The 72,089-nt window shown below is 40.8% G+C and overlaps 2 long non-coding RNA genes across 2 annotated transcripts in view; one reads left to right on the plus strand and one right to left on the minus strand.

The window, feature by feature from the left end:
* The first annotated feature begins 463 nt into the window (after positions 1-463).
* LOC140610024 (uncharacterized) lies at positions 464-47,973 on the plus strand. The gene is made up of 4 exons (XR_012011808.1): positions 464-949; positions 12,921-12,966; positions 36,403-36,500; positions 44,747-47,973. It is a non-coding gene; the product is annotated as an uncharacterized lncRNA (long non-coding RNA).
* A 23,657-nt stretch (positions 47,974-71,630) lies between these two features.
* LOC140611299 (uncharacterized) overlaps positions 71,631-72,089 on the minus strand; it is an 8,067-nt gene continuing 7,608 nt past the window's right edge. Inside the window, exon 4 of the long non-coding RNA XR_012012579.1 lies at positions 71,631-72,089. This exon is cut by the window's right edge and continues 1,634 nt beyond it. This is a non-coding gene — a long non-coding RNA (uncharacterized lncRNA).

Below are 72,089 nucleotides of genomic sequence, written 5' to 3' on the forward strand. Positions count from 1 at the left end.
TAAGGAGGGACGGCATCCATACTCAACTGTAGGTCTAGATCGCAGTATTTGTGGTCCTTCATTCTTTCCAAATTTTCTGTTACATCCTCTCTCTCCCCATTTGTATCCAATCCTTTTATTTCTCCTCTTTTCAAAACCGTACAACTCTCATGAACCAATGTTGAAATGATTCCTTTCGGAGCCTTTTTTTTTTTCTTTCTTCTTCCTTGGAGAACTCAAGGGTTTACAGAAACTGTTGGGGACTCTAGGGATGCTGCTCTCTGGGAGGCACTTGACAAGCACTCCCCTTGGTTGGATTCGAGCGGGGCACTGCAAAAGCTGTGAGGACTCCATGCACCATGAAAAGTTTGGGCGGTGTGATGTTGGATGGAAGTCCATTTATATCTCTGGGTTTCCATTTTTAGAATTAAGTGCAGAGCTGGGTCCCTGAGAGCCACAGCCTGAGCGCCCATGAATGGCTGAGCAGACTGTGCCTTCCTCAAGGATGCCCTGGCCATTTGGGGGTTGGGGCTGTGCCAGGGATGGGCAGGGCCAGGGCAAAAGGGCTGCAGCCCCCCATGCACTCAGCGGTCCTGCACCCCGGGGACATGCTTGCACTAGCATTTTCCTCCCCCCCACGGAGAAGCAGCAAGACTACCCCAGCCCCTATTATAGCCACAGAGTCCAGCTCAGATACTCTGTGATGCCAATTTGCTAAGCTTTTCCCTCTAAATGACTTTGCTTCTAGCAGTTTCCGGGGGTGGGGGTGGGGGAGCTTTCCTAAATATATTCCTTGTTTCTCTTTGAAGCACTTTTAAGTGTGTGTGTGTGTGTGTGTGTGTGCATACAATTGCAAGAAAGTCCATGAGAAGAAAGCATTGTAAGAACCTTGCCACCATGGCACGCACCACCTGCAAGCTCCTTAAAGACAGCTGCAAAATCAGGTTGTTCCTTGAAGTCCGCCCAACAGGTATGAAAACTAAGCCCGGCTCAGGCCTCAGATCAGCAGCCGGGTGCGGTGGGGGGATGGCAGGGGCGTTCGCGGTCCCGCCACCCCTCGGCCCGGAGCGCGTGCCCGGGGCTGTGCTTCTGGAAACTGCAGCGTGGCGGGGCCCCAGGGCCAGCGGGGAGGAGATGCTTGCAGGGGACCTCGGCCCCGGCGGTGGGCGGCCGTCCTGAAGTCGCGGCCAGCGGCCCAGCTGGCGTTTCTCAGAAGTCCCGCGGTCACCCGTGACCGAATCGGGGCGAGCTCCGGGTGGGGGAGCGATGGCCTCCCGGGGAGACCGTCCTCCCATCCGAGCTCGGCCCGCGGAAGGCGGAGGCCTGGCTTCAATGAGGCCTTTGTTGTCGGATCCCCGGGGCGGGGGGCGAAGCGGGGGGGGGGGGGGGGGGGGGCTGCTATTTGAATGCAAATGAGACACCTGCGCGCAGCGGCCCCCCTCCCCGCGCGCCCCCTCCCCGCCTCCCCGGGGGCCAGCGGAGCGCAGCCGGCCCCCCACCCCCTGAGCTGCAGCGAGCAGCTGAGGGAGGGCGCCCCGGGATTGCAAGGGGACCCCCGAGCCCCCCACCCCACCACCACCACCTCCACCACCCCCGCAGGTGGCCGTGGGGAGCCCCCCAGCCCCCGCGCCTCGCCGCCTCCTCCGGCTCCCCGGCTGGGAGCGCACCGCTGGGTGCTTTCTCCTGGTGTCTGGTTGCAGCGACGCGAGGCAGTTGAAGGGGAGTCCTGCTTGTAATTAAATTTCTCCAAACTCAGAGCTGTTTTCCCTCCGAATTGTCTAAGAGGCCGGGAAACATTGCAAAGAGCTGGAGAAAGCGAGCCAAATTCAGAAAGGTTGGAGAAGGAGAGGAGTCCCGGGGTGAATGCTACTACTAATAGAAGGTTTCTTAAGAGTGATGCCAAGCACCGTATGGTGTATTATAGTCCTTCATAGAGCCTGAAATACGTGAATATGAACATATATAGCAATCGTCTTACAGATGTAGTATAGATAACTATGACAATGTGTTATAGATGTTATGAGACACAATATTCGTAGTTTTCAAAAAGAATGTTAATAGTGTTTCAAAAATTGGAGGACCACTCCGAAATCATAAAGTTTTAAGAGGAAGAGGAGACAAAGGGAAAATTATAATTATTTTATAATTATTCTAATGCAATTTATATTTAACATGTGGTTACATGGGATGCCCGGATAGCTCAGTGGTTGAGCACCTTGCCTTCTGCCCAGGGCATGATCCTGGAGTCTCAGGATCGAGTTTCACATCGGGCTCCCTGCATGGAGCCTGCTTCTCCCTCTGCCTATGTCTCTGCCTCTCTCTCTGTATCTCTCATGAATAAATAAATAAAATCTTAAAAAATAATAATAATGTGTAGTTGCATATAATATTGTGTATCATAATTATTGCTTATGTGATACGATAATATAGGATGTAAGTGTAACTATATGTTAGTTATTATTATTATTGAAGATAGCATTTACTGATGGCTTTACCAGGCACTGTGCTAAACATTTTACAGGCATTGTATTACCTAATGTGAACAATAATCCTATGATGTAGGATTCCGTGGGGGTTTTCCTCCTTTTTTAAAATTACTGTTTCATTGAGAGATGATTTCCATACCATACAATTTACCCATCTAAAGTATTTAACTGGGTGGTTTTTAGTACATTCAGAGTTTGCAACCGTAACCACAGTCAACATTAGAAAATTTCATCACCCCAAAAAGAGACTCCGTACCCACTCTTCATTCCCCTCTCCCACCAGCCCTAAGTAACCATTAACTACTTTCTATCTCTTATGGATTTGCCTATTCTAAACATTTCATATAAATGAAATCGTAGCACATGTAGTCTTTTGTAGCTGGCTTCTTACATTGAGCATCATGTGTTCAAGGCTAATCCATGTTGGAGCATGCACCAATGCTTCATTCCTTTCTCTGACAGTGTAATACTCCATTTGCTTATCCATAATAGGCATTTGGGTTGTTTCCACGCTGGGATTTTTATCAATGTCACTCTGGGTATCAATGTGCAAGATTTTGTATGGTTGTATGCTTCCATTTCTCTTGACAGTACTGAGTTTTTACCCTCCTTCTATAGAAGAAACTGAGGTACAGAAATGTTAGGTAACTTGCCCAAAGGTCACACAGCTCATTAATGCTCTGAGACTCAAACCCATGTTCTGGCTCAGGCTCCGAGCTACTCCCTCTGTGGCCCCCAAGTTTATCAAAGGTTAATATGTGGAGGGCGGGGACTCCTGTCCCTCAGGGGATCTGGAAAGACTCTGAGAAGAAACGTAGCAGGAAGAGTTTCTCTGGAAGCTAGGATGAACTCTCTCCCATTAAGGCTGGTTAGTTAAGCCTGGGAGTGATTGCCAAGGGAGGAGTGAATTCCCCTCTCGAGATGAAGAAGCCTCTCTGGGGATCTTTAAGACATAGCGGGGATGGATCCCTCACTCCTGGGAATGGTGTTTGGCTCAAGGCTGTCCAAATGGCAGCCCTCATTCTGCATCTGGTGTCCAAATGGTGTTAACAGGGGCCAGGCCATTATTTGGGCCTCTCTCAACCCTGCTCAGCCCTGACCGCACCCCCAGCCAGCCCAGCCTGCTTCCAAACCTCCGCCCTACAGAGCAGGACCTCCCAGACCTCCTTGTTCATCCCAGTCCATGACCTACCCCTCCCTCTGGCTCCCACTTGGGTGTCTGCAGAGGGAGCTAGGCAAGGTCTGCTGAATCAGGGCCTTCACTGGGTGGAGAGAAAGGTGATGAGGTTTGGGGAGGGTAGGAGCAGGGAGGGCCAGGGGAGCCATTTCAGAATATTCAGGGCAGGGCAAGGCAGGGTGGAAGAGGAGAGGATCCACAAAGCTTCCCTAGGGGAGGTGATACTAGAACGTGAGACCCCTGCCCCTGTGTCGCTTTTAGAACCAGTGTCATTGATATACTTTTAGGGGATATGAGTTTTCTTCTTAAACAGTTCAACTAAAGAACCAATCCTGAATCCTGAATTTGTTACTGTGCCAGCTGTAGAGAAAACAAAATCCTCAAGCTTTTTCAGAAATGCAGTAGAAACAGTTTCAGCTTTAAAGTCTGACCCAGAGCCTGTCGCTCACTAGCAATATGACCCTGAACAATTTTCTTAGCCTTGCACGGATTCCATTGCTTTCATGTATAAAATGAGAGTAATAGTAGCAAGACTGCCCAGCTCAGCTATGGCCCAGTGTATGTTCTTAGCAACTACACCTCTGCAGCTTGTTGTAATGTGGGAACAAGGAGGGTCCACAGGCTGATGATTTGGGGGAACAGTGGTTTAAAAAAAGCTAAACAGGTTTCATTCTTGTACTATTTCTGAGGATATTTAATATACCAGCCTGCATTAAGAACATTTAAGAAGGACCCCATCCTGTTGCATTTGGCAAGTTTACTTAACCGTGGAAATTTGGGGGGTATAGCATTCAAGGTAGAGGTTGCAAACTGAAGGTTCAAGGGCCAAATCTGGCCAACAGATGTAGAGTTCTCTGACGAGCACAGGACTGCTTAATGTCTCCAATATTTCAGTCTCGTGAGATTTCACACATACATCATGATTTTTTACATAAAAATGAGCTTTTCAGCTACTTTTGAAAAAAATCTAAAGATAGGGTCAAGCTGAGTACTTGTTTCCACATGGTGACAGTGGGCCAGAAAATGGGTGACTGGAGCAGCAGCTGCTCTGTCTAGAAGGAGCACACGCTCTGCACTTAAGCACTGGCCCCTGGGACATTCCAGTTTTTGACCCTCTGAGAGTCTAGTGCTAATCAAATGCTCAGATAAGGAATGCAAAACGGTGAATTTTGTCCACACACCCTTTCATTAGAGAACTGTTGAGCACGTGCTCATTCATCATCTTTTCATGCGTTGCTGAATGACATAAGATGTACATTATAAAGCCTATACCAAGAATAATGTAATAGGATGAGATTTAAAAAGAGATATAAGTTCAGGGATCCCTGGGTGGCACAGCGGTTTGGCGCCTGCCTTTGGCCTAGGGCGCCATCCTGGAGACCCGGGATCGAATCCCACATCGGGCTCCCGGTGCATGGAGCCTGCTTCTCCCTCTGCCTGTGTCTCTGCCTCTCTCTCTCTCTCTGTGACTATCATAAATAAATAAAAATTAAAAAAAAGAGATATAAATTCAAAGTTTCCCTCTTGATCCTACACTTTTTGGAGGCCAGGGTACAGCTCCTCATCCAGAGCTGGCACCAAGTCAGGGCTGACTCATGGTCATTTTCACGAGTAATGGTTGGTTGATGGGATACAAAGATATCCAACGCGCTTATTAGAGTAGAGCTGAGCGTGGAACCACCTTTCCCGTAGCTTACACTGGGCTCAATGTCTTGTGTACCTGAGCTCCTCGAACCTTACACGGAGATTATGAATTAGATGCTATTTTGCTTTGACTTTGTCCTTGGGGATTGTTTCTTCTTCCTTTTAACTATGTCCAGTAGCATAAACAACAGTTTTGGGAACCCAGGCTGTGCCTAAAATACCAATTTAGGTCAAGGCCACTCTAAACAAAGAGAGAAATTGGTGCACAATATTTCCCCCCCAGATGTTGGTGAAGTGCTTGTGTTAGCCAAAAAGACCCGGGAAAAATATTACACAACTTAAAGGAACTCTTCAAGTCTTGAAGTAGCCACAATCCATTATGGTCCCCGAGGGAGTCATAGAAGAGAGTAAATAGTAACTACTCCTGAAGTCGTCTGAGATTTTAGATGAAAGGCTCACACAGAAGCCTTTCTTAAAAGTGTTCCTTATTATGTCAATTTGGACTTAAATTTTCAATGTTTCAACCTCATCCCCCAACAAATTTTCAAAATAGCAAATAGCCATGCAACCGATAATGTTTGGTTCCTTCTTAAAATCTGGTAAATGAGGCAGAGGGAAGCAATTTCAACTGGGCAAGGGAGTCATCTCCACCCGACCTTCAACCAGAACATTTTGAGTACAGCCTCAGAAGTCCATGAAAGCCTTAAGGAATCCACATTTCCTGTAATTCTGCTACCCCTACCACCCAGTGCTAAGACTTAGCACACCGTTCATCTGGGCAGTGGAGGAAGCAGCCATTTCCATACTCTCTTGGGACATGAAGCCATTCCACAGAGTGGCCTCATGGTCAAGACTCTGGGCTCTGGAATCCTCCCTAGGTTCCAATTCCCACCCTACCACTTATTAATTGGATGGCCAGGGCAAGTGATGTAATATTTTTAGACCTCAGTTTTCTCCACTATAAAATGAGAATAATAAGAGCACCTGCCTTGTAAAAAAGAGAGAATATATGTAAAGTGATTGGTGCAGTGGTTGGGCAGACGGCAAGTGTCCAGTATGTGTTGTTTACTGTATTGCAAACAACGAGCTACTTCACTTGCTTTTATGCTCTCAAGATGAGAAATTTAGCTGTCCTCATTTAACTCTTGGAATCTCCTCTTTTTCAGCTGCTCTGATCCGTGACTCCATGATTTAAGCCAGACATTAGAAACCAGATAGAAAATATATTTGCCTTTGCAGGCCATAAACTCTCTGTCACAACGACTCAGCTCTACCTTAGCAGCTCAAGAGTAGCCATAGACCGTATGCAAGTCAATGGGCATGGCTGTGCTCCAATAAAACTTTGCTTACAAAAATAGACAACAGGATTTGGTCCACAGGTCACAGCTTGCTGCCCCCTGATTTAGGCTCTGTTTCTCCCCTAAATGTGCAAAAAGCAGGCAAGAGGCCACTTGGGATAGCCAGGTGTTCAGCACATGTTCTTTAGATGGAACAAGGAAAAGAAGCTTGGCTTATGTGGGTAGAAGGGAAATGAGAGAAATTGAGTCCTCTCTTCCCCTCAGAAGTCACCTAGAGTCTTTGCATAACAGAACAGTCTCAAAGTGGAAGGGAAAAGTGCTGGTGCGTAGGGAGAGGGAAGTAGAAGCAGTGTTTGGTGCAGCCAGTGAGAGTGTTGTACTCCCAGTGCTCCAGGCTCCTGCTATATGTTGCTATGTTTCTCAGTGCTCAAAATCCCTGGCACTTGGAGGAGAAGCCTGCAAATGTGCATGCCAAGGAGAGCTCTGAAATGTTTCCATAACCATCCCCTCAAAGTACTCTTGGTTGTGCCATATGGAGAAAACACCAAACATTCCCAGAAGCTTGCTGAAATCTTAAAGAAAGGGGCATTTGAGAAAGATACTTTCTAGCATTTTTGTGTGTTCCTCAGCACCAAGGAGGATATTGGATATCCCCTACCTCTCCCACCTAACAAAAATATCTTTTCGAATCATCAGTTCCTCCTGATGGAGATTGTTACTGACATTTCTCTTTGTCTCTACCTTTTCTTTGGGAGGACAAAATCTCTTCTTCATCCCCCATCAAGCTCTTGAGTAGAGAAAAAAATACTTTCACAGAACAAGCCAGGCAGCTCCTCTGTAGGGATCGCACCACCTTCAATGCTCCTCTTTTCTGTTCCATCCGCCCTGCCTCAGAGACCAGGAAAGCATCAGCAAGCCCTGAGTACTGGTATGTCAGAGTCCCTGGGTTGGGCTCTTTGTGTCTAGGACAGGGTGACCAAAATGAAATAAGGCTTCTTATGGTAAGGTCTGACTCCCTCTACCCTTGGCCCTCTTTACTTTCCTGCAAGCAACACTCAGCATCTAGCATATCTCAGGCTTGGGGCATCTCCTAATACTCCAAAATATATCTGTGATAAAATGCTGGACACAGACTTTTGGTGACTTGCATACCTATGTATGAGGGTTTTTTTTTTTCACCCCTTGACTCTTCTAAGCATCCCAGCAGTGCCAAGCTGATGGTGGAATTGGGTTTCCACCTTGAGTGGAGATGTTTATTTTCCAACCATCATAATTGGGGTAGATACTTGAGGAAAAGATTATGGGATACCATTGGAGCATGGATTCTGGTTATTTGATGTTGGCTCAAGTAGTAATCAAGCTGAAAAATTTCTAGAAAGTTATCTTTCCATCCTCTGTCCCAACAACAGCTCTGGTTCTCCAAGTAAGAATGATAATAATAGATGCAATTTCCCTTAATCAAAAGGTTCTCAGAATTGAGTGTGTATTAGAATCATCCAGTATGCATTAAAAAGGAGGAGAAGGAGGTGAAGGAGGAGGAGGGAGAAAAAAACAGGTCACTTGGGGCTACTTCTGATTCACTAGGACAGGGCAGGGTCTCAAAAGCTCTGTCTTTAAAATGTAAACTGCCTACCCTCTCCCCAGCCTAGGCCATTCTAATAGATGTGTTAGGGACCATAGCTAGAGACACACTTGCTTAACCTGAGGATAACGAATATAATGTACTAACTCTATACATGATGCCTCAGTCCTCAGGTGTATATTAATGACACGTGTTGTAAAGATCATTCTCCCCCAACCAACCTCTAAAAAATTATTGAGGGTAGCCCCGGTGGCTCAGCGGTTTAGCGCTGCCTTCAGCCCAGGGCATGGTCCTAGAGACCCAGGATGGAGTCCCATGTCAGGCTCCCTGCATGGATCCTGCTTCTCCCTCTGCCTGTGTCTCTGCCTCTCTCTCTGTCTCTCTGTCTCTCTGTCTCTCTCTCTGTCTCATGAATAAATAAATAAAATCTTTAAAAAAAAATTCTTGAAGGAAGCCAACATAGAAGAAATACAAAGACTCAGGAAAACTTGAACCTGATGGGATTTTTTGGGGGGGCAGGGGTTGTCTTTCTCCATCTTTCACATGCATCAAATCCCACAGTTTATGAAGCATTTTCACATACATTATCTCATTTATTTGTATTAGAATTTCTTGACATGATGTCCATGTCCCCTCAAGAAAACATGAACAGATTTCAGAGCACTATGAACTTGAAGGGGAAAACATTTTTTCATTAAATTCTCCCTAGAGGGGCACCTGGGTGGTCAGCGGTTGAGCGTCTGCCTTTGGCTCAGAACATGATCTGGGGTATGAGATCGAGTCCCACATCAGGCTCCCTGTGCCTATGTCTCTGCCTCTCTCTCTCTCTCTCTCTGTCTCTCATGAATAAATAAATAAAATATTTTTAAAAATTTCTAACTAGAATTTAGCATTTCCATCAATTATGAATACAAGCAACAAACCACAGTCCAAAAGGTACCTGTGACTTTATCATGAAATGAAGTCACAAATATTTTCATATCACATCACTGCTGTTATAGATATCTGAACATATCATTTAGCTTCCATACTAGTTAGAAATCATACAGTCCTCAGACTAACTGCTAAATCTTGTTATTTAAGGTATTGCTAGAGACATTTATTTTTATATCAATTGATTTTAATAATCCAGTCATTGTATTTCAATATGCTTGGTTGTCTTTTGCAATCCTAAGTATGCTATGCATTAAAAACACAATTCTAAAAAAGGATCTGTGGCTTCCCAGACTGCCAAAAAGATCTTTGGCAAAAAAAAATGAGGAAGAGTTAAGAATCACCCCTGATCAGATTATCACAATGATTCCTTGAAGATGGCAAGGTTGCTACTTATTAGTTACTATTATCTTCTTTCCAGGGTTGAGGAAGGATAGGGGATAGGGAAGTGACAAGTCCAAGGTGGTAAAGCTAGTAGGTAACACAGCCTGAACTCAAACTGGATGCTCAGGGTTCCTTACTGACTCCAGATGGTAAAATAAGAGGAGGCCATGGCCACTCTCTGTGCAGTAGCCAGCACATGAGTTGGAGAGGTGGGGAAGAAAAAACATTGAGAAATTTTTGCATCTGGGGAAGGCTTTGGAGTAATTACCAGAACAGCCAGAGGATGAGCAGCAGCAGAGAGCTGAGCCTGTCAGGCTGAGGTCCAGTGATTAATTGGTGCGGGGAACACAGCCAAAAGCAGAGAAGCCACACCAGGCCTCCATCCATTTGTCCATGCCCTGGGGTCAGAGATGGAGCAAATGGAATCTTTTATAAAAGAGGAAAGGGTGGAATGTAGCCATCGGGGGAGTTCTGCAAGGAATTCACAGGTGTTTTCTTATTGTACTCACCCCTCCCTAAGGACCTCTGGGTGTGCTGTTAGCTGTAGAGGGGAGGGGTGAGGTGCAGCTTGGCTGCGTTCTGCGATCTTTCATATGACCCGCTCCCACCCCTGTATTTTTTATGGGCTACGGTGGTTTCTATTGAAATCTTGTTCAAGGCACAGGGAGCTGGGTCACTGGAAAATTCATTGTGTTCTGCAGCAAATGTCAACAGGAAAAACTGGAGGGGCTTTGGGGGGCACTAAGGTCACTCCACTCTGGCCATGAAAGTGACGTCTTTTCCATTCTGTAAATCACTGCATCTTGGTGATTCTGCAGAATTAGGTTCAGAAGAAACTTGTCAAATTCTTCTCTCTCTTAAGAAAAGGAAGCTGCAGAGGATGATTTGGCCCATTTCTTTCCATTGAAATGCTGATGTCCGTGTGTTGGTAACTGATACTAAGAGGCATTAGTGATGTGCAAGCACAGCTGCTGTGTATCAGGAGGACATTTTCCCCCTAGTATTTATTTGAATTATGAAATAGTAGAAGATTTGGAAAAGATTTTTTAAAAATAAAACAAGAATCACTTTTAATGCACCAGTGTTAATATTTTGGTGGCTTTTCCTGTGAATAGAGAGGTAGAGCAGCAACTTCCCTATGTCCATGATGTCTAGAAAGCATGCAAGTACAACCTTTGTGTCCATAAAAACCCATTCTCATTAGTCGGGCATTATGAACACATTATGTTACCTTTGGAGACATATAAAATTAGGTTCCGAAATGGGAGAATTCTTCCTTTTTTTCTTTTTTTCCTCCTTTCATCTATCTTCCCACTCAAGGGGTCTCAGTTGCTTCTTCTATCCTGCAAGCTTCTACCATCAGACACTTAGTAACTGGCAGAGCATGGCCATCTAACTTGGGAGCCGTTATCTGTAGCAGATCGTATTTTTCCTGCAGTGAGCAGTTTCCTGTAGGTCTCCAAGGACCAGGCTAAGGGTTTCAGATTCTTTAAGGAAAGAAAATGTAGCAGACTAACAACTCCCACCTCTCTGTGCCACTATGAGCCATCTCTCATGGTGTAATTTAACTTGTTTTGTGCTAAAAGACACTCCCTTTCACCTAGAGAATAGGAAGATGGAAATAAATGGCAAGGACAGAGCACCCTTCCTGTTACATTATATGGTAAGACCTAACATTTTTTAGGACTAAATATGTGCCAAGTACTATCCTCATTGCTTATCATATAACTCACTGAATCTTCACACCAACCCTATGAGGGAAGTACAGTACAGAGAAGTCAAGTGACTTACAAGCCCTGGGTCATATGGTTAGGAAGTAGCACAGTATGAGTTCTGACCGAGGCCATCTCACCTGACAGCCCCCATCTTGGCAGATTGTATTTTCCAAAGATGGCAGCACCAATTATATCTCATCCCACCTGGCATCTTACATGGTAGTACTCCTCCATCAAACAGTGGGGATCTGTGTTGCTCTCTTTGAACCTAATTGAACCCTTGTAACTGTCTTGACCAGTACAGTGTGCTGGAAGTAGCACTGAGTGATTTTCAAAGCCAGATTAAAAAAGTCAATACAACTTTTGCATAGCTCCTTCTCTCATGGAACATTTCCCCTTAGAATCCGGCCACCATATTTTAAGGAAGCCCATGCCACATAGAGAGGCCTATGTGATGCTCTGCCTGGCAATCCCAATGAGGGCCCAGTCCAAGAGCCAGCATCACCCACTGAACATGTGAGTGAATGGGCCATTAGAAGATCCCAGCCTCAGGCTTCCAGTCATCCTGTTGGGGTTCGAAGAACTTATGGAGCAGAGCCAAGCTGTGCCTCGTCTGAATTCCTGACCTACAAAAATTGCAAGAGATAAAACATGATTTCCATTGTTTGAAACCACTAACTTTAGAGGTAATTTGTTATATAGGCGGTGTCATTGGAACATTGCTCTTAACTTGTAGCACAGCAAAGATAAGCTCTCAGCAACTCGCCATCCCTCCTTTGTTCTGGCCCGCTCTGGTACATCACCAGCTTGAGTTTGCCATGAAGGAAATCTTGCCTGGATTTTTCTTGGTCCAACTCCACTGGGACAATTATTTCCATTAGGCTTTCTATTATTGTTTACGTTTTTGTATTTTTCTCAGGTTTCGTGGGCCTTTCATAGGGGAATAAGAAGCTATCTCAGAGCCCGAAAGCCAAATGCCATTTTAAGCCAAATGCAGAATTGGCCTCTTTTAGGAAAGATATAGCCAGTCCTTCAACAATTGTTGACTAAGGAGTTACTCAGACCACTATTGGGCTTTGTCCAAGTAAGCCCATTCAGTCAAGAAATAATGTACAATAATTTCCAAAGAAAAAAGAAAAGAAAAGAAAAAATGCACCATGTGTTTGAAATCTTGACTATTTGATCCTCTGTTTAATTCTCTTCTCTGGAAAAAGTCAAAGACAGTAGAGAAGAAGATCGGCAAACCAAGAGAGAAATACAATGGCCTAAGAACCAAGTGAGAAAATGTACTAATGTTAAGTTCAATTGTAAGAGTTAGGATGTTTAGGGTTTATGAAGCTCTGGCCTCCCAAGTCCCTACCTCAGAGCTTTTATACATGTTTTTAGAGCTTTTTTCCTCAGATGTAAGTGTGGCTCACTTCTTTTAGCCCTCTATTCAATGTCCTCATAAAATGTCCGTAAGTGGCAATATAGTTTAAAAGGTTTAGTTGGTGGGAATGAGGAATAGAGGTGGTAGGACATAAGAGGTCACCACTACCCTCTCCCCATTAACATAGGAAAAATAAATGTGCCAATTTCACATGGATTTTGATGCCCAGACACCTATAAGTGGATATGTATTTGCTTATATTACATCCAAGTTTGAAGAGTTGTACTCTTCAATAAACTGCCTCTTCAAATTCTGAGCATGTCTGACATATTCCTCTACTCCCATTGTTTTAGGGTTAGGAGGAAACAAAAGAAGAAATGACAAAAAGAAAGGAGAGAGGTAAGTCAAAATTAAATACATAAGAGCCCTAGTTTTAATTTTTAAAGCTTAAGAATTGCTATATCATCCCAGGGTCCCAAAAAGAACAGATGGCACATGCAAAATAAAGATTATTTGGGAAGGGTTTATTTGCAAAGGATCTACTTACAGTGGTGTGGGTATGGAGAACCAAAGAGAAGAGTGCATCAATGGAGGACTAGCAGGAGTGAAGTCCACCACGTTAGCCTGCAGGGGAGAGAGAGATAGAAGTGACCAGGACTGAAAAAAGAGTCTCATAGAACAGCTCCTTTGAGAGAAGCTGTGACCTTATATTAAGATACAATTAAGGAGCTGTCAAAATGGACTACAAGAATTAATATCCTGACCTCACTTCCCTTCCTCCCTTTCTCCTGCTAGAACTTTTCATTGGCTATACCTACCTTGAAGTCAGAGGTCCAAGAGACATTGAGGTCAGCTCTTGAAGCAGACAACACAATAGAAACGGTAATGGATCTAGAGGACAAAGAAGAGATATCCGGCATACTTGTCACCCCATACCTAAAAAAGTTTCAAAATTAGAAAACACTTGGTTTTAGAGAGTGCTAAATTTTATTAGTGATGCCTAAAAGGTACAAATTCAACTTTAAACCAAATACAGATTTTAGAAAGACATTAACAAGAGTCTAAGATTTATAACTTACCTTCTTGGCTTAAATATAATTGAGTTCTCTGGGTGTGTAGCAATAAACTTCATTCCTATTTATCTCTATATGGCTCATCTTCACAGTGATAACAAATATAATACAAACTCATGCACATCGTATCTCAATAAGTGATCCTTTTAAAGCCTAAGGCCAATAATGTCTCCCTTCTGTTAATTCACACCTTTCTCATGGCTTGGAGTAAAAGCTAGAATCTTTCCAATGGCCTACAAGACCCAAGACCCTAAATAATAAGCCCCTGGTTATTTCTCTGAACTTAACACTATTCTTTTTTTTTTTTTTTTTTGCTCATCTGTTCTCAGCCAAACTGATTCAAATACATCAATCATAACCTGCGTCAGGGTCTTTGCACTTGTTTCCACTGCTCTTTCCCAAGCATAAACATGACTGCCTCATTTTCATGGATATGTGTTCAAATGTCACCTTGAGAGAAACCTGCCTAACAACTCTATATAAAATAGTAACTAAAGTAAAATGTGTTTTCCATAAAAAGGGCACACCAGGATTCCCCATATGATCTTCCAGAAATTTGCAACTGTTCATCAACAGGGAGAATCTGTTTTTTTCTGCTTTTGATGGGACTTGTGACTGCCTCAGCCACAGGAGAAATAATTCTGGGGATTTCCAAAACTCAATTTTAAAAGGTCATACAGCTTTCTTCTGATGCTCTCCTTTTCTTGGGATATTTGCCCTTGGAACTCACCTCCCGTTTTATAAAGAAGAATTTTATAAGAAATTCTTATATAAGAAATATAAGAATTTTATATTTATAAAGAAATATATATATATATTTTTATATATTTTTTATATAAATATATAAAGTATTGTATACATTGTGGAATGTATTTCATTCCACAGTCAAACTGAGGTCTCAGCCAATAGCCAACATCCGTCACCAGATATGGGAGTGAATCAGCCATCAGGTGATTCCAGCCACAGCCTTCAAGCTGCCCCAGCTGATGTCAAGTGGAATAAACAAGAACTATTCCTGCCAAAACCAACCCATGTCACAGATTCATGAGCAAAATAATTGGCTAATTATGCCACTATTTTTTGGAGTAATTTGTTATATAGCTTAACATGAGAGTATATTTTTGGTGCCAAAAGTGAGATGCAGTGGCAACAAAAAATCTAAAATATGTGGAAATGACTTTGGAACAAGGTAGAGGGCAGAAATTGTAAAAACCTTCAGGAGAGTGTTAGTGAAAGCCTAAAGGATCTTGAAGAGACCACTAAAGAATGCCTGATAACCCTATGAAGCTATCTGTGAAGGTTTAAAGGAAGGTAAGAAAAATATTTTCAGAAACTGAAAGAAGTCCTTGTTATGTCATGAGACAAAGTTTAGGAATCCCGTTCCTGAAGCAATGTGGGAAGCTGATGACGTACCAACTAATTGGACGATCTAGTTAAGGAGATTTCAGGCAGCATCTTGAAAGTGTCTTCTGGCTTCTTCCTATCATCTGTGATAAAATGAGAAAGCAAAAAGATGACCTTGAAGAAAAAAGGAATTATTCACATTTCAAGTAACATTGAGAAGAAATATAAAGGAGCCAGGACTTGATGTGTTCAAGAATAAAATGATTTCTAATTCCCAGCCTTCTCAGTAGTTTCAAATTTTGAAATAGCCTCGGAGCAAATATTAAAACCAGGACTGGATAGTTAGACCCTTTGTTAGAACCTCAGAAAGACCCAAGGCAGTGCCTCAAGAACTGCTTTGCTCACCCAAAAGACCCTCTGGCGATCTTTCAGGAATGCTCCCCAGATCCTCTGTAAACCAATAGAACAAACAACCTGAAGAGTGCTCATTAGAAATTTTACAGCAAGCTCAAGGTAGAAAAGGGCTTATTTGACAAGACTGGTGGGTGTAGCTTTTGTCTAATGGAATGTATTCATAATGCACAGATTCATAAGAAACTCACAAGGTTTTTAAAATAATTATATCAGCTTGGCTGGAAAGGGAAGTTTAGTTAACATTTTACATGCAGAAAGTAGACTGAGAAAACTGTTCAGCTGTCACATGGGCCATTATTAATAGAAAAGGAAAGAAGACTTGGAGAGTACAAGCAAGAGCCACGGTGCACAATTGTCAGACTAAGTACTGCACTTAGTCAAGTACATGGCAACGTGTACCCTACTGGATTTCAAAATTAGCATGGATTCCTGTGTGCTTCTCATTTCCCCCCTTTTGAAAGAGAAGGATCTATAGCAGTTACTGTATACCTGTCCCATCAGTATATGTTCCATATATATGTTGTAGCCCAATTGTTTCTCAAGTTCACAAGACTCAAGATCAATAGCAACTGTCCCTAGAAGCCCTACTTGAGGAACCAAACCCAAAAAGCCTCAGCTGCATATAAGTGTGATTTAGAGGGCAAAGTCTTAAACTGTGAGCCTGAAATTGAAGCCATAATGGAAGTAGAATTTGTAGTTCTTGAGGAGGGAGTAAACTGCTTTGAATATGAGAGGGATATAAATTACAGTAGCCAGAGGGCAGATTGTGGCAAAGTGTATTTTCCAAAATGGCCACAGCATGTTTCTGGTCTCATATACTCTTCTATAACCTTGATACTTCCTATCAAGATGTGGAATCTATTTAGCCTTCCTTTGGGAGGAACCTGAAAAATGTAACATCTACATAAAAGCAATTATAAAATGTTATTGGGGCACCTGGGTGGCTCACTGATTGAGCATCTGTCTTTGACTCAGATCATGATCCTGGGGTCCTGGGATGGAGTCCCACATCAGGATCCCCACAGGAAGCCTGCTTCTTTCTCTGCCTGTGTCTTTGCCTCTCTCTGTGTCTCTCATGAATAAATAAATAAAATCTTTTAAAAAATAAAATGTTGTTGAAATGCCTTTAAAAAATAAAATAAATAGAGATATGGATAGAAAACTTGATGTCGTAAAAGTATTAATTATTCCTAAATTAATCCATAAATTCAAAAAACATAATTACCATTTTAACAGGCCGGACTGTTCATGGAACTACCCAAGCTGGTCCTCAGATTCATGTAGAAGAGGAAACAGCTATAAAAAGCCAAAGCAATCATGATTAAGAGTAAAGCAGAATGCAGAGGAAAATATTTGCCCTGGTGTATGTCAACATTATAAATCTATAGCAATGAAAATGTTGTGGAAGTAGTACACAGATGGGTAGACCAACAAAATGGACTAGAGAACAAGAACTATCTTCATGTACTTCTGAATACTTGGTTTATGATAATAGTGGTTTTGCAGAGCAGCAGGAAAATAATTGTCTTCTCAATAACTAATGCTGGGACATTTGAGTACCTGTAATGAAAAATATTAAATCAGAGCTCTTCTCTATGCTAATTCCAAGTGGATTCTAGACTTAATTGTGTAGGTAAAAATATAAAATGTTTAGAATTAATGTAGGAGGATGTCTGAATGACCTTAGTGAAAGGATTTCTTAGATGGTACATAAAAAGCACCAAGTGTAAAGAAAAAGACTGATAAAATTGACTACATTAAAATCCAGACCTTCCATTCAAAAGTAAGGTGCAAAGAAATTCACTCACTTGGGAGAAAGTATATGTGATGCATATAAACCACAAAAGATTGGTATCTAAGAGGTATAAATAACCCCTTCCCATCACTAGTAATTTGGAAGATGCAAACTAAAACCAGAATGAAATACTTTTCACAGACCTCAGGTTGGCAAAAAATTTTAGTCTGTCAATATTAAATGTGGGTTGAGAGTGTGGGGGAAAGAAATTTTGCACATGCTGATGGGATTATAAATTAATCCTTACAGAGCAATTTGGCAGTCTTTAATAAAGTTGAAGCAACACGTCATATATAACCCAGCATTTCCACTCCTGGGCATATATCTTACAAGAGACTTCTGCCCATATGCACAAAGAACCAAGTCCAGGAATATTTGTAAAGCCATTATGTGTTATAGAAAAACATTGGAAATAACCTAAATGTTTATCAGCTGGGAAGTGGAAAAACAAATTGTGGCTTATTTGTACAGTGGAATGTTTTAAAGCAGTTAAAAAGAGTGAGCTAAATTACATATATAAACATAGATAAATCCCTAAAACATGATAATGGATATAAAAAAGTCAAGTTGTAAAATGATGCAAACAGAATGATCCACTTACAGAAAGTTTAAGAATATGTAAAACAATATTATATAGTTCATGATACTGCACGTGTAGTAAAAATAGTAAGACATCCTTGGGGATGATAACAAAATCCAAGATAAAAACAAAATCTATCTGTGTGTTGGAATTGGAATAAAGAGATGTAGTAGAGAGTTGCGGACACATTTGTGTTGTTTTATTTCTTTGAAAGGAGAAGGAAGCTGTGGCATTGTTAAGATAAATTTATACTGTAAGTGGCATTCAATATATCGTTCTCTATCCTTTCTTATTGACACTTTATTTTAAAGCTCTATGGGAATCAGAAACCTTGGTGCAGCCCGGGTGGCTCAGCAGTTGAGCGCTGCCTTTAGCCCAGGGCCTGATCCTGGAGACCTAGGATCGTCAGGCATCCCTGCATGGAGCCTGCTTGTGTCTCTGCCTCTGTGTGTGTGTGTGTGTGTGTGTGTGTGTGTGTGTGTGTATGTGTGTCTCTCATTAATGAATAGATGAAATCTTTAAAAAAAAAAAAAGAAAAGAAAAGAAACCTAGATGACTTCATATGGTTTGTTGCTTTATTTGTGGATCTAGAAAGACATTGTACATAACTTCTGCAGAGAACGTTCTGACACCATGAAGGAAATTCTGTTTACATTGTGCTCTGAAGTCAACTCTACACATCCTCAGCAAACCCCTTTGGTTTTAGGTAAAATGATCAATCAGATTATTCTGTCTTTCCTGGCAAAAGGGTTTCTTTTATATTTATCATCAGAAAATCTACTTCCAGCCAGTCTAGTCAATATGAGGAAGTTAAGGTGTAATCAAATTATCTCCCAAATTGTCCAAAGACCAGAAAGAAAAGATAACTTCAGCACACCCACTATGGTTTCTAAGGCCATGCTAAACATAACATTTCAATTTCTCAGAGCAAGAAGGGAGATTGAGTCACCAAAGAAGGTGATCAAGACTTGAGTTCAAGACTTTTGGTTACTGGAGTTTCAATCTCCATGCCTATTTCTACATCTGCATTTGACATCATTGCTCTAAGAAAAAGTAATGTAGGATTTGGGTTGATTATCCAGAAATGAGAGCAAGTAGATAGCTTTGTTTTGTGTTATTTCTTTATTCCTTTTTAGATGGCAAACCATATATATGCTTTTTGGTTGCATTCTCCAAAAGCAGACCCTAAGAAAATGATTTACGTGAAAGTAGTTAATTTGGGGCAGAAATCCCAGGCAGCACAGTGAGGACATAGAGGAATGAAACAGAGAGGAGAGGAATGGTAATCATGGCATGTGAATGAGCAGGTTTGCTGCTCTGGGTACTGGGGCTCAGTTTTGCAGGAGGCTCTTTAAGGGACTGTGTAGAATTGCCTTGAAATTGGCCCTACAAGTCATAAAAGAGCAGGAATATCCACCACCTCCACATTCCTAGGGATATGAACTTGCACTCAGGCCCATACCTCCTCCTGCAAGCCAGTCAAGCAGGCTCCTGTGGGCCATTAAAGCCCTCAACCTAAGTTCAGAAGCCAGCTGTGTGCAAGGAAACTCTACAAAAACGTCAGGTGTCATCCAGCATGGGCCAGGGGGATCTGCCCACAGCATCTGACAAAGATATCTGCAATAGAGTACAGCGTATAATGTTTTCCATGCGTGGGCAAGAACCTCCAGTGGTTCAGGAGACGATTTTAGATGATTCTGGGTCATGATAATAAATAACATTGAATCACATAATGAGAAAGTTCTTTTCACTGTTGTTTCAACCCGTGCAATCCAAGAAAAAGGTCTCATTTTGGTCCTAATTGCTCTGGGCTGAATAGTGTCCCTCCAAAATTCATAATTCAAACTCCTACCCCCACCAGTACCTCAGAATGTGACTGAATTTGGAAATAGGGTCTTCAAAGAGGTAATTAAGTTAAAACAAAGTCATTAGAGTGGGCCCTAATCTAGTATGACTGGTGTCCTTGTCAAAGACAAGGTTTGGATACACACATTACAGAGGGAAGATCTGTAAGAATACAGGGAGAAGATGGCCATCAACAAGCCACCATAGGCCTCAGAAGCAAACATCCCCACCAACACCCTGGTCTTGGACTTCTTGCTTCCAGAATTGTGAGAAATTAAATTTCTGTTATTTAAGCCATCTAGGCTTTGATACTGTGTATAGCAGCCTTAGCAAACTAATACATTAATTATGGCTTATTATGCCTTATCTCCAGGACTTGTTAGCTCTCTGATTAGCAGGGTCAACTTCAGGCTCGGAACTTTTTAGTGAAAACTTGGTGTCTGGCTAGTTCCGTTGAAGGAGCATGCAACTCTCTATCTCTGTGTTGTGAGTTTGAGCCCCAAATAGGGTGTAGAGATTACTTAAATAAAAACTTTTTTAAAAATTAAAACTTAAAAAAAACAAAGGAACTTCTACTGACAACCAGCATTGGCTAAAATGTGCTAATCCTATCCTGTTTCCATTGCATTTACTTTAACAGTTACCCTCAACCTATCACAAGTGGTACAGTTACCCTCAATCTATCACAACCTATCACAAGTTAATACCAGCAACAATGCAAAATTTCCCATTTAAATACATGTATATAATCTTTTAAGCCACCCTAAATAAATAATAGAATCATGAAGACTGTATGAGATAGGAAGTCTGGGAAATTCTGTGAGCTCTAGAGGAGCACATTATGATGGAAAGAGTGTGACCTTGTTGACACCTAACTCTCCTAGGCTTCAGTACCACTAATATTGACCTCTTAGGATAGGTGGGGAAATTCAAACAGGTTATTTATATAGCAACAAACACACTGTCTAGGAGTAATTTAAAAATTAGTAAATGTTAGTTCTCTCTTCTCAAAATATTTATAAGAAAATACAGATCGTTTAATATACCTTAGCTTTCCTACGATCCTCAGGTATGAGAGTACTACTAATCAGATATTAATCAGATTTAATGTAATTCTCTTAGAAGAGTCCCTTTCTCATCATTTTGTTCCATCATAGGAAACTGGGGTTCTGCAACTGGGTTCTTTTCCAATTTAATGTATCCTTTCTTATTATAGACAGACATAGGAAAGCATTAATTTCCATTCTCTTTGTCTACACAAAATCAACAAAGAAATAAAGTTTAGTTTTACTTTTTAAAAATTTTTTAAATTTTTTTAAAGATTTTATTTATTTATTCATGAGAGACATAGAGAGAGAGAGAGAGAGGCAGAGACACAGGCAGAGGGAGAAGCAGGCTCCATGCAGGGAACCCGACGTGGGACTCATCCCAGGTCTCCAGGATCACACCCTGGGCTGAAGGCAGCACTAAACCACTGAGGCACTGGGGCTGCTCTAGTTTTACTTTTAAAAGTAATTATTACTTTTACTTAAAAGTAACATTTTTTAAATTTTTTAATTAAAAGAAACTTTTTGGTACTTTATAATTTTTATTTTAATTCTAGTTAACATACAGTGTTATATTAGTTTCAGGTGTACAATTGAGTGATTCAACACTTCCATAGATCACCCCATTTTCATCATGATACTCTTAAACCTTTCACCTATTTCACCCATTCCCCTACTCAGCTCCCCTTTGGCCACCACCAGTTTGTTCTCTCATATTTAACAATCTGTTTTGTCATTTGTCTCTTTTTCTCTTCATTTGTTTTATTTCTTAAATTCCACATCTGAGTGAAAACATATAATATTTGTCTTTCTCTGAATGACTTATTTCACTTAGCATTATACCCTCTAGAACCTTCCATGTTATTGCAAATGGCAAGATTTCATTCTTTTATCACTGAGTAATATTCCATAGCATATGTATATATGCCATATCTTCTTTATCCATTCATCTATTGTTGGATACTTGGGCTGCTTCCATAGTTTGGCTATTATAAATAATGCTGTGATAAACATAAGACTATATATATCTTTTTGAATTATTTTTTCGTGTGTGTGTTCTTTGGGTAAATATCCAGTAGTGCAGTTACTGGATTATATAGTAGTTCCATTTTTTATTTTTTGAGGAACCTCCACACTGTTTCTACAGTGGCCACACCAGTTTGCATTCTCACCAATAGTGTACAAGGTTTCCTTCTTTTCTCCATATCCTCACCAACACTTGATGTTTCTTGTGTTTTTTATTTTAGCCATTTTGACAGGTGTGAGGTATTTCTTTATGGTTTTGATTTGCCTCTCACTGATGATGAGTAATGCTGAGCATCTCTTCTATTGGCCATCTGCATGTCTTTGGAGAAATATCTGTCATATCTTTTGCCCATTTTTAATTGGATTGTTTGCTTTTATGGTGCTGAGTGGTGTAAGTTCCTTATATATTTTGGATATTAACCTTTATCAGATACATCATTTGCAAATGTCTTTTCCCATTCAATATGTTATCTTTTAGTTTTGCTGGTGGTTTCCTTTGCTGTGAAGAAGCTTTTTCTTCTGATGTATTCCCAATAGTTTATTTTTGCTTGTTTCCCTTGCCTCAGGAGACATATCTAGAAAAATGGTGCTATGGCTGATATCAGAGAAACTACAACCTATGCTCTTTTCTAGGATTTTTAGGGTTTCAGGTCTCTTATTTAGTTCCTTAATCCATTTTGAGTTTATTCTTATGTATTCTTATGTATATATTCTTACACTTATGTTAGAAAGTGGTTCCATAACTAGGTTCTTCTAATCTGTTTGGAACTTCTCAGTCCATGTCTTTTTGGATGTTGGGAAGTCAAATGAGGAAGCAGGTTTGGAAGTACCTTAGAAAGTTTGCATACAGAGGGAGTAGTGATGGGATTACTACTTAGGCCATGTTGTAGCTGTGCTATTTGACTAGTGTGTCTTGGTTGCATTCATTAAAATGAACCACAGTGCTAAAAACTGCAGTTTTTTTCCCAGGGCTTCTTCTCTTAATGTGAGAAGTGTTCAAGAGTTTCTTATCCAAATAGTAGAGCATTATGGGCCCTGAGAGCTTTCTTCTGGTTCCAGGGGTCTTCAGCAGAGAAAATTTTGTCATCTCGGAATTTTTGAGATCTATATTACAGAAGGTAGTTTGAGTCAATGTTCTTAAAACAGAGAAAATGCCAATTTAGAATACAATGTTATGCTTCTTTCATGGGAGGAAAAAAAGCAAAATGGAAATCCCCAAAATACAAGTTATTACTGGGTTTCTTTCTTGTTGTAGAGTATTTTGTTCTAGTTTTTTTTGTTGTTTGTTTTTTTTTGTTTTTTAATAGGGCTGTCTTGAAGGTCTAGCATTGTGTCCTGAAAAGACCTTACCTGTTGGCAGGATCTTCAGCAATGTTGTTTCCAGTGACTAGCAAAGGATGCAATTTCTTTGGTGAATATGCCACCAATAGTGAATAAAGGGAAGGGCTGCCCTCAGGAAAAGCAAAGGGATATATATCAAGGTGTGGAGAGGATATTAATAACAGAGTTCTATCTGGCCTTAGGTTACTCTTGAAATTAATCAAGTATCACCAAGTGGTAGATTTCTGAGCAAAAAAAAAAAAAAAAAAAAAAGAACAATTGCAATGAACAAAAGAGAAAAAGTCTATACTGTCTTGGAGTTCACATTCTAGTGTAGGATTTTAACCTCTTCTCGTGCCAGAGATCGCACAGACTTGGTAAGGACTGTGGATGCCCTCTCAAAATAGTATTTTCAAATGTATTAAACAAAATACATAGAATTCAAAGAAAAACAATTGTATTGAAATTCAGTAACTTGCAACACTGTGCTTGACCTCACATTACTGCATGGTCTATCTGCAATAAATTAAGTAACACAATTCAATAATTATCTTAGCCATCCACTGTGTGTAAACTTACCTGGTCTTTATTCCCAGACTTCATGCCTAGTCTTGTTAAAAAGACCATGCAGCCTTATAAAGAATTAAGAATTTTCATTTGAGGGCAGCCCGGGTGGCTCACCGGTTTAGCGCCGCCTTCAGCCCAGAGGGTGATCCTGGAGACCCAGGCTCCCTGCATGGAGCCTGTTTCTCCCTCTGCCTGTGTCTCTGACTCTCTCTCTCTCTGTGTGTGTGTCTCTCATGAATAAATAAATAAAATCTTAAAAAAAAAAAGAATTTTCATTTGAATGGCTAAAAAACAAAATTCAACTAAGTAAAGTTTAAAGATCTTATTGGTTTTATTCAATGATTCATGAAGAAAGCAGTATCTCATCTAGCAGATAGAAAGGAGCTCCAAGGAGCTGTACAAAATGAAAGACTTTTATAGGCAGAAGGGAGCAGGAACAAGGAAGTTATACTAGGCAAAAAAAAATAAATAAATAAATAAATTAAAAAAATCAAGTTGATTATTGCAAGGTCACTTCCTTTAGGAGATGGCAGGGGTCTATTAGGCAGATCACCTATGCTGATCAGGTGTTTCCTGATGGACTGGTTCAAGATTCCATTTTTGAGAGAGCTGAAACTGTAATTAAGTTAACCTTTAGGTTGGTGGCATTGGGCTTAGCATAAGTGACTCCATTTGGGACCTATTATTTTCTTTTTAATAGGACTGTCCAGTCTTATAAAATTTTAACAAACAAGAGAAACAACTCCTTCTATGTATTGATTAACACTGTAAGTATGAAATACTAGAAAGCAATGAGATGGCTGGGTTACCAATATAAGAAGCCATGATTTCACTATTTGGTGGCTGATTGCCAACCAGGCACAGAGCTTCTCTATAATTGGCCAGCTATGTCTTGTGAGCATCTCTGGACAGGAAAGCTTCACTCACATGTAATCTTACTGCAAGCCTAATGACTACCACAATTTCAAAGTGATGAGCATAAATAATATTTCAGATATTGTTGACAACTATAATGTGGTAAAACACATTCATGACTTTTTGTTGATAACAAGTCAAGCGCTGCTAAACCATGGGATTTACTGTCTGTAAATTCAACTGTATAGTTGAAGGAAATGCTAAATTTCAGTTAGAGGGTAATGAAACTAGAAATATGAGTATTTACATATCCAAGGACCTCCTAAATGCCTAGGTTGACTCTAGGTATCCATTGCTTGTAGGAAGGCATGTAGCAAATAACCTGCAAAGTGATAAAAGGTATTACCAAGGGTAACAGAGATAGAGCCATGCAGAGAGTGGAGGAAGAGTTCTTATTTTATATCAGGAATGCCATTCCAGGCTCATATTTGAACAGTAGTCTAAAGGAAGTAAGGAAATGAGCCCTATGACTATCTGCAGAAACATTTTAAGCAGAGGAAGCACCAAGGGTGGTCCTACCTCTTTGGGATTTAGATTCAGCCAGGGAGGCAAAACCACTATGAGGATTTTTGGAGCAGGGCTTTTTATGGGAATTAGACTTTATACATTGTGGGAGGGGCTGGGGAAGTAACAGCCTTAAAGAGGTTGTTGGATATCAGAGAAGAGTCACTGACTAGACCTGGTAAAGGTGGATAAGACAGAGCTTGCAAGGGGGATCTAGGAGGAGCCAGGCACATCCAGCTGTTGGGATGGGACTATGAAGAGCTGACAGAGGAGTCTACAGAAAGCTGTAGACTGTGCATAGCCACCATCTCTGTGTGTCCATAGATAAGCATCTGAAGATGGTCTTCAGACAGTTGTTGATGAGGAGCTAGGATAGAGCAGAAGACAGTAAAAAAAAAAAAAAAAAACCACCTAGAACACATCTATGTTTGTCATTTACCATATTTGACTGCAAAGACCTTCCAAGAGTAATGACACTTACACACTTGCCTTCCAAATCTCAAACAAATTCCTCTTAGGCCAATCTGACCCAGAACCATTTAGGGAAGAAGATCCTGGGGAAAGTAGTTCCAGCCTAACCAAACTGATAAGTGCAAATTATGACATATATCAGGATAAGAGCTTGGACTTAATGGTGAGATAACAAAACCACTAGATGGTTTTGAACAGAGGAATATATTATCTGAGTTATAAGAATCTCTCTAGCTCCACTATTTGGCCCAGTGCAAAGAACCATATTTACTCTGTGATTTTGCAAGTGGTCACTATTCTCTTGACAAATACAAAAGATTTCTTTTTCTTTTTTCTTTCTTTCTTTCTTTCTTTCTTTCTTTCTTTCTTTCTTTCTTTCTTTCTTTCTTCCTTCCTTCCTTCCTTCCTTCCTTCCTTCCTTCCTTCCTTTCTTCCTTTCTTTTCTTTCTGTCTTCCATCTGTCCTTTCTTTCTTCTCTCCCTTCCTCCCTCCCTCTATCCCTTCCTCTCTCCTTTCTTTCTTTCTAACCAGGACAGTCCCAAATTGAACCAATTAACTGTCCACACAAAATCTCTATAGAGTTCTGAATTTTCCTATCACTGGAGGATCAGAGAGGTTGGTTTCAGGTAAAAGATCTACTGCTCGAAAAAAAAAATAGAATCTAAATAAATAAATAAATAGCTGGTGAGTAATTCTGGAGTTCCTCAAAAAAATTGAAAATAGAACTACTATACGAATCAGCCATTTTGCATGTGGGTATATATACAAAGGAAATAAAATCACTATGTTGAAGAGATACTTGCACACCCATGTTGATTGTAGTATTATTTACAATAGTCAAAACATGGAACAACCTAAGTATCCATTAATGAATAAATGAATAAAGAAAACGTAGGATGTATGGTTGTGTGTATGTATATATGGGTGTATGTATGGGTGTATATCCATACATACACCCATATATACAAACAATGGAATACTATTCAGCTATAAGAAAGGAAATTCTGCCTTTCTGACAATATGGATGGATCTTGAGGGCATTTATGCTAAGTGAAATAAGTCAGAAAGAGAAATACAAGTACCATAGATCTCACTTATATGTAGAATCTTTTAAAGAAACAAGTTAAAAATTTAATTAATTAATTAATTAATTTATTTATTTATTTATTTATCACCTTCTATGTACTAGTACCAGGGCACTATTCTAGGCAAGTGGTATTTATTTTGAAAAAGAAGACAAAAATTGCTACCTTTGTGGATCTTACATTCCAGTGGGGGATATAACGTAATAATTAGGTTACATAGTATTTTTAAATGCTTTGGGAAAAGTAACAGGGCAATCAGGAATCCCAAAGAAGATTAGGGAGACCTTTGCAGGATTAAATAGGGCAGTCAGGGAGGGCCTCCTTGAGAAAGTGAAATCCTAGCAGACCCTCGGAGAAGATAAGGAGTGAATCATGTGGATGGATATCTGGGGATAGAAGGAGCATCTAAAACATAGGCTCTATAGCAAGCATATGCCTGCATGCTTGGGAAACAGAAAGGAGTTAGCAGGAAGCCCAGTCATATGAGATGAGGCCAGAAGGCACAATGGGGCCAGAAGCTTTGAACCTTGAAGCCCCTGTAAGAGCTGTGCTTTTACCCTGAGTGAAATAAGGAACCATTACAGAATTTAGAGCAGAAAAGTAACAGTGCATAAAATTGCTGACATGTTTTGGGAATTTTTATCCTGTGAATTCACTTTCACATATTGCATTTTGGAATTAAAATGCAGAGGTCACCTGGTCTCATCACTGTTTCCAAAACCAGATAAGAAGACTTAAGTCTCTCCTAAAAGAATAATAAGAAAAGAAAAGAAAAGAAAAGAAAAGAAAAGAAAAGAAAAGAAAAGAAAAGAAAAGAAAAGAAAGTTGGGACTGTGAGCCATGTCTACACAATCAATCCTAACGACCACAGATGCTCCAGAAATAGAGACTGGACTCATCTGAGAGCTTTCTTTGTGCTCCCAGAAAGGATTTCAGATGGCCGAGCAGCCTTGCTGCAAGATCCCTTGGGGTTTGAAATTAGCCCAGACTTAGTTTCACTGGGCCCAGAAATACTAATTGGGACTTCCCAACATTTGATGTTGATTAATGATGAAAAGACCTCTCTGTTCTGTTCCTTTGAGTAATAGGAAAACTGCCATCTCTAGGTGCTCTGATCTACAGTTAGAACTGTCCTTAATCACACTAGAAAAGCTTGAGTGGAAAAAGAGACCAGCTCTTGTGAATACCTGAGTTAGATGGGTATGATCCAAGAGCCATCCTGGGATACTCACTCTACCAAATCTGTAATAAGTCTAGTCATTAAATTACAGTGGATCCTTCTCCAACTAGACACAACTCCAGATTCTAAATGATGGAACCAAACCAAAGGAGGTCCTGAAGAAAGAAAGAAGCCTCCCCAGAAAGTCACTTTCCAGCCCTCAAACTACATCATCCTCAATCTAGAGCTTTAAAAAAAAAAAAAAAAAAAAAAATCCAACATCAGCTTCTTTGATATGCAAGTGAGGCAAAACCTGCCATTGAAAGCAGGTAAAAAAAAAAAAAATGGCATGGAAGTACCATTTGGAAGGAGGCTGAAGAGAGATTGCCCAATACTTGGAATATACTTTGAGACTGAGTCCTATCATATATACAGAAAATTGTATGCAGTCCATTTCCTGAGGCACAGTGATGAAATCCCCTGTGGAGTAAACAGAAAAGAGAATAAGCATCAAGACCCAACAGGACTGACTCTACCGGAATCAGAAGAGGATGGGCAAGCTCACAGCAAAATCATAATACTGGTCACAAAATCCTCCCTAAGGCTGCCAGTTTCCAAAAGTGTAGCCAGAGAAAATCAGCATGTTGAAAGACAACTATGAGAGACTCAAACAATAAGACATTTTTTTTTAAGGCATGGCACATTGTACAGCTCACCTACAGAGGTGCCGCAGATGGTGAGAAAAAAGAATGTCTTCCATGGGGAGAGCAGGAAATCACAAAGGTTGCAAACCCCAGGGTAATTTGAAGTAACATTCATTATCTTTCCAATTTTTAAAAGGAGCATTGCATTAGGCCCCTATTAGCTAAAGATTTACAAACCCAGGCCAAATTCCAATAGTATCAACTCCTTCCAGCCAGCTCCAGGAAGCTGCTGTACAGATTTTTGGGAAAGGAGCCTAAAGAGCTGGAACCACCTGGTTTCAGGGTTACTTGGGGGCATAGAGTTTGCTTGACCTGGTTCTTTGAGGGCCATAAAATAAGAACTGGAATTTACTAACCTGGGGCTTATTGCTGGGTGATAAATTGCCTATTTTGTTCCTGCCCTGGGTAAGGGAAGGTCTGTTTTCCTTGTGAATTCCTGCAATGAGAATTGACTCCTTCGTGATTTAGTCTAGAGACTGCTAGAAGCACTATCTAGACAGACAATATGCTTTGTTCTGCTGTCAGGACTTTTTTAGGGAACTCCCCAGACCAGAGTGTGGATGTGAGAAAAAGGGCTCTGAAAATCAGCTAATATGCCCTGAATATCCAGCATCTCCTACAGGTTACCTCCTTCACTAAAGTTGGTGGGAGACTGTCAGGGCCAAGGGAAGTCAGTCCTGACAAAAACATTGCTCAATGCCAAAGAAGAGCCCTGCAGTCATCTTCAGCAGAGAAATAGTGATGGTACCACTCTTCTTGGATTTGGTGTCATTTTTTGGAATCTCTTGATCACTTGAGTTGAGTTGGAGAACTGAATATTTTCAGAAAAACCATGCAGATTGAAAAAGTCTATGAACGGAAGTTGCTGGTTTTGATTTGAGGCTTATGCCCAGCACACACACCCTCACAAACCAATGGGATCAACCCAGCCAAAAGTGCACAATACAAACACCCAACTGAAAATAAAGACTCTAGATAGAACCTGAGTGTACCTCCATACTTAACTACAACTCTACCCCTGTTAGGAAGAAGAAGGTTCCACTTAGAGGGGCTTCAGATGACTTTCCAGTTATAATAAGGGGGTTGCATGGCACTCTTAATGCAATTTTAAAAGTTCTCATTTAGAGCAAACTTGACCATGAGCAGAGCAAATAAGGTAGGAGTATGACCTCTGGCCTTGTATTAACTCTCAGCTTTTGTCTTGACATATTTTTATTGGTTTGAAATTTAGTACTTGACCTAAAGTTAAGAGCTCATGTAGCCTAGTGTCAGTCTGCTTTTTACAGAGACAAGTAACATCCTGTTCATTTTATTAAACACTTTGTCTTTAAAACTAAGCAGAAGAGACAGAGAAAGAGCAAGAGAATGAAGAGAAGGGATCATCCTGAACACCTCTTACTCACAATAAGCATAATTTATTCTGTCAATATGTGAGTCATAGGATTTCATAAATCATCTAATCCATCCTTCTTATTTTACATACAAGGAGATTAAAGATCAAAGAGAGAAAATAGCTTGTCCAAGGTCATATATGTTTATGAATGTAAGCATAATGTTAATGTCTATTCCCAGCTACTGATTCGCTTAATGTTACTTAACTTCCTGCTCATTCCTTCTATAGGAGCTATTAGCATCCCAAAACTTGTGTTTAAGAAAAAGCTGGACATGTTACAGTCAAAAAGAGGGCAAAGGTAGTTGAACCATCCGTGTATCTGTCCTGGCCTGAGAAAACTATTGCACTAAGCCTTGGCAATCTATGCCACCCTTGTGTAACTAGATAGCTTGGGGTGGTGGGGTGACGGTTGCAAGGCTCAGGACAGTAACTTCATTTCCACCTTTCTCTCTTCCCTAGGAAGAGAAAACTGTAGACTCAGCCATCCCACCATCTTACTAAGACGTCATTTTTATCTACAATGATTCCTTGCTTCTGTAGAAATTAGACTTTTAAATTAAATAGTTCACAGACTATGAGATGGCAGTGTTCCAATTTCATGGCAAGAGTGGACCGTTAGTTATTTGAATGTGTGGTTCTCATTTTCCTTGTGATTGGATTATTGGGAAATTCAGAGGTGCACATGTAGCATGTCGCTATTAGCAACACAATATTGTGTGTACCTGAATGAGTCCTCCCTCACTTTTACTGAATTCATATTTTTGATATTTATCTTTTGGAAAAATCCCTTCATGTTCCTGCTCCAATTCACCAAAAAAGTTTCTGCATGATAGGACCTCCATCATGAGTATCTGGGGCTCCTTATTTAAGATAAATTTTAAATTCTATTCTTTATATCTATATTGAAGAAAATAGTTGATCCAAGCCAAGGTTTCTCAATACTAGCACTATTGACATTTGGGATTGGTAATTCTTTGTTGACAGGGCTGTCCAGTGGATTGTAGGAGATTTAGCAACATCCCTCCCTGGCTTCTACCTACTGGATGACAGTAGCATTTCCCCTTTTTGGTTAGGACAATAAAAGTATCTCCACACATTCCAAATATCCTCTGAGGGGCCACAATTAACCCTGGTTGGGAACCACTTAGACAACTTGCTTCAGAAAGATAACCCCAGGCGGTGCCTGGGTCAGTTAAGCATCTGCCTTCAGCTCTGGTTGTGATCCCAGGGTCCTAGGGGGTCCCTATTCAGTGAGGAGTTTGCTTCTTCCTCTGGCTCTCCCCTACCTGCTTGTGCTCTCTGTCTCTCAAATAAATAAAATCTTTAATTAAAAAAAAGAGGACACCTGATTGGCTCACTGGATTCTGCATCTGCCTTCGGCTCAGGGTGCTGGGATGGAGTTGCACAGCGGCTCCCTGCAGGGAGTCTGCTTCTCCCTCTACCCCTCCCTTCTGCTTGTGCGTCCCTCTCTCATGCTTTCTCTTCAAATAAACAATTACAATCCTTAAAAGAAAGAAAGATACCACAGTAGAATGTAAGCTCTATAAGAGCAGGAACTGTGTGTGGTTTTTTCATTACTGTGTTATGCGCATAAAAGGTGTTCTATAAAAAAAAAAATGTGCTTGATTAGATGAAAGACATGATTGGTACTAAAGGGAAAGCCTTGGATATAGAATATCCAACATCAATCTGCCACTCTCTAGCTATGCCATTTACCTAGATCACTCTATCTCTTTCAATCTTATAGGCATAATATGTATTGCAGGAAATAGTCTTTACCTTGACTCCACTATCTTCTGAATTTCAAATAGAGTCATTGTGCAATGATGTTTGCAACCTGTGAAATGACCTTTAGATCTGAAAGATAAAGGAGGACAAATGTCTTAAAGTAGATGCGAACTCAAGTAAAACCCATATCAATCTAAAATAATGGTCTTTCCTTATCCGATCACCAAAAGCCTTAACCCAGGCTCTGTTTGGCCTTGAAGTGAGGGGTAAGGACAGAGGAAGGAAACAGAACTGGATTGAATGTTCCAGAAAACCAGAGGCATGTGTCAGGCTGAGGAATAGGATAGTGCCTACTTATGATTTCTTTGCACAACATAAATTGTTCTACACCAACCCAAATACCAAAGGAGAACAGTACGTTCCTAAGACAAAAGGTTCAGTAGCAGTTAGAAATAGAAGCCTTTACACTGAAAGACTATGATTTCCCCATTACCCCTATTATGCAAGCAAATCAATTGAAAATTATATATGTATGTGTGTGTGTGTGTACATGTATAAAACACAAAATTTGTCTGTGTTCTCATTCTTTCTCTTAAGCTGTCAGCTTTTCTAGAGGTCTTAGAGCATAACCAGTTAGCAGCATGTTGGAGAGTTCAGTATAATGTGTAGATATTGTGTGAAGAACCACCAGGAGTCAGGTTCTATGCAAGAGAAGAGATGGGGGTGGGGGTGGCATGGCACACTTGTATATCCGAGGTAAAAAGACCTCAGTAGCTTGCGCAGGAGTCTTCTATGTCAAGTCCATTTCATAATACATCCAGTGATCCCAGAGATATCTGCAGTTAGATATTAACGAGCAAAATGGTGAGGTGCCTGTGATGCTATGTTACAAGCTCTGCAGGAACAAGAAATGGTGGCAGGAGGATACTTGCCCCACTGCATTATGAATAACCTCTTTGTCAGGGGAGGGGGCAGTTAGCTTTTGTATGTCTCAGCTTCCTCACTCAGGAAAAAGAATATTGCTTATCCTGCATAACTTGGAGTCTTGTTGTGGGGGCAAATGCAGTAAGGAATTTAGCATTTGTTTGTTTGTTTTTTACATATATCAATTGTTGTGTTAGTCACGGTTCTATGGAGAAATGGAAGCTATAAGATGTGTGTGTGTATATATATATTTATACACATACTCTAATTTTTCTTTATTATTCAACTTAAAAAATTTTTTGTTTAGACATGTAATACATGTTATTGTAAAAATGCAAACATTAAGAATTGAAAGTCTCACTAATTCCTACCCATAAGAGTCACTCTTGTGAATCTGCATATATGTGCAGATTTATTTCTATGCTTGTGTTACTGTAAATGCAAAGAGCATGAATCACCATCCAATTGCAGGTTAGCAATTGTAGTATCCAGGGTAAGATTGCCCAAGAGTGGTGGCAAAAGCCAGGTTTCGCAGTGGTGTCTACAAACCAGACCTAGTCAGAAGCATTGGCCATGCCCACATGTCTAGAGCCTGCTAGTTGACTTCTGGCTCAGTGCTTTTCCATGTTTTCCCCTACTACCCTTGTAGCCAAAACCTGTCACGTTAATTATTGTTCAGGCTTTCCAAATGAAACATAATACTCCTATCTAAATACATCACTTCCCAACTTCAAATATTCCACACTCTGTCTCCCCCCACCCCCCCACCCCCACCCCTTTGTCCTTGTATGCTACTTCTCCCTCTGGAATTTGTCTTGAGTCAAATTCAATAGTGTCAGTATTGCTGCCCATGATGAGTAATGATTCATATACCAAGAGTAGTCCCCTTGTGAGATATGCCAGCCCCAGGAGTGAATAACCAGGTCAAAAAGAAAGAATGAGAAAGATGACTGTTACAATGGCATTTTTCTTTCTTTGTGTTGTTGGATATTCCCCAAGCTTGAATTATTGATCCACCACCTTCACTATATTGTAGCCTTGTTTCCATACTAATGGTACTATTACTTACTCCATGGGTTTTTTTTTTTAATTAATTCACTTTTTTAAACTTAAAGTTGTCTTAACACTTCTATCATTGGCATATGGAAGGCAACATCACTTGCTATAAGTGGAAGGTAACCATAAAATAATTACATAACTCTTAGTTGTTTAACTATATTCATAAAACATCTTTTCCTTAGTTTGGGAAATATTGCTTTAACTGTCCAGCTAGAGAATCCACTGTATTAGATTATTAATGCAATCTAGGGATTCTGGAGAGATCTATAAGAAAAGCCTTAAAGAAAACTTGTCAAAAATACAGGCTTTGCAAGGCTTCTTGAACATTTGGAATCCCAGAGTTTGTGAACTGGGAGCAGAGCTTCATCCACTCTCACCCATGAAACCCAAGGGCCTGGAGAAACCGCTGTTTAGTTCCCCTGACCTCTATCCTCTAGCCTTCCTATAAACTACCTGGGGTTGCAGGTCAGCAAACCTAGTGTTTTACTTATCCATTGTTGTATAACCAACAACCCCAGAACTTAGTGGCTTAAAACAGCAACCAATTTATTTCCTCGCAATTTTGTGTGTGAGGAATGTGAGCAGTGCTTGGCAGGATGAAGCTAAAGGATGAAGCTATTGCCCTGCATGGCATCAGGTGAGGTCATTCATTGAGCTCTAAACTGCATCAGGCTGGAAGGTCTGAGAAGGCTTCATTCACATTTCTGGTACCTTCTGCTTCTCCTCATGGTTAGCTTTCTCTCCACATCAGTTAACTTGGGCTTCTTCAGAGTAAGGAAGCCTTAGGATAATCAAACCACTTACATGGCATCTTGCTGCATAAGTGTAAGGGAATAGTCCAAGAGAAAGAAAAGTGGAGACCACAGATCTCTTAAGAACTGCCTCACTCCCAATAAAAAATAAATTAAAAAAAAAAAAGAAAGATGAAGTAAATTGAACACCAATAAAAAATAAATTAAAAAAAAAAGAACTGCCTCATTCTAGTACCATGCTGAGTGAAATAAGTCAATCAGAGAAAGACAATTATCATATGGTTTCGCTCATATGTGGAATATAAGAAATGGTGAAAGGTACCAAAAAAAAAAAAAAAAAAGAAAGAAAGAAATGGTGAAAGGTACTATAAGGGAAAGGAGGGAAACTGAGGGGGGGGGAATTAGAGAAAGGAACAAATCATGAGAGACTCCTAACTCTGGGAAACAAACAAAGGGTTGCAGAAGGGGAGGTGGGTGGGGGGATGGGGTAACTGGGTGACAGGCACAGAGGAGGGCACTTGATGGGATGAGCACTGAGTGTTATACTATATGTTGGCAAATTGAATTTAAATAAAATATATTTTAAAAAAAAGAACTGCTTCTTTCTTGTTGATCAAAACCAGTCACAGAGCCAGCCAAGGTTCAAGGTCAGAGGAAATGAACTGAGGAGCAGTGTGACAAAGAATCTGCAGCTTTCTCGAATCCATCACCTTTGGGTTCAAACCCCAGCTCGACCACAAGTCAGCTATTTTGCCTTAAACAAATTGTTTGACCTCAATTCCCTCATTAGGAATAATGTGCATCATAATATTTACCCCTAAGATTGCTATGAGGATTCAAGAAAAAAGTGTATAGGATGATTAGCACAGTGTCAGGAAGAGAGTAAGTGTTGAACGAATTTTAGCTCTTTCCTTCCCTATCTACCAAAGGCTGATTTTCCTCCAATGTTAGGATGTTCAGGAACCTCAGTGTTGAAAACCATGATCCTGGGATGGAACATTGAAGCAGAATAGAAACACTGTCTACCAAAAAGTTAAGCAAAAGGAAATGTCCTCAGATCTCAGCGTCGCAGACATCCCAGACTAAACCTAGGTCCAAGCCAAAACAGAGGCTATGAACTGAAAGGTTTATCTTCCAAAGCTGACCTTTAAACATTCCAAAGCTCTACGTAGGAAAACAGAACTGTGGAAGCGGGCCATAGCTGTTTTGAGTCTGATCTCCAAATGATCATTTCATTGGTTGCTATGTTTATTCCAGTTCCTAAATCCACTTTCTTAAACAAAATGAATATCCAAGATAACCCCTCTGCTGCATTCAAATCTCAATAATTTTATTAAGCTGGGCTGTTTATTAATAAAGCACTGGAAATTTTTGCTTGGTAAAGAAATGCATCTTGTACATTAGGACAGTAGTTCTCACCTGGGGATGATTTTGCCCCACCCATCCTGGGGACATGAGGCAATGTGTGGAGACAATTATGGTTGCCACCAATGGAGAGCAAGGGTGGTATTTTTGACATCTAGAGAGTAGAGGTCAGGGATGTTGCAAAACATCCAACAGTGCATATAACAGTACCCCACAACAGAGGATTTAATGGCCCAAAATGTCAATAATGCTAAGATTGAAAAACCCTGGTCTAGGACATCACTGCATTGCAACTTGCTTTAGGAACTGGTATAAAATTTACATGGAAATAGGTTAACTTGGAATCCTCTCTAGCTTTTAGTGACTGAGGTCCCAAATGAATGTATTACCTTGCCAATTAGGTAACATCCATTGTAGGAACTCTGAAGTAGATGGCAGTGGGTAGAAGATAAATTGTTGGAAGCAGTTGCTTCCCCCTAAGCACATATTCCCAAAGTGCTGGCTTTTCAGCAGTTTTCAGGTTGTTTGTAAGATCATGATGAAAAGATGTTGGAGGAAGCAGTATAAAAGTATAAAAGCAAACCCAGACAATAAGTGAGAAGGTAAAATGGTGGCATCCTTTTTGCATATTTACTGTACCCAACCCAGTCTCACTCCCAAGTGTGACATCACTTTCACCCCCGACCCTAACAGTTGAGTGTGCTTTTGTTGGTACCCAAGAAAAGTGCCAGAAAGTAAGTTCCTTATTTATCTCTACATCCTCCAGCACCTGCAAGAGCTTGGCAGGAAATGGCTACTTATTGGTTACTGAATGAACGAAGAGGCAAAAGAACAAACAAACCAGATATGCGTCCAAACACACAAGTGAGTAATATAGTAATTTTTGTCACAATAAACCAGCAATGCAATTTTTAAGGTGTCTAAAGCACAAGTCATAGAATCAAGATTTGAAATTTTGAAAAAGACCTGTATATTTTGAAAAACATCTTCGAGTTAAAATCTGAAAAGAGAAGAAAAACTTTCTAAAAATCAAGTAAAGGAATGCTCGCAGCAGTGAGAATGAGTACAGTTTCCATACATGAAACAATGGGGATGAACTTCACAGAAATCACAATGCATGAGAGAAGCCAGACCCAAAGGAAAACATCCTGACTGGTGCTCTTTGTGAAGGAGGCTTTCTCAGCCTTGGCATTAGTGAGATTTGGGACCACTTAACCCTCTGTGATCAGGGGCTGTGCATTGTCTGGTGTTTAGCAGCATCCGTGGGCTCCCTAGATGCCAGCGGTACCGACTCCCCTTCTGTGACAGCCAGCAATGTCTCCAGGCATTGGCAAATGCCCTGGCAGACAAGGATCACCCTCAACTGAGCCTCTGCTACAAAGCAATCTCTGCTTAGAAGACTGGTTGGTACAGGTGTGTGTGTGGGGGGGGGGGGGGGGGGGTGTCCAATAGGTGTTTTCAAGGATGCTAGTAATATTTTTTTTTATCTTGATCCTGGCTAATTTTGTGTTCAGCTTTATTAAAAATTCATCTAGCCGAACTCTTAGGCTTTGTGCACTTCCATTCATATAAACTCTGCTTGGAAAAACATGAACAAGGCTGGAAGAAAAGAAAAATTTTCAACAGCTGATAAGGCAAAGGGTTTGTGGGAGAATCTGAACAAATTTCAACATTTTCCAACAATACAGGTTGATTTCTCAACATTTGTTACTATTGCTGAAGATTAAGTAAGGTTTTCAAAATGTAATTTGGAAAGAAAGCAATTTCCCAGCTCATCTTTAGAGGCAGAAAGCTGGTGGGAAAGAAAAAAAAAAGTGTATGACCTCCAGATATTCTGAGGCCAGCACGTCCTCTGGGCAGCCCCTACACTTGGCCCACAGCCTCTGAGGTGGAGTTGCACACACATTGGCAGATTACATTGTTGAGATTATCAAGAAAGGGTTCCGTTTGTCAAATGTCCCTTCCTTGCTCTGATAACTGTCAGGTTCTTGGGCTGCTATTGTCCTTGTTCTCACAGTGAGTCATTGCTGTAACTAAAATAAAATCCTTCTTTGAAATGTCTCTGTTGATACGCTGGGAACCTTTACACTTGCCAGGGCCCAGAAATCCTATTGAAATGACCTCCAAGGGCCTTGTCAGATCCTTTTCTTGTGCAGGAATTTTGCTTTATCTATTACTGTTTTAAATCAATAGACCATTGGCTAGAGCTTGGAAATATTCTTACCCTTTAGGGATTTTCTTTGCAACATGGTGATTTTAATGTAACCTATCTGACATCCAAGTCATTCTATTTCAACCTTGGCGCTAAGGGAAAAGTAAAGACTGGGGAGTTGGTGCCTGGATGGCTTGGAATATGCTCAGGACCCTATTTTTCTGGAACTCTCTAAGGGGAAATTGTCTCAACTTTCTCACTCTTTATTTTATCCTTTGGCAAAGTAGGTTCTGTAACTCGGTGCCTGACCCACAATTTCACAGAGCTCAAGGACATACACAAGGACAGAAGTACAAAACAAGTGTTCTTTGAAGGTTAGGATTTCTAAGGGAGATCATGAAAAGCTATAGTATGAGCTATTCTTGTAAGGATGGAAATTAGATCATACAACTTCTGGGAAAATTATATATAATTTCTGTCAAGTTCTTAGCTGTGTTTCTGGAAAAAGACCATCCATGTGCTCACAGTATCTTTACTTTGAGCCTCCAAAAAGATGGCACCAAAAATCTATCGATCTCTTATTCTCTTGTGGCACAAAGCTACCTCCCTTCTTTAAAAATATACAAGATCCAAATTAATGTAACGAGTGAGAAGTTGGGAAAAAGAATCATGCCCCAAATCATGCCCCAAATCATGCCCCAATCATCTCAAACACAAAACATGAAGTTTCCTGACTTACCACATAACTATGGCCTATCAACCTTGGGAAAATGATGAAATGGGTCCCAGGACACATTTCTTCTTCTCTTTTTTTTTTTTTTTTTAAAGATTTTATTTATTTATTCATGAGAGACACAGAGAGAGAGGCAGAGACACAGGCAGAGGGAGAAGCAGGCTCCTCACCAGGAGCCCGATGTGGGACTTGATCTCAGGACCCAGGATCACGCCCTGAGCCAAAGGCAGATGCTCAACCACTGAGCCATGAAGGTGCCCCACATTTCTGATTTGAATCAAAGATATATTGAGGGGCACCTGGGTGGCCCAGTCGGTTAAGCATCCAACTCTTTTTTTTTTTTAAGATTTTTAAAAATTTTATTTATCCATGAGAGACACAGAGAGAGAGAGAGAGAGAGGCAGAGACACAGGCAGAGGGAGAAGCAGGCTCCATGCAGGGAGCCGGATGTGGGACTCGATCCTGGGACTCCAGGATCACACCCTGGGCTGAAGGTGGCACTAAACCGCTGCGCCCCCTGGGCTGCCCAGCGTCCAACTCTTGATTTCAGCTCAGGTCATGAGCTCCAAGTCTGGAGGAGTCACTTGAGATGACTATCCCTCTCCCTCTGCCCGTCCCCCAACTTGTGTACTCTTTCCAGTCTCTCTCTTTCTCTAAAATAAGTAAATAAAATCTTCAAAAGATGTATTGAAAGCAGTTATTACTATTGGAGGCCCAAATCCGACCATACTCATTCATTTATGCATCATTTGTGGCTGCTTTTGAGATGTGACCTCAGAGTTGAGTAGCCGTGACAGAGACCACAGGACCACCAAGCCATGAATATTTGCTACCTACCCTTTACAGAAGAAATTTGCCACTCTGCTATGAATAGAAAGTCTCGTTTTATCTATGAATTGCAGTAATTTTTAATTGTCAGAATAATTATTGTTTTCATTTTTATTTTTTATTTTTTAAAAGATTTTATTTATTCATGAGAGACACACAGAGAGAGGCAGAGACACAGGCAGAGGGAGAAGCAGGCTCCCTGTGGGGAGACCGATGTGGGACTTGATCCCGGGACTCCGGGATCACAACCTGAGCCGAAGGCAGATGCTCAACTGCTGAGCCACCCTGTCTTCATTTTTAGTTTTATTCTTAAAGAGTAACAGCCTCCTCTCCCCTCCCCACCCTGCCCCAAAGTCTATCTACCTAGAAGTTTCCCCTGGAATACATTTGTGGCAATTTTGGATTGTTTCTCCTTTCTCACCACTTCCAATCTCATCCTCACCCATTCACCTGCTCTTATTTCCTCTGCCTCTCTCCTCGTCTTGCCTTTCTTTTTCTTTCCAGCTGTCCCACTTTCTCCTACCCACCTATCTATGGCCCTGGTAAGGAGACAGAATTTTTGGTAAGATGGAGAAACAAAACAAAGACATGGGACCCTCATAATATATCGATATATTTCTGTAAGAGATGATCCTTATTGCTCATCGATAGAGTTGTCCTGAAAGATGCTTCAGTGTAAAGACTCTGAAGGACACAAATCAGAACCTCTTGGGGCCCACATGAATCTACAATCTTACAAACTTGGAGACCACTCCAGAGGTTAGACAAGGCTCCTGAACTCTTCTGCCTATGGATCATTTTCTATCCTCCTTTCTATCCTCTCCCCTTGTGAGTTCATGTTTGGAGGTTAAGACAATACATTCTTCCTCTCAACTGTCTTGAGTTTCCTCTGCCCTGACCACCAGCTCCTTAATGAATATAGATCCTTTACAGAGCCTGGAGCACCTTCAAGGGGTTGGAACAAATAAACGGCTATCCAGAATGTGTGGAAATGGAATGCCGAGCTTAAATGTACTTTCTGCTGAACTACACAAGGAATAGGAACTTCAGGCACATGGTTATCATACAGAAAGAAATTTCTGGATTGGAACCATGTGTGCAAAAGCCTAATACCTGGAATAAATTAAGACTATGGTAGTGCTAGACAAATGCCATTAAAATCCTACAAACCACCCACCCAGTTTCATGAGGAAAAGTTCAATGCAAACAAGCTACTTCCCTAAGACCTATCGTGTAATTGATCGCTGTTTAAACAGTTTATAGCACAATGGCCTCTACTCTTACATCCGATTCCTCTTCTAGAATCCATACTTGGTACGAACCTCCACCAGTGCCCCCCAGGAAACCAAAGATTCTCATCTTACCAATCCACCGAGGGAGTTTAATAGAATTACTCTTCTTGTGTCACTGTTGATAATTATTTGAACATATTTTTCTGTGGAGACTTCTATTAAATGGTGTTCTAACCACATGTTTACAATCCTTGTCACCAACAAGATTGGGAGTTCCTTCAAGACAACTGCTTCTTCAACTTTGTGTGTCATTTCACCTCGCACCATTCTGGTTCACAGCCCAGTTGATGTTGAATGGATGCGACACTCAGTTCATTAACCAGAGGAGAAAAGCTAGACTTTGTTTCGTGGACTGGGGATAGGGCTTATGATGATGTGGTTAAGAAGAGCCAGCTAACTTGGCGAATTCTCCTGTAGTCAGGCAGTAGAGATGAAGGCCAATCTCTCAGCCTAGGGGGCATTGGAGGTGGGGGGACACTCACACACAGCTGCTCAGAATTTTGCTTGTGTGGCATTGGTTCAGGGCCAAACTATTGCACTTTTTTGCAGACTCAGCCCCATAAATGGACATTTTCTGGACCAAAGCTCTCTGCTCGGATCCTTCCCGCCACTCTGACTACGTTTGTCCAAATCACGTCACTCTGTGGGCTGAAGAAATGCAAGGCCTTGGGGAAGATGAAAGGACATCTTTAGGCAAGATGGCTCACATGTCAGCCTCACAACTGCCATGAGGGGCATGTAAGATCGTTTTCAGTGCTTTTTAGACTCTTTCTTGCCTGCTTGAAGCACCAAAACTCACATCAAGTTATGTTGGTATGGTGGCGGTGATCTTGAAAGAAAATTTTATTTTCAAACGAACACGTGGGAGAGAACATTCTTTTCCTTTTGAGCCTGGCCCTTTTTTCCCCAATCCAGTGGCAGCGTGACTGAGCCACACTCATTCCCATCTGTTTTGCAGCTGCTCAAAGACGGAGATTGGGATACTCTCTAGCACTGGGGCTGCACCAGGCCTGAGCTGCTTATACGTTGCTTTTGGCACTCATTTCTCTAAGCATTCAGCCTGTTTTCAAATAAGCCCCTGAGATTCCCTTTTTTCAAAGAAAAACATTCTTCACATTCCCATCTTCATTTGGGCACAAAGATGGGAGCATTCCCTTTGTCTCTAGCCTAGTGGTTTTGTTCAATTTAACAGAAGTCTCTAGAGCAACTTACACATGGCCAGACTCTACCCTGTGCTGTAGGAAGTCCGATGCTGAATACAGCAGAATCCTTGCTTCCAGGATCTCAGGACCTATCAGAGTGGACACCAGTGAAGAGCTCATTATAATACAATATAATAAGTGCTTATATAAGTACCCATGTGCCGTAGAAGATAGAATAATTAGTTTGCTTCAGTGGCTGAGTTGGTTAAGCATCTGACTCTTTTTTACGGTTCAGGTCATGATCTCAGGGTCGTGAGATAGAGCCCCTCAAGAGAGGATTCTCTCCCCTTCTTCCTCTGCCTCTCACCACCTGCACCCCTGCTCTTCTGTGCTCTCTTTCTTTCTCTAAGAAAGAAGAAGAAGAAGAAGAAGAAGAAGAAGAAGAAGAAGAAGAAGAAGAAGAAGAAAGAATAATTAGTTCTGTTTGAGGGTGATACAGAAGGCTAAACTCAAGCTGGGGTTTTAGAGGTCAAACAGAAGTTTGAGAAGCAAAGACAATAATATAATAAAAGTAAATTTATATCTTTTATTATGTGATTTATAAGAATGTATATCTCCAGCCTATACCATTTATTGAGCACATATTATGTGGCAGCCATTCTGCTGAAGGATTTATATGCATTATCTCACTTATTCCTCACAGTAATTGTTATAATAATGGCAAACATATTTCTAATACTTGCTGTGACAGGCACTTTATATAGAGACATAAAAGAAATGCAATGAAATCTTTGGACTTCGTTCACAATTCTGTGGATTACTACTCTGAGAATCATCAAGGGGAAAATATTAAACATTTTTTCAGTGCTTCTAAACTTTTACTATGTCAAAACCATGCTTAATCTATAAAAGAGGAAAAAGAAAAGAAGCATGGGAGGGAAGGAGTAAAGAAGAAACAGAGACAAATAACAGGATGTCCTCTTCCCTATCCTTGGTAAAGATCTATAATGAACTTTCTCATGTTCTTTGTCCAAATTATATGGAATCCTGCTGGCAAGAGTCTGCTAACATCATGCCATATCAGTGCTTGGCTAAAGCCAACCCTCTTTGGTTCCCATCTGGAATGGAGCTTTGGAACCAGCGTTGTCCTACAACTGATCTCCAAGATAGTCTGTATCTTGGCTTTGGACTTAGTTGGCATTGGTATATTGGTAACTCTCATTATTAATTCTAAAAGTCTGTGTTTGTGTTTGTATTTGTATTGACACAAATTGGGAGGATTTGTTGGAATGATGAAGCCATAAGGAATATCTTATCACATGGTGACAGTTACTTATTTTCCATACAAAAATTACCCTTCTCCATAAGACTGTCTTCATGCCACAAAAACAGGACAATTTCATGGGAGACAACAGGCATTCAACTGACAGTTTGATGTCATGTCTGTCACTTGATTTGTCACTTGATTTTTAACCATCAGGTTAAAATATCCCCACATCCAAAGACCAACCCAAGAACAAGTCCTGCCAACAGGTCACCCTTCAGAGAAACCCTTCATGGCACCTTCAGAAAAGACCCTCAAAATTCAGTAACTCCTCTGACCACATATGGCTCACTGGACAAACTCCTCTTCCAACCAAAGATGTTTTGTTCTAGAGGTTGCCACCCAGTCTCTTCAGAAAAGCTGCATGTAGTATGGAAAGCTCCTGACTCATTTTCTAAAACATGCACATTGAAGTCAGAAATTTCCATAGTGTCAATAACCATAAAAATAGGCTTGGCACAGGGAGTCTTGGGTCCAGATAACCTTACCCAGAGATCAAGTCAGTTGCAGAAGTAAATCAAAATATTTAGCTGAATTGGTTATGAAATATCAATACACAAATAGGCCCCTCTTCTCTTCAAAGAATCTTCCCATATTTCTACATGAGGAGGTGGCAAGGAGGTCAGATTTTTTCAAAAGGCAAAGTAAATATTATTTTTAAAACTTGTTTTGTTTGCTTTTAGTTATCTTCTATGCAATAACACTGTTTCTTGGCTTGGGTTTCTCTTCATTTTGGTTTTCAATATTGTCCTTGTTTGTTACCATTTCCTCCCTATTTTATGGGATTATTATGTATATCATTTAAAATCTCAGCTTAATTTAGCAATCTCAAGAATTTTGAGGATGCCTGAGTGCCCACAAAGCACAACTTTGGTGAATCTGTGGCCTCACCATGATACAAACAGTCCTGTGATTCCCCAGGAAGTGAAGTGCATCTTTGAGAGAGAAGGGAGGTAGCTTTGGAAGCTAATCTAAGTATTCATTGAGGTTCTTAAATGTGAGCTCTCATTGCAGGCTCCAGATCCCCCCTAGAATGAAATTACATTGAACATTAAACATTTTTCAGAGTTCACCTTCCACTTTAAAGAAGAGGAAGAAAATTGTTTTGGCAATGCAGATGTCTATTAGTATACACATCAAGAATAATAGAAGCACGTCTTAAAAAGAGAGAGAGTGCTTTTTAAAAATGTACGTAGAAAACAGCTCCCAGAGAAGCAATTTTTCAATTTCCTTGATTTGTTTAGTGGGAAATTGCTCTCCAATTTATTATAATTTGAAAAGACAATGAATTCTTCATTTGGAATTAATATAAAAATGACTGAAAGGCATCTTGCTTGTCTCACAATTTACAACCTGTTTGGATAAAGCATTTTGAGTCATGGATCACTGTTAAAACCCGAGACTTAGTGAAGGCTGGTAATGCTTTCCATATGGTTTTCCCTAAATGATAATTATAGCTCATTCCGAACTACAAATTATATACACTAAAAATGTTAATTTAATTTAGGGTTACTGACTAGATTTTTTTTTTTCTAAAAGCAGGTGTAATAGGAATTACATTGTCTGAATATGGTCAGTAATGCTAGACATGATGAATTGGTATAACCAGATTATTCCTGAATTTGACTTGATTTTGCAGAATCTGCTTGCAAATGTCCAGCCTGGTGTGCGTTCTCCGTGATTTATCCTGAATGGATAAAACATTAATGAAGAAAATCAAAACAAATGCATCTCCCAGACTCTCCAGCAAGGCTGTTTTACACAGTCTATCTGAGAAAGAAAACGAGAGGATGGAGAGGAAAAGCCGTCTCCATGTGACTCCTTGGCATTTCATCATCAATCAGCATGAAGTCAGAAACATCACTAAGTATTGAAGTTGAAATTAACTGCAACCTCTGACGGAAAAGTACTTATTTAGAATCTTTCAGTTAGTTTCTGTAATGAAATATGGCAATGAATTAGCCACACGATGGTCTGGAGAAAGGTGCTTAATAAGAAAAACTGCTCATGTTGGGAAGCCAAGTTCTTCTCATGTTTATTTTAGTGACCTCTCCTCTTCCTTTCTCCCTTCTCCCCACCCCCCCACCAAAGCTGTCCTTTCGTGAAGCCATCATGGCTGACAACAGAGGCAAATTGTTCTGAAGAACTTTAATTAGACTTAAAATTTGCAAGGTGTCAGGAGCCCTTGTAATTGTTAAAAGTCCAGAGGCTCTCAAAGATCAGTATTCAAAAGAGAGGCAGAGTGTACAAGGGTTAGAGGTTGGGGTTCTGCAGCCACACTACTTGGATTGGAAACTGGTTCCCCAACATTTACTCTGAGACCTTGAGGAAGTCACTTGATGTGAGCCTCAGTTTCTTCATCTGTAAAATGGGTACAATAAAAACAAAACTCATGTCATGGGTAGGTATTATGATATCAAAAAAAGCTAGAATAGAATAGAATCTGATACCTGGAAATAATCTTTAAATGGTTACTGCTTTTGTGTAGGAAAAATTTAGGATGTGTTTTTAAAATGTAGATCTCTGGATTCCCACTTTGAGAGATACCAACTTATTAAATGTGAATCAGAGCCCAGATATCTGCATTTTGATCAACATCCCAGGTACTCCTGAACCACACTTCAAGTGGCACAGATTTGACCAAACCCCTTGTTTGGAAAATAAGAAAAATGAGTTCTAGAAGGCAAAATGCCAGTGTCAAGGTCATAGAGCTAAACAGTGATCCACCTGATATCTCAAGCCCCTCATCTTCCATTCTAACTAATGTGGTCTCCATCATAGCCACCTCCATTTATTGAGCCTTTAGTATGAGGTTCTTAACCAGAAGGGCACATCAGAAACACCTAAAGAGCCTTTCCAAATACTCAAGGTCATTGTCCAGCCCAGATCTGTGGAATTTCATGACAAGTGGCAGATCTCATACCTGAACCCAATGGTCCCTGATTGTTTCATGGTACCAGCTGGTAACTTTTCATTAGCTTCTCATGCTCATCTTAGGCTAGAGCTGAGGGCATATACTTTAACTCATATTTGAGTCATTTTTCTTTCCTAACCATACTGCTGGATTATGGTACTATAACAGATATAAATTATTAACTAATAAATATATTTTCAGTTTATTTCTCTTTCCTTCACACTATGGAAAACTGGCATTGGCCACTGCCCAGGTAAAGCATTTATCTCTCCTCCTCAGTCTCCTAGGGCCTTTAATAGACAGATTGAGATAATCCAGTGGTTCTCAGCTGGGATTGGTTTGGCCACCCAGGGAACATTTGGCAATGTCCTAAGACATTTTTGGTTGTCACACCTGGGGGGAAATGTTACTGGCATCTAGTAGATGGAGACCAAGAATGCTGCTAAATGTCCTGTAATACACAGGACATCTCCTACAACAACAAAAAAAATTTATGGACCCAAATGTCATTGGTTACATTAGCTAATCAGGGGGATGAAGGACTCAGAAAAAGAATTTATTTCAGAAAGCCTTAAGAGCCACTTCTAGAGTTCTAGAGGGGGAAAAACTCATGTGGCAAAGGAAAGAGCAAGAAGAGAAGAGTGGGGCCTACCATTTGGGAACATCGAAGAGAGTCTGAAGAGAATATGGAGCAGCAGGGAAAGAATGTGGGCAACTTCAAGGTATGAGAGAGTTAGCAACGGAGAGGACATGGTACTTTGGCTTAGGAATCGAATCTTTTCCAATGTCCCTCAAGAGATGCAAGTTCAGATTAGAATGCCTTACACATTAAATTTGATGCTACTCCAAGCCTGGGCCCATGGATCACTGCCTTATATTATGATGATAGAACATCTTTAGAATTAGAACCTCTTCCTAAAGGTGGTAAAGCCAATATTAAAGTGTCAAAATAATTTGCTTTTTCCTAATTGAAAAATAGGATGTATTTGGATGACGTTAGGTCAACATCCTACACATATACCATATACAGCCCAAATGCTTTTCAGGAGGCGAAAGAGTGGGAAGGTGACAGAAGTCAATCCAAAGACCGTGAAAACTCTAGTACAAAATTTATGCTTTGGCTTTGCCCCTTGTTTGGTCATTAACTAACCACATTGACTAAAGGCCATTAAATATCCTGTTGATTCCAAAAAGCCAAATACGGTAAAACCCTTAGGCTGATGGGGACAGAACTTTCTGGAAATAGGGCCTGTGTGAAGGAATACCCCCTGTCATAGATTGATACAATAATGGCCCCTATGCATGCATCTCTGCAATAGGATATTGCATTCCTTCCTACCACCCCACAATCTGTGCTAGTCTGGTGACGTCTTTTGACCAATCAAAAGTGGTGGAAGTGATGTATGAGCTCTGAGCCCTGGCCATAGGAGACCGTGGCTTCAGTTCCCACTGTCTTAGAATCCTGAGACCTCCATGCTGTGGAGAAGCCCCATCTAGCCTGTTGGAGCATGGGCTGGCGGGTGGTGCATGTAATGGAGAGCTGAGACACGCTGCCCATTAACAGCTGGCACCAACCGCCCACCATTTAAATGAAGTTCTCTGGAACTTTCAGCCCCAATCTGTCACATAACTGCAGCTACATGAGCAACCTCAGGCAAGACCAGCAAAAGAACCACATTGGCTGCCACCCCCCCACACACACATTGGGAGAAATAAATCATTGCTGTTTGAGGATGACTTGTTTCTCAGAAATAAGTACCTGAAAATTTTCCCCAAAGGCCCCAGGATCAAAATGTTTTCGGCAAGGATGGTTTGCACCAGAAACTATGGTAGCTGTATCCACCACTTACTCCCCATGTGTTTCTGCTTCTCCCAGGCCCACAACAGCTCAATGTGGATCCCAGGTTCACCCTAAGCAGAATGATGAAGTCAATAAAGTGTTTGTGGACTTTCTTGTTATGTATTCTTTCCTCTTGTAGGAGCTTCTGTCCTCCCACAGACACCTCTAGGATGCCAGGGCCCCCAACAGGGGCAACTTATCACCACCAGCCTTCTACCAGGTGGGGCTCCTCCTTTATCTTGCCCACGAAAACTTTTCTTCCCTCAATACCCTGCTCCCACCTTCCTGTCACAGGGAAAATGGTCGAGCTCTATCAAGTTACTAAGGTGTAAATGACCGATGGAATGTTCTCACAATCTTTATCAATAATATTAGAATGCTATATACCTCAGACGTATATGCAACCTCTAACTTCACACTGACCAGATAAGAGGGATGCATGAAGAAAAAGAAGGACTCTTCCAAGGTTGTGGAGCTAATAAAGACAGAGCTTAACCTTTCAGATTCTAAAGAAGGCACTTTCTAGTATTTAACATTGCTGGATGTATAGCTGTGACCTTGGATACTTAATTTCAGAAACTCCATCTGGTAAGGGGGCGGAGGGGATAGTTTGGAAAATGCTGAGCCATTCACTAGGTGTCCCATGGAGGCTCATTGTCCCTAAAGCACCGTCCAAGCCATTGTGGGAACTACATGTAAGAACCACCGAAGATTTATGAGCAAGGGGGTGCACAATACTTGTTTCTCCCTGAAAGGTCGCTTTCCCAGTAGCCTTGGAGAATAAATTAGGAAATAGAGTGAGCAGCTAGGAGCCTACTTCAGTGCACCAGGTAAGAATGGGCAGACCTGAACTAAGGCAGATTAGAAAGTCTAGAAGTTGCATGGAGGTAAAATTCACAGAATTGTCGTGACATTTTGAGGCCTGGGTTTTAAAATCTCCTCTGTCTGGTGACATATAATAATAAGTCTCTGCTAAGGATTAGCAAAGTGGGGCCAGGCTCTGGAATCAGATACAAGTGGATTTGGATCCTAAGCCTATCCTTTTCAATAGCTGGATACCTTTGGGCAGAAGAGTTGACCTTCTAAATCAGTTTCCTCATATGCAAAATGGAGATGTTGGGATCCCTGGGTGGCGCAGCGGTTTAGCGCCTGCCTTTGGCCCAGGGCGTGATCCTGGAGACCCAGGATCGAATCCCACATCGGGCTCCCGGTGCATGGAGCCTGCTCCTCCCTCTGCCTGTGTCTCTGCCTCTCTCTCTCTCTCTCTGTGTGTGTGACTATCATAAATAAATAAAAATTAAAAAAAAAATTAAAAAAAAAACCAAAATGGAGATGTGATGACATTACCAGCTTCAGAGGTTGTTGTGAGTATTAAATATGACCACAAAGGCAGAGCACTAAACATTGTGCTTTGAGTCTCATAAACACCCAGTAAGTGGTAGTTATTTCATTATTGTTTTTCTGCTTGTATTTGAATATTTGAATGTTTTCTCCACGTGCAAGCCTTTTTTTTTTTTTTAAAGTAAACTCTACCCTCCAATGTGGGGCTTGAATTCACAACCCCGAGAATTACAGCAGTTGGTTAAGCATTCCACTCTTGATTTTGGCTCAGGTCATGAGATTGAACCTGAATTGGGCTCTGAGCTGATTGTAGAGTCTGCTTGGGGTTCTCTCTCTCCCTCTGTCCCTTCCTCTGCTCATGCTCAATCTCTCTCTCTCTCTAAAAAAAAAAAAAAAAAAAAAAACACTAAAAAAAACCCTCACGCTTTACTGATTGGGCCTGCCAAGCCCCCCTCACTTGCAAGTATTTGCTATGTGTCTATGGTCCTCTTTGCTTTGCCTCCATCTGTGTGGTGACATTGGGGCATGTTTAAATGATTGGTCAAGCATTGTGGGGTCTTTGGGAAAGCTGTATAAATATCACCATGTGTGTTCCCAACTTGTACCCAGTTTGTATATTCTTTTGACTATTTTAAGATGTCTCATGGAGTATCCAGCAGTACCCTAGGGTCTGTACCACACATATTGTGATTTAAGGAACTCAATTATCTGAGAAACTTGGAACATCTCAGTTCCGGATTTCATTCCGGATATTTGCCTCAAGGAATTAGCCCGTTTAATGGGGAAGGTAGCAAGCATATTCCCTCCAGCAGCAAACTTCTCTGAAATATCAAAGTTTTGCCTAATGTTTGAATTGAGTCATATGTCAAGAAAAACACATTGCATTCCTTTGCCATAAGACAAACGCCATATGTTAAGTTTATTTTTAAGTGGTGGATAAGAACAGGGAGACCATGTTCCAGTCTGAGAAAATATTGATGCCGTGGTGTCAGCAAGGCAGGTTATGGTTTAATTCATACCTGCAGATTACCCAATGAAAAATGAACCCACATCCACAGCCTGACATCTGTGTAAATGGTGCATAGGGACGGAGGGCTGTCTACCTTCCTTAATGTTCTTGGGATAAAGTAAATACTGAAGGGCTTGACGTCTTTCCTAAGCCTAACAAAGCTGGCACAGCTGGTGCCCAGATGCACTGCTGAGAGGGTGGAGGGTCTTATGGGCTGAGGAAGGCAAAGCAGAAGCAGGAAGATGCCTTAGAGTTTAGGGGACTTGGAAGAAATAGTGGGAAACTTCTGCCTTTACCCAGGATTGTTCTTATACACAGTTGAAAAATGGATGAAGGGACTTCTGGGTGGCTCAACGGTTGGGCATCCACCTTTGGCTCAGGGCGTGATCCCGGAGTCCTGAGATCGAGTCCTACATCAGGCTCCTCACAGGAAGCCTGTTTCTCCCTCTGCCTGTGTCTCTGCCTCTCTCTCTGTGTCTCTCATTAATAAATAAATAAATAATCCTTAAAAAATGAACGAAATTAGAGTTTGGGGTGTCCCTTTTCCGGCCACCTTGCCAGCCTCTCCCTACTTCATAGCACATCCTCTCCCTTCTTAGTGTTCACAGTTTCACTTGATAAGATCATCAAAGGCAGTTTGGCAGTATCTCTTAAACCTAAAAATGCACATATGTCACCCTCAGCAATTTCCTTTCATGCCCATGCCTACACTCATCCTCATGCCATTCTCATAGCAACACCTGGACAAGGAGGTTTGGTAGCATGTTTGTCATGGAAGCAGCTGGAAACACCTTCCGTGGCCAGCAGGAGATGAAATAAAGCGTGGTGTTTTTATATTGGTTCTGAGATTTCTCCTTTGTTAAATGGGAACAGTTACGTCATGGAGTTCCACAAGGATTCAGAAAGAACACTTCTTGGCAAATAATCTACAGACCATAAATTGTGGCTGTGATTATGATTCCTACATGGAATACTAGCAAGCTGTTAAAAAGAGTGACCTATGTTCTGTAACAACTGGTAGTAAGGGGAGGGAAAAGCAAGTGCAAAACGACAAGCCCAGTATATACCATTTATATTTTTGTTTTTACATCGATAACACCATCAATGGCCTACCACCAACACACTTGCGCAACTTTCAGCTCTTATTTGGATGAGCCCCCTCAGCCAGTCAGTAGGACCGGAAAATAAAAATGTACAGAAACTGCATGTATATATTTTTGAAAACCTCACAAAACAATATGACACAGTTTCTTCGGATACGCGTATGGGTAGAAAGAAAATGGGAGCGCCTCAGTGGCTTAGTCGGTTGAGCATCTGACTCTTAGTTTCAGGTCGTGATCTCACAGGTCACAGGATTAAACCCCATGTCAGGGTCCACGCTCGGTGGGGAATCATTTTGAAGATGAAAATTTTCTTCTTCTGCTCCTCCCCCCACTCACATTCTCTCTCCCGCTCTCTAAAATAAATAAATAAATCTTAAAAAAAAATAGAAACAGAAAACTGCCGGGAAAAGCACAGGTCATACTCCTAAAGAAGTAAAGTAGATAAAGTTTGGAGGGTTTTGTGTTTCTTTGATCTTGAAAACAAGAAGGCGGTATGGGTTGGGCTGGGTAGAAGGAACAATCTGAGTCTTATCTACAGTGCTTTCACTTTGCGTAGGAATAAATACTCATGTGTTATCTGTGCCATTAAAAATACTTCAAAGTAGAAAGGGTAACGATGTCCAGGTGCTCAATTTTAACCAAGTTACATGTATTTTTCTTGAGCAGGTGTGACCTGAATCTTGTAACTGCAGAATAAGAGCACACTCAGAGACCTTCTAGAACATGCCTTGTCTCCAGCTAAGGGAACCAAGGGCTTGGGATGAGGGTGACTAGCTCAGGGTCACATAGCAGAGGAAGGTGGGAGAAAAGAAGAGACAAGTGGCTAGTAGTGGGATGGGGGTCAGTAGTTGGGAAGAAACTGGCAAAGTTGCAGATCGGGTAAGAGTAAGGGGGCATGGACGTCTGAAGAGGGAGGGATGAGTCAGAAAGGTGTTAGAGGTTTTGTATCAGAAATAAAAAGAACAAAAAACAAAAAAACAACTCAGGATGCAAGTCACTCATGTTTTTGCCTTCCCACTGCTTCCCATGGAGCTTCCCAAGGTGCCTGCTCTACCCTCGAGGCCTTCGGTTGTGTTAGTGCTGGTAATAGCAAAGGAGAATTGAAAAACGGTGTGAAAAATGGAGAAATCTTTATATAAGAGGGAGTTTGGAAAGAGTAGGGGGCTGTGGGGAAGTATAGCAAGAGGTGGTTGCCTTCCAGAGACAAGGGACAAAGAGGGGGAAAGAGGATTCTACAAAGTTACGAAGGCTGAATCCCCTTTGCACGTTATTTCAAGAGACTTCAGTAAAAATTTAAATTGCTCTTAGCATTTTCTTGATATCAGACGTGATGCACTGAATGGACAGTAGGCCATAGTCCCAGATCCTAAAGTTTGCACCCAAAAAATCACCATCGCTGTTGAGGATGGAAGGAAAAACAATGAAATGTTAAGTCAAAATTAGGAGTGGGACCCAGAGCCCTCAGCCACCATTAGTCTTTGCTCTCATCCCTTTCTTTCTCTGGCAAAGGTGAAAAGGAAGTGGTGGTCATACCGAACCCACCATTGTAACCGCTTTCTTTCCCAGCGTAACAAAAAAGGGATTTCAGAATAGTACCAATTGCCGGCTGAGAACACACTTGCCCGGCTTTCAATATTCATCCATCTCAATGAGCTTCTAAGACTTTCAGCAGAATTAAAAATAAAAATGTACAGTAATAGCATATATGTCATATCATCATGTCCTGAAAACTAAAATGCATGCACATGTGCACACATACTCACACACACACACACACACACACACACAAGAGGGGGAGAAGACACATGTCCTTGGTCTGTGCTGGCAGAGTACCAGATGGGGAGTTTAGGGACTTAGTACATTTGGTGCCCTGTTAAAAGTAAGTTGCAGGTTTCTCTGTTTTGTTATAAGCATCTGCCATAGGATCTTGGTCCATCTGCCCTTGGCTACCTCAGCCCCGATACATGGGTTTTATATGCTGCATTTTCCAGACTGATGAGAAAATGCATTGACGTTCATTTGTCAGAGATTACCTGGGTGGCACCTTCTTAGAAGAATGAAAATGACTTCCCTGAATCCCGCACACGTCGAATGAAGAATAAACAACCTTGTTGAAATTGTCTACAAGACCTGGAATGCTAAAAGCCTTTGGTTTGCTTGCTGTAGCACAAAAATATGAGAAATATTTAATCTTTAAAAATACACAATGGTATCATAATTTTGCTGCAGGTTCAAAGAAAGCACAGTATAACTCAGTGTATTTAAAATGTAATGTCATTGTATATTTTCAAAATGCAAACAGCAGAGAGTTTGATGAATAGCTAAAGAGCACTAGACCATATCTTATCCTTATAAAAGTGTCTCCCGTGAATGTTAACTGTATCTCTTAGAACATTCTTAATATGCTCCATAGCTGAATGTGTAGACAACAACTCTATAGAAATGTGTATGCCTACCTGGTGTGTGGTCTACGTCAATTCAAAGTGGAGGTTATATAAACTCTGGGTGCCCAGGCTTTTGCTTTTGAACAAGGAGACAAATCTAAAGGTTTATAATTTTCCAGATCTCTTATATACCATAGGCTTTTTAAAATCTGTTCTTGACGCAATATTCCTCTATTATTTTATTACCAGGTTACATATAGTACATCTTTATCTATTTTAATCCATATTTGATATTCAATCATGTATTCAAAACTGTATTAGTTTAATAAGATATAATTGTTATGTGTATTCGTAAAAAGAATTTGTATAATGTGTGTTTAACTCAGCTACTAGTAACAAAGACATAAATATATGGGGATTTAGTCTCTCTTGTAGTCTAGAAGCAAGCAGTAGAGCAGCACTAGAGACCTTTCTGTGATAATGGGAATGTTCTGGGATCTGTGTTGTCCAATTCAGTAGCCACTGGCCACTGCATAGCTATTGAACACTTGAGATGTAGCTAGTGGGGCTGAGGAACCGAAATTTTTATTTTATGTGACTTTAATTAATTTAAATTAAAATATCCACATGTGGCTTATGACTCCCAAAGTAGACAGCAGAGCAGTAGTAGATTGGTATGGGGAAGACCTAACGCTCTTCCTCCTGTATTCTCCTGTTTGTGGCTCCCTCCCTCAAGACAGACTCTTGGTCCCCACATGGCTGCTGGAGCCACACCATCAATCCACATTCCAGGCAGCAGAAAGGAATATGGGCAATAGGGCTAGTCCCCTCCCTTTTTAGGGGCCCTGCTACCTGTCCTCTACAATACTTTTAACTTCCTGCTTGCCCAGAACTTAGTCACGCGGCTACACTGAGCCACAGGGAGTCTAGAAAATGTTCTCCCTTGTTTTTTAACTGAAGAAGGGATTTGAGGGAGGACAGTTGTCAATCCCTGCCACAAAAATGCACGAAGTCCATTATTCTCATCCATTCCTCCATCTCTAACCCAACCCATTCCTAGTCCTTGAAGATAACTGCCATTAATAACATTGTGTACAACAATCAGGCAAATTTATCTATCTGTAGAGACTTTTTTCCTGAACATTTTTCTCTTTTTTATTTATTCCTCTGAGAATTACATTTTGCATTGTTACAACATACCTTGGATGACTTTCTTTGATAGAATATATAGATCTACATTGTTCCACTTCATCTAATACATAGTAAATTCTATGAAGACAGGAATTAAGCCTATTGGTATAGTAGACATTGAAGAAAATTCAGCAGCATAGTGTCTCATTTTAAGAATATACCATATTATATTTAACCCATTCTTTCCTCCTACCCACCAGAATAATAAACCCTACCTCCCAAGAAAAAACAACTTTGCTTTGTTTCCTGAGAAATTTAGATAGCTAACTAAAGCAGCTACAGCCCTGCCGATCCAATTTCTTGGATTGGATTGATTGCCTCCACTCTTGTGATTTCAGTCAGTCGTTGTAACAACTCAGAAATATGTCTCCATGTGCCTTTTCTTCCAGCCATGAAGATATGTAGGGACTCAGACCACCAGCTAAGGGAAAAGTCAAACCAGTTAAAAACTCTCTTAGGAACAGAATTGTGTTAGTATAGATACACTCTACAGCTGGAGAAAAGTGGTTATGGATGCTGCTTAGAATAGAAGTGCAGGGAATGGATGTTATGGAAGGTTCTAACTATCCCCAGCTGTGCCCATCCCCGGGGGATTTGGGGCAGAAAGTGTAGCTGAGGAAACAGAGACAAACAAGAAGGAAGCAAGAACTTTGGAATCAGAGAAACCAAGGTCAGCCCCTTTTTAACTGTGACTCCAAGTAAGTTGTGAAATGTCTCCAAGGCTCAGTTTCCTTGTCATTAAAAGGGAGATAGTGTTGCCCCCTAGCATTGTTGTATGAATTAAATAAATATCACCCATTGCCTGGCACTTAGCAGCACTTGCACAATCAGAGCTGTACATATGGAAAATACTTATGTGTCGCCCGAATACTGGCGCCACTGGGTCAATGGAAGGAGGGAGACTTCTACAACAGTGGAGCTGCCTATCAGTAGAGTAACTCAGACTGTTAGGGCCTAAAATTGACCACATATTCATCTCTCTATAAAGAGAACAATAGTCCTTCCTGAAACATAGTCCAAACATACTCGAGCAGCTCCCTCACTGACAGATTTGGTCACTTTTGGTGTCTGGACAACATAGAGCCCAGTATAATAAGCAGAACAATAGCAGCCCCCTTGACCAGAAGCTCAAAATCCCAGGCTCCAGTTTAGAAATATTTCTAAACAAGATTTTTACATTGACTATAGGCACCCGAAATACTTAGGGCTACTAGTTAAAAATGCTAATTCCTGTGGAACCTAGCTGGCTCTGTAGGTGGAATGTTCCACTCTTGATCTCAGGATTATAGGTCTGAGCTCCATGTTGGGTGCAGAGATTACTTAAGAATAAAATCAAATAAATAAATAAATAAATAACATTTTTTAAATGCAAATTCCTGAGACCCAACTAAATATGCAGAATCAGAATCTATGGGTGCGGGGTCCACAGCTCCAGTTTAACAAGCTTATCAGGTGACTTTTGGGCACAGGAAAATTTAAAAGCTACTGTCCAAGAGAGACTTAATTTGAATAACAATTAACTAAATTAAATAATTGAATACTTTTTGGAACCTATCATGTTTAAGGGACATAGTTGACTGATGCTAGAATACAAAGATACCCCCTTCTCAAGGACAGGTAAACAAGCACAGTGTGATGAGCACAGGATAGAGATAAGTAGGAGGTCCTGTCAGAGGAAGACAAATACCATATGATTTCACTCATATGTGGAATTTAAGAAACAAAACAAACGATCGAAGAGGGAAAAAAAGAGAGAGGAAGACCAAGAAACAGACTCTTCACTATAGAGAATGAGCTGATGGCTACCAGAGGGGATGTAAGTAGGGGGGATGGTAAAGGGAATGATGGGGACGAAGGAGTGCACTTGTTGTGATGAGCACCAGGTGATGTATGGAAGTGTCGAATCACTATATTGTACCCTTGAAAGTAATATAACACTGTGTGTTAATTATACTGGAATTAAAAAGAAAGATATCTGACCTGGGCTTTGAAGAATGAATAGGAGTTCACCAAGTTGCCAAGATGGCATAATATAAATTCTAAAGCAGTACCTCTCGGGCTTTGTTGTGTATAGGAATCACTTGAGGATCCTGTTAAAATGCAAGCTCTGTTTCAGTGAGTCTAGGGTGATGCTCAGGTGATGCTGATGACTCATGGATCATGCTTTGTGTACTCCTCAGGTCTCTCCTTTATGACATACCTTAATGAAACTGCCAGAGATTGACTTCTGTCTCTTGCTATCTCCTAAGAAATGTCTCTCTTTAGTTGTAAACTTAACTTCTCCTTTGGAATCTGGACTATTCTCCCAATTGGAAGCAGAGTGCCGAACAGTGGTTATGAGCCCAAACTTTGGAGGTGGACAATCCTAGATTAAAATTTTGGCTCTGGCACTAACTGTGGCACCTTATGCAAATGAGTTAACCTCTTTGAGCCTCACTATCTTCACATGTCAAATGCAGATAACGAGTGCCCGTTTCATGGTATTTCTGAAAGGCTTAATAAGCAATCTGAACTTAAAGAACCTAGTACCTGGTTCATGACACTTATTCCCTCCAAAAAGTAGCTACGAAATCATCATACTCACCCACCCTACAAAAAAAAAAAAACTCCCCCCTCTTCCATTTCAGTTTCAATCCCTGTATTAATCCAGATGCCCAGCTCACATGCCTGAGCACCCTGCACCCACCCACCCACCCACCTTCACCATTGCTTCACCCTGTTTTTTGCCTGAAGCCAATTCCTGCTTGTGTATTTCTTCTAAAGGATTCAATCTTGTTTGTACAGAAAAACAAATACACCCACACAAACCACATGTTTGCTATCTCACCATGTTTCATTATAAGCCTTGAGGACAATCACAGCAGGCAAGAGGAAAGGCAGCCTAGGGAGAAAATGTACTTGGACACACTTGCCAAGGGAAGGTGTGGCCATGACAACCCAGGTATACACAGGGTATAATTGAGATTTTTCTGTTTGGGGTTTGGCTTTCTTAACTACTGATCATATCTAATCTGCCTCCTGTGTTTGAAGTAATAACTACTGTTCTCTGTCCTGCAGTGCAGTGGTAAAATTGTGTGATCCACTGTAACCGCAGCCATTCCAACCTCTGAAAGCTTGCCACTTATTTCGAGATAAACTGAGGATGCTTGAGTTGTGTCTTGAAACACTGAAGTAATTAACCAACTTATTCCGAAATCAGTGCATCTTTCACCACAGACCTTTGCAAGTGTCCTGATGCATCATATCACTTCAGAAGACTCAACATAGCACACATATTAGAAGTCAGGGTTGCATATTCATTCTGTCTAATTGTCCTTTGTCCCGGAATAGACTAGCAGGGTAGGTAGTAGATGATGAGGAGAAGAGAGAAGATTGATGTCAACTACTTTTCTTGCTCAGATTGATCTACGCGAGATGAACTTTATTCCCTAGGCTGCTGCTTTTTCAAACTTTCAAAGATTTATTGATTCATTCATTCAAAAAAAAAAATATTTCCTGAGTACCTCCTATTAATGTGAATAGGATCCACTAGGGATCAGCTGATCCCAGGGCAGCTCCCAAATTTCTCTGTGGCGAAGGTCCAGGGGCAGCATCTGGCTGAAAAGGAAAGGGATGCAGCGCTTTCCATGAAGCCGCACGTGCACAGCAAGAGTGTTGTTTCCTTTTTAGTTACTAATTTATTTGAGGTGGTTTGGGGTGAAGATCCTACTTTGAAGGACCTGAGGAGGGGTTGAAGCCACCCTTTCACTCTGCCACTGAATGCTAAACAAAACGAACGTGAGGCCTCCCTGCAAGAGAATTACAATGTAGGGGTGGGAGAGACAGATACTAAATGAGGAAGCAAACAGAATATTTGACAAAGGTGATGGCAAGAAGTACTATGAAGGAAATGAGTAAAATAGTGTGATGGAGAATAATGAGGAAGACCAGGGAAGGTGACATATAAGCAGATACTTGAAAACGAGGAGTCAGACATAGAACAAGGAAACAAGTACATCAGCAGGTATGTGGTACGTCACACAGGCCTAGAGGTAGGAGCCGAAGGGCAGTGGGAGGATAGTGTTCTCACCACAGGTGAGAAGCATGAGATGAAGTCAGGAAGGAGACAGGGCCAGGTCCCACAGACTCCATGCTAAGGGATTGTATTCTATATCAAATGCAATGGAAAGCCACCGAAGGGTTTAAAATGCCTGAACTGGTCCCCCCACACCTTTACTGATTGGCTGATTGATTGGTTGCAATCTTTTTTTTTTTTTTTTAAACTGAATGTAGCCAATCCTTTTTTTTTTTTTTAATTTTTATTTATTTATGATAGTCACACAGAGAGAGAGAGGCAGAGACACAGGCAGAGGGAGAAGCAGGCTCCATGCACCGGGAGCCCAACGTGGGATTCGATCCTGGGTCTCCAGGATCGCGCCCTGGGCCAAAGGCAGGCGCCATACCACTGCGCCACCCAGGGATCCCGATTGGTTGCAATCTTATTTGGAAGACCAATATTTTAAATGGTTAAAGTGGATCTTCTTTGACTGAAGTGAGAATGGCAACCCAGAGCCTTCCTGAGAAGACTTCTTGAGCTACTCTTGAAGCATATCCCACTCCTCTCCCCGAAACCTTAGTTCTGCAGGACACAGTTAACTCACCATTCTAGAACAAGGGGAACCATTGCCCATTGATATTGAAGGCTAGGAATGATTTCAACGAGGAGTGAGTGAAAAGACTGGTGTCAGAGCCTGGAGCCTAGCTGCTCTGTAGAAAATGGATTTGTAATGATGCCAGTCAGGACTGTTATGTGGTTTCTGTGAGCATTATTCCATATCGTAGGCCAGGATTCAAGAGAATGGGCAATCAGAGTTAGGCAAGGTGAGTGTGATCAAAGTGCTAAGGTATTGACTATGGGTCCAGGGTGGTTAAGAAGGCAGAAAATAACTCAGGAGAGGATTGGAGGTCAAAGAAATTGAGCTCACCAGAAGGTCAAAGTACAGATAAGCAAGAACGTGGAAGAAATAGAAGAAGAGAGTCAGGGGGATGTTAGGTAGACATGTTCTGGGTGACACAATCCAAAATGCAACCTGTTGAGTTCCTTGGGCAAGTGATGTTCAAGATTGCTGGAGCATAGAAGGACTAGGACCTGCGGGGTCATTGACTGAGCAACAGGGTTGCTGAAATTATGCAGGCGATGATAGGAAACACGGAGAGGAAAAGTATAGGCTGGATATGGTGAGAGTTCATCAAAGATGGGATGAGAATCTGCTCTGAGTCACACAGTCTTAAAAGGAAAAGTTCTTTTGTCTTAATATTATATAATCAATATTCAGACTCCAACACAATATAAAGAAAATATAATAAATACCTTTGTATCTATCACTCAGCTTAAGAAATAAAGCTCTGCACTAACATTATTGCAACCTCTTCCGTAAATCCTCATAGATTTGTCCTCCTTCCTATTCCACCAAAATAACGACTGTCCTAAATGTGATGTTTATCATCACCAAGCATTGCTTTATGTTTTTACTACATATACGTATATCCTTAAACAAAGCTTTGTTTTCAATGTTTTTAAATTTTGCATAAATGGTATGCTTTATATTCTTCTACCATTAATGAATTGAACATTACACGGTGAAATGGATCCAAGTTGAGATATATAAATATAAATATATAAACATACACATATACCTACTTCAGTTTCATCCACATACAATTGCTGTGTAGTTTTTTACTGGATAAACACACAGTGTATCCTTCTTCCTGGTGAGCATGAAGTTGTTTACAACTCTTGTCATCTCAGATATTGCTCCAGTGAACATTTCATACATAGTTCTTGTGCATCTGGCTAACAGTTGCTCTGGACTCACCCAGCAATGACACGGTTGGGTCACAGAGTAAGGGCTCTTCAGCTTAACTAGATACACCAATTGCTCTCTAATGCTGTCATCAACATTGATACTCCATCCAGGAGCCTAAGTTTCCAATACTCAGTATCATCATACTTGATGTTGTCCAGCTTCTTAATTGGGTGCGAAATGGTATTTACTAAGGCTTTAGCATATGTGTCCCTAATTAGTAGCATAGTTCAGCATCTTTTCATTTTCATGTGTGATACTCATGCTTCCTGATCTGAGGACTGCTTCAAACGTTTTTCCCATCTCCTTTAAATTGGGTTTTGTTGTATTCATATTTAGGATTTCACTACACATTCTGGATACAATTCTGAATTGTGTGTGCATTTAAAAACTCTGTTCTTTCCTTTTGCTCTTGCTGCATTTGTTCTTAATTTTACCTATGTTCTTCATTTTAATACACATAAGTTTATCGAGCTTTTCTCTGCTGTATTTTAAAAATCCTCAAAGAAATAGTTCTAGAGGGGATCCCTGGGTGGCTCAGCGGTTAAGCACCTGCCTTCAGCCTGGGGTGTGATCCTGGAGCCCGGGATCGAGTCCCACGTCGGGCTCCCTGCATGGAGCCTGCTTCTCCCTCTGCCTGTGGCTCTGCCTCTCTCTCTCTCTCTCTGTCTCATAAGTAAATAAAAAAAAAAATTTAGAAATAGTTCTAGAATGAATGTGATCTTGGAAGCAACCAAAAGAAGTAAGGGGAAATCTGACTCTTGTTTTTTGTCTTGTGTTATACGAAATAAGGAAGAGTGAGTGACCTCTACTTGAAAAAGGGAATTCTATAAATACATTAAAGGTTTCTAGAAAACAGACCAGAATATACAACAATATTTCATGTCAAACAAATAGGATTTTAAGGACTTAAGTAGAAGGGGGTTAGTGGTGGGTAGACAGGACAAGGAAACTGAAAGAGGAGGGAAGGGATGAGCCTAGTGGTAGTGGAGAAGAAAAATAAATGGTTGGAAAAACCTTACCTACTTAGCCATGAACAAGGGAGGCAAAGTTAAAGAGTAACTTTTGTGGCTCTCTCCAACCTCCAAGGCTTTTCTCAAACTTTATTGTTCACATGAATCACCTGAGGATCTTGTTCAAAGTGAAGTTGATGTTGCTGGTACATGGAAGAGCAAGATAGCACAGTATCCTTTGGAGTTAAAACCTTAACAGCATTTCTCAAGATAAACTAAATGGTCTCAAAAGGTATGTTCACAAACTGACAGATATACAGAAATTTTGTTTGATCCGGAACATTTCTATTGTTCCTTCTAGAGATTGATCCTTATCCATCACCAGTTTCCCAGATCATGAGACTCAATCGTTTGAATAACACGGTAAGAGCCCAGGGTTCTGATGTTAAAGATCTGGGTTGACATCTCAGCTCAGTGCCTGGGCCAGGAAATGAGAAGTGGGCTGATTTGTCCAGGGCCTTGGTAACTAAGGAAGCTGAGCCACTTTAGGAGGATGGTTCACAGTCTCTCAAAAGGAAATGTGCAAAAAAATGCCAAATAAATAAATAAATAAATAAATAAATAAATAAATAAATAAATAAAAACTAGGCTCTACCAGGGAGGCTGGAGGAGCTAAATTGACTTGCTAAGGAAGGTGGGAAAATCACAAAGCTCATTCTATGGGGAGTTGTCCTAGAACAGACAGACAAATATGATGTCAATTCCAGGTATCAGACTGAATTGTGATTCAGGTAGTTCAAGCACTTGAATTAGTATTAGATGCTGTCATAAATGGCACCAAAGGGGGGAAAAAACATGAGAAGTAATCTTTCACAGTTGATTTTCCCCAAAAATATAATTATTATGATCCGCTAGCTTATTTTTAAACAATCACACATTATAAAACAGGTTGTATCTATAGGATACAATAATGTATGAATTTAGATTTAGAAATCAGCAGTGACTTTTAAGGACGAGGCTTTAAAGAAATGAAGGAGAGGCACTTGGGTTTCTCAGTCAATTAAACATCTGCCTTTGGCTCAGGTCATGGTCCCAGGATCCTGGGATTGAGCACTGTCAGGCTCCCTGCTCAGTGGGGGGAGTCTACTTCTCCCTCTCCCTATGCCCCTCCCCCTGCTTGTGCTCTCTCTCTCTCTCTCTCTCTAAAAGAAAGAAAGAAAGAAAGAAAGAAAGAAAGAAAGAAAGAAAGAAAGGGAAAGAAAAAAGAAAGAAAGAAAGAAAGAAAGAAAGAAAGAAAGAAAGAAAGAAAGAAAAGAAAGAAAGAAAGAGGGAGAAAGGGAAGGAGGGAGGGAAGGAGGAAATTCAAGTCTTCATTGACAGTTGGTCCTTTACCACTTCTATAGCTGGGGGCAAAGCCACTTCCCTTCTCTGGATCGCAATTTCTTCATCTGTAAAATGAAGGAAATGATGATCATACTGTCGAAAGATACAGTTCATGACTTTCCTTTCATTTGGCTATTTTTAGCTCATTTTGATGGAAATTTCTGTTAAGGAATTAAGAGTCTGAGCTTCCATGTGCACAGCAAATGCTTAGGCCCTTTAGTCTGACAATCTGGGAAACCAGAGAAAAAAGGAACCATCTCTGGAACGAGCAGTGGAAATATTCTGGCTTCAACTAGCCCGTTGTGGATCTGTTGGTTTGGGGACATTCTGCCCAATGCCATTTTAGTTTGTCCTGAGGAATGCTGTAACTAACCCAGGGACTCCTTAGAACCCTGTGAGACCTCAAATGTTATAGTTTTAAGATGATTTTGTTCTCCTCCATGAAATTTATTCATTCGTACTCTGAATGGACTCAATCAACTGAATTATTTTCTTGCTACCCTGAAGAGACACTTTTCCATTCGTAGGATGTTTATTGGCCAGTAAGCATAGCCCCTCTCTCTTGCTGTCAACAAGGTTCCAAAATTTGACCTTGCCCAGGGCAGTGGAGGGGGTGGGGGTAGGGGGTGGTTTCCCTCAACAATGACCACCGATGGCAAGAAGCTAAACTGCCATTACAGCTCAAGAAGGTGTCCAGCTGGAAATATTTGAAAGGATTTTGATACTCCGTGGAGAACTCCGAAGGGGTCCCAGGGTTAGGGGTCATGTGAGTAGCCTCGAAGGCTACATGTGACAGAGTTGTTTTTCTATCAGCACTTGACAGGTGAGCAGTGGACATCACATCTGACTCCTCAGGGGAGCTGACAAAATGTCAGGGCTCTATGGCCAGCTTAGTTCAGCTGTCAGTCACTTTAGGGCCTTGTACAAACAGTTACGAGTCTCCAGGCCCTTCCTTCCCATTCAGCCTTTTTAAAAGTTAAACAAAGTCACTGACCATCACAAAGAAAATATTCCAAGCATTGTATGGAAAGAAAAGATGGGTGCAAAATGGGACTGTTTACTCGGCTGTGTTTAGATTATAAACAAATATTCACACCTGTGCTGGGCCTCCGGCTGATGAACAACCCAGCCAACTATTTGAAACAACACATTTTTTCATACTTTTCATAATTCCAAGTCTTTTAGTGCATATTGCCTAGATGGAAAATTAAAGCACGAGGAAGAAGAAAAAGTAATTTGTTCTTAACCCAGTATTCTGTGGGCGATTAACTGACGGGGGCAAGTTGCTAAATTGGTGAACCCTCACAACCAATCTGTGGAGTATCTCATTTCTGTATTCAATCTTGCTGGAATTGGAATATCTCCAAAGTAGCATTTAAAGAGCTGATGGCACTGAGAGATTGTTCTAACACGTAAAGCAAAAGAGTAGTGAATGCATTTCACCACAGCATTTGTGCCAAGTGTAAAAATGGGAGCAAAAATCAAAGTTGGGAAAACTAACATGACCAATTTAGTAAAAAATGTGGTCAGGTCAGCCTCACTAAGGGCAGTTTCTTGCTTTTGACTATGGTCAGCCCAGTAGCATAGTAACTCCATAGTACTCAAATATTGATTGGGTTTCCAACACTCCAGAGTCTCCTGATGACATAGAGACAACTCCTATCAACAAACAAATGAGTCCTTTGCTGCTGTACTCTGTGCCATTAAGTGCATCTTCTTAAAAGTTCTTCAAAGGTAATTACCTGCTATTTTTAGAGGCAGTGAGAGCACTGTTTCTTGCTTAATTCCCTCACAGATCTGTGTAGAACTATTTGTTGAATTTTTATTTCCTGGAATTTGGGATTGGCTTAGGGACTAAGTGAGTTTGCTCAAAGGTGCCAACTGGTAGCCAGTTTCTACAGCAGACCCAGCCAGTGAGGTTCCTTCAGGGAATGATGGAGCTCCTTGGGTGGTCCATGGCTGGCTCACCCACAGATACCCCAGGCTGATTCAGAAGTAACTGTAATATTTGGTGAATGTTGAAAAAAAAAAAAAAAAAAGGAGCACCTGGGTGGCTTGGTTGGTTAAGCATCTGCCCTCGGATCAGGTCATGATCCCAGCGTCCTGAGACTGGGGCCTGCATTGGGCCCTCTGTTCTATGGGGAACCTGCTTCTCTCTCTCCCTCTACTTCTCCCTCTGCTTGTGATCTCTCTGTCAATAAATAAATAAATAAGTAAAATCTTAAAAAAATATATATTTTATATATATATCACACACAGAGAAAAAATATGTATATATTTTATATATATATGGAGAGAGAGAGACATTTTCCCAGATGAAGCTTGGAGGATTTCTAGCAAACTTCTAGACTAAAATATTAGGCCCCTGGGTTTTCCTTCTCCCTTGTAGACACTAGTTATGGTTTACCAGTCACAAAGCCATTTTGTTGTCAGTCCCAAAGACTATTTCAAAATGAATTTTGTTTGAAATGGATAAACATTCATGGTGCTAGGACTACATGCTGGAGGGAGACTCAAAAATGAATGGAGCAAGGATCTTGGCCTAAAATAAAGTTCCTGCTATCAGGGAGATGAAACATACACATGAAGATGATTGTTAATTTGGAAAAAGCTATGGAAGCTCTAAAGAGGGTGATGTCTTTCCTGTGAGGCCAGCAGAGAAGGAATTTGATTTGGATGAGATGTGAATGTAAGACAGGGTTTCTCAGCCTCAGCACTCTTGACATTTTGAACCAGATAATTCTTTGTTGGAGGTTCTGCCCTCTGCTTTGTAAGATGCTAAACAGCCCCCATGGCCTCTACTCACTAGATCCCTATAGCGCACAGACACACACACTCACGCACACCGGTTGTTATGATCAAAAATGTCTGCAAACACTTGCAGACAAATGTGCCCTAAAAGTGAAACACAAAATATTCCTAGTTGAAAAGTTCTAGTCTAAAGTGTTATTTCCCAAAGGTGGATCAAGGGCAAATTACATCAGAATCACCTAAGTACATATTAAAAAGACAGTTTCCCAGGCCTCTCCTTGACCCTGCTGAATCAATGACTACCTAAGTAGGGCCCTGGAGTCTACCTTTTAGCAAGTTACCCAAAAAATCTGTAAAGATAATTGCAGGCATACATTCTCTTTGTTTGGTAAAATTTCCTTTCTGATCAAAGGACCAAATATGACTAATGGTTAAGGATGGCTCTTAAAAACTTGAAAATTATGTATTTCTGTAGATGAAATCCAGAGCTAACTTCCCTATTTTGAATTTTGCCCAATGACCAATTATGCCATAGAAAGGCTCCAGACCAGTGCAATTCCATCTTGACTGCATATCAGAGTCGCACAAGGAGCTTTAAAAACTACAAGTGTGTGGGATCCCTGGGTGGCTCAGCGGTTTAGCGCCTGCCTTTGGCCCCAGGCGTGATCCTAGAGTCTTGGGATCGAGTCCCCACATCGGGCTCCCTGCAAGGAGCCTATGTCTCTGTCTCTCTCTCTCTCTCTCCCTCTTTCTCTCCCTCTCTGTCTCTAATGAATAAATAAATAAAATCTTTAAAAAAAATTACAGGTGTGTGAGTTTCACTACCAGAGAATCTAATTTGATGGGACTGGGATATAACCAGTGAACAAGATTTTTTTGAATCTCAGTGAGTGACTGACTCTAATATGTTTCCAAAGTTGAGAACCACTGTCCTAAACCAGAGATTCTTAAACTTGAGTATGTTTATACAAACATATGGATGATACAGAAACTAATAAAACAGGTCCCTGCTCTAAGGAGTTGTCTAAGTTTATCATAAATCCCTGATCACAGGTTTGCAGAAAGCAAAAAGATGCTTCCCTCAAAAGATAGAGATCGCCAAAATGTGTGAGATTTTGAGCCTGATGAGATTTTTTTTCTTTCATATTTTCCTCTTTGGGACAGTAAGCTAATGAGCCAAAGAAAACAGGTCATGAAACTCTCAAAAGACAGAATCTCCTTAGAGATCATTCCTCTTAAATAAATATTAAATGTGAAGCTCAGTAGTCCAAAGTAGTTACCTCCAGCGATGCAAATGGAAGGTGCCAGACCACAGAGCACTATAATCAAACACTGGCCATTTGGGTGAGGCTTGGCCCCGTGTGCACTCCAGCCATCCCCTGTTCTCCAACTGGACAAGCCCTTTGGACACTCACCAGAAAGTCAACTCACTTTCTTTTTGCAAATGTATTTCCCTCAGGCTGGTTATACCTGCAGTAGTAAACTCTGAGATTCCATGTCCCAAATCACCTGCCTTCTCTAGTTCCTTCCCACAGTGTGGCAGGTACACACTTGAAGATCTCTTGTCTCTTGTCTTGAGAGACATTTGTGAACAGACTGCCATCATCATTCCCAAGATGGTGGGACTTACTGGATGCGCAAACAGTATTTGAATCCCATCCCTACTTGTGGAGAAGTTACCTAGCCTCCCTGAGCTTCATTTTCCTCCTCTTTGAAACTGAGTTGACCAGGTTATCCCAAGGATTAAATTCTCACCCTCAATGAGATGGATTTTCCTTTCATTAAAGTTTCACATTCAATATAACCCCTCCTGAGGGGCTTTGCTTGATAACCCAGTCACTCACTCTCTATTACCATATTTTAATTCTCTGCATGGCATTGACTGTTTATGAACATGTTGGTGGTCTCCTTTTACGGGAATGGAAGTTTTAAGCAGGGACTTCAGATATCTTGTTTTCTGCCATATCTTCAGCAATTAGAGTAATACCTCCATTAAAAGCATGGAGTGAGCTTTTAATAAAGATTGATTGATTCCTGTGTACCCAGGACCTAGTTCAGTTCCAGGTGCTCCATAGGTGTTCAATAAATAGTAGTCATAACTATTATTTGTAATTAAATTTGTTTGAGATAAAACAATATTTCGATTCAGAAAGTATCACTCTGTTCATGATGGAGATGATAGAGACTTCATGTGGGAGAAGCCATGACTGGTGAGACAAGTTACTGAGTAGGGGTCAGGGAGGCAGCCGGGCAAAACTTTGTTGCTGTTATTTCTAATCCTAGTATCAAATCTAATGCTATCCATTCTGTTTTCTCTAGTGCTAATAAAACACGATGACTTGTGATGTTTAAACGAATACCATCCCAGACACAAGGAGAGTCACAATGGCAGACACAAAGGCGTTCTCCATTTCTCTGTCTTCATCTAACTTTTTTGTCCTGCTCTACTGATCTTAGGTCACTGAACATTGGCACATGTTACTTGCTTTTCACAGCCCCAAACTAATCTCATTGCTTCCATCTCATTTCGGGACTCAGAACAGAGCCATAAATCGGAGCCTGGACCAATAGCAAGAATTTTTTTTTTCTTTCCTGAAGTCAATGTTCAAAATCACAGCATAAACAGGAGCCTCACATGATCTTACAAAATGTATGGCAGATTCAGGCAGAGACAGCTAGGTGTTAAAGGTTTTGTTTTAGGGTTTGTTTTTGTTGGTTGTTTCTTTGGGGTTTTGTTTTGTTTTGTGTTTTTTACAACTGTGTTACAACTGAAGAAGATAAAGCAGACAGTACCAGAGGCTTTTGTTAAGGACTAATCTGGTACTGACCTTCAGCCCTAAGACAGAGTCATAGGCTGACAGGGAGTAATATTTATGGAAGCCCAACAAACAAGAAAACCTGTCTGACCATTATTTTGGTGGCCACTGGCTATGTGGTCTACATGATGCTGTTTTATAGTCCTTTCACCATGTCTCTAAAGAGGATGGTTGAGTGAATTGCATTCTAGAGCTGACCCTTTGCTTCTAAAACTATTTACAGCCAGAGCCAGACACTTTTAAAGAATAGAAATGTGATTCTCTTTGCATCTTCTGTGGTTCAGACCATCCTGTGCCACATACTCAGATCTTTCTTAGCAAAGGGACATGGACCAAAACAAAAGAAACAACAAAGATCCTATTAGCAGCTATTATTTACCAGAGCCTAAGTGTCTGAGCTATAGGCATTATGTGTGTGATCTCACAGTCATACCTGCTCCCCTATTTCTCTAATAGAAATGTTAGGTCTAGAATTATTCAAGGTTCCCTGCCTAGAAGTACACATGGTATATATGAATTCACACAGGTCATATTAAGCCTAACTCATAATCTCCCCCAAGATGTGGTATGGACTGGAAAGATACACAGATTCAAAGAATACTGTAAGAGGCCTTATTTATATGAGAAAAAATAAATCCTAGGGGCATCTAGGTGGCTCAGTCAGTTAAGCATCTGCTTTCAGCTCAGGTCATGATCCTGGGGTCCTGGGATAGAGCCCTGCATGGGGCTCCCTGCTCTACGGGGAGTCTGCTCTTCCCTCACCCTTTGCCTGTCCCCCTGCTCTTGCACATGCATATGCTTTCTCTCTCTCTCAAATAAATAAATAAAATATTTTTAAAAAAAGAAAAAATCCTAAGTGATTCTCAAATAAGAGACCTCCCAGATAAATTATGACATATTCATATCCCCAATACCATGCAGCCATTAAAAATTACGCACATGAATATTAACATGAAAATGCATAGAATCAAACATGAGTATACATATATACACACACACACATACACATCCAACCTTATTTCCTATGGAAATTTGTAAACTATAGATATGGTCTGAGAGATGCACTGAAGGATGGTCACCAAATCGATCTTACTCATCTCACACTGAAGACAGAGGGATGGTGGGTGATTTTTAGCTGCTTTCTATGCTTTTCTAGGGTTTTGACAAGTTTTCCCAATAAGCCTATGAATGTGCATGATTTTTTAAATGAACTTTATTTTTTAGAGCAGTTTGAACTTCAAAACAAATTGAGCTAAGTGTTCCTAGATACCACCTACTCCCCTACACACACACACACACACACACACACACACACGTGTGCACATGTTTAATTTCCCCCACTAGGAACATCCTGCTCCAGAGTTAATACATTTGTTATAATTGATGAACCTACACTGACACATGATTATCACCCAAGATCCACAGCTTACATTGAATCCACTCTTGATGTTGTACTTTCTATAGACATGTAATTCTTTAAAGCAGTGAAAGTATTCTAAAGGTTTTTTTAAAAATGGATCAATGAAGTATTCCAAGTTATTCATGGGAACTAGGATGTTTATGATATCATCTCCTCTCCATTTACCCAATCTTTTTTGGGATCTTGAAATGAGAATGAATCGTAGAAAGGAGAATGTGGATTTAACTCAGTATAGCAATATTATATTTGTATATCTTCTCCCTGCCTTTGGGTTGCTTGGGAAGCTGATATAAACCAGCTATTCCCTGTATCTCCCTTAGCCTACACCCTCAGGGATCAAAAGAAAGTCAGTTTGGAATTGTGGTTCTAGGGACTGGGAAGACAAGAGAGCAGTGAGAAGGCACAGAGAGGTCTGTGTAGGCAATTCCTAGGATAAGACTTCACGCTGTAAAGGCAAATTTCTTGATGTACACCATAATGTTTTTGGACCCTCGAAATACATTGGGTTGTATTTCAGTACTATCCCCCTAATTCTGCATCCACAACAGTGGGAAAATGGGGAGAATGGTTTCAACATCAAAGCCCTAAACTTCAGACTCTAGAGAGCAAGATTTATGTCAGATTGTCCTTATATCTCCAAGATTTCACTGAAAGCCTGGTTTTTTGATCAGCACTCAACAAATTTGTGAATGAATGAGAGAAGAAAGCAAGAAAAGGAAGAGGGAAAGATAAGGGGCCAATGGACAGAAGAGAGTTGATATTCATAGAGCAATTATCACTGACTTTTTAGTGAGATCCATTGCGCTTTACCAAACTCTCTCTAACTTAAAGAATATTTGTGTTCTTAAAGCTAACTTTGACCCATCATCCAGATTTGGCTTCTTCCTTTACAGTAAGTCTCCAATGAAAATCAAATTTAATTTATTCCACCACCATCTTCCAAATACCATTTCCACTTTCATTGAAATGACAACAAAAGTAATCGTTCATTGCACACTTGTTAAAATTATATAAACCAACTTCCATTTCTAGTAGGATTCTCTAAACCTCTGACTACAGGATATTAACTCTCTCTAGATATTGATCACAGACAACTCTGTAGTCTTCATTCTCACACTTTTGTTGAGAGGAAGAACAACAGAGTGGAAAAATCTTGGGTTTGATTCTTGCCTTTGCATCTCAAAAGCTGTGCCCCTTTGGGTAAATTACTGGAACTGAGTGTCAGTTCCCTCATTTGCAGAAGAATGAAGAGAACTCTGCTGGATTGTGAGGCTCATATTAAATGTGTATCTGGAAACATCTGTTTAAATAATTATCTTTCTAACAAGGCTTTATCACCAAAACAGTGAAGGGGGGATCTCATTTTTCAGTTTCTGCAATGTGGTAAAAGAAGGGAGAATAGCCAAAAAGCTTCAGCCCTTCTTTGGAAATATTTATTTTCAATTCTTAAAGATTGGGGCTGGGTTATAAGAAAGGCCTTGGAGGTCTGGACGCAGGGGTCTGATGAACTCAGTGAGACACCTGGCTCCAAATTTTTTACGCAGGGAGGTAACTTTGAAAACAAAGAGGCATACCACCTGCTGATTACTTTATTGAGAAACCAAGAATTACATAACTCAAAATCATAAACAATCCACATGCAAAATGAGAAGGCATAGAAGGGACAAGTTTAATCAAGTTTATGGGCATTTTGAGACCAGTAACCACAAAACAAGCACAGGTGAAGAAATCGTCAGTTATAAGGCTGCTGTATGCCAAGTCAAGCCTCAGGATAAACATGAGGTGATATGAGTGTTTTATCCAGCTCTGGCATGAGTGAGCAAAAGGGCAGCGCAATAGGAAACCTAGAGTGAAAATACTTTGATCGTTCAACAATTTAGTTTGCGGGAAATTATCTCAGATCATTAATTTAGTGGCCATATTGCAGAAAGCGTTACAGGGAACAATAACATATTGGGGGCTGATGATGTAATGATATGAACAGTTGGCTGCCTTTCACTGATAGGGAAAGCAGGTGTATAAACATAAATGTAC

The sequence above is a fragment of the Canis lupus genome, chromosome 19 (assembly GCF_048164855.1).
Source record: "Canis lupus baileyi chromosome 19, mCanLup2.hap1, whole genome shotgun sequence".
Classification (NCBI taxonomy): Eukaryota; Metazoa; Chordata; class Mammalia; order Carnivora; family Canidae; genus Canis; species Canis lupus.